Consider the following 72,089-nt stretch of genomic DNA (forward strand, 5'->3'; position numbering starts at 1 on the left):
CACTGTTTTGACAATACCCCAACAACCATTTCTTTCCATTACTGTTACTACTTTTATCATTTCGTTGTTTTCTTGGCTTTCACCCAAGCACATGCTTTCTAGTTTCAAAGGCACTTTGTCGTGTCCTACAATTACGACTCACATTAAATTCTATACTTATATACTTTATTTTTCCTTGTCACGTGTTTTCACCTCTTCTTAGGTACTCACAACTACATCTTTCTCTTTGTGATACGAAACTAACAATACTCATAATAGTTTATATTTTCGATTAGCCCTATAAGGTCTTTCGACCACAAATACTCATGAAATTTTTCCATCTACAACTCATATTCATAATTTACACTCATTGTTAAAAACTCTTTATTAGCTTAACCATCTCAACTTTACCAACTCAACCAGCTCAACTCCATACTTAGACCTCTCGCAGTCTAAACACAACACTCATCAATGACTTTCGTATCATAGGTCTTATGCCTAAGGTTTTCACCAAGTAACCATTTTTACTCATCATTCAGTAACAATATTATAGATTCAACATCATCTTTCCTTCGTTTATACCCCCATTTCTTCATTATCGACATTTTATCATGGATGTCCACTTTAAAATACTATAAACTCACAGCTTTACTAACTTCCACCAATCATCTTGGTTGTTCGAATCAATCAACCACACCAAGCCATTTCACTACTAACTGATGGACCCTTAAAAATGCCATCTCTCACATGCAAGTCTCATCCTATAGGAATCTTTCAAACTTAATTATCAAGTCACATAAAACTAAATCCATCCTTGCCAATACTTACACAATTCACCATTGGTTGGTATATCAGTCTCTCGGAACATTCGAAGTTACCACAAGCACTCGGTCATATATCATTAGTACCTAACCAAAACAACGTCAGCATTGTGCATTTTCCACACACTTTCCACCATAAGTGGTATATGCGATTATATATAACACTCCTCAATCTACTCCACCCGTAAGTCAGGCTATCAAATTTTAAGTAACCAATTACAATTCCAGTTTCCAGCTATATTCACACATTCGTGCTTGATTCCATCACAATTTACCTTTTATAAGGGCTTATAACTCACCGTTTTAACCTGAATTCTTGATCATCACCAGCCTTCTTAGAATGACACTTACTCCATCTGTCAACACTAAATCACACTATTATCTCTTTTATCATAAGGCGAGGATTCCAACAAACTTACCAACTCACTTGGAGCCGATATTATTTCATCGAACTTACTTTACGCCCACAATAGTGCTTCACTACCACACTACAAATTTTTTTTACTCACTATACCTCACCTCTTATATCCAAATCTGACATATTTTGTTCATTTACAAACATCTGACCTCATATTTTGCGTTAATCACATGGAAGAACTCTCTCAATACAGTGGGTAACAACATTCACAGGTTTTAACCGCTCGAGCTCTTGCTGTCCTCAGGGCCCCAGATGTAATGACCCACCGATCAGAGAATCCATCCATATAATCCATGCAGTTATGATAACCTACCACCTGCTGACCGTGTTCTATTAGTATTCTCAACGTTTCTTATTTGTGCACTTATGTAGATCAACTCAACTATACTAGCAGTCTCATCACTGCGGGATACTTCCTCATCTCATATTACTCATATAACATAATAATAGTCTCTGGGAGCATAATCCGCACGGAGATGGCTACACACTCCGGGCACATAGGCCGCACAGAGATGGTAATATCAAGTCTTATAACGTGCACCCAGTGCACAGAGGAGTTCATATTTATATCACATCTGTATACAACAGAAAACGTGTGCCCAGTACACAGGGGAGTTCATACTTATAACATATCCGTATATAACGGCAAAACTGGTACTCCGTACACTCCAGATCACACATGGACCCAGTCCATTTGGTGTCTGTATCACCTCTGTATATAACAGCAAAATATCTTTGGTATATTCACATGGGGCTATCCCCATAACCATAGTAATAGTGGTATAATATACACCTGTTATATATATAAGTCAATTCATTTTACTCTCTCATTTCATTCTTCTCACTGATAGTTTACATGTAAGTCACTATTATAATAATTCACATTCTCTTCGTAATTTCGTACACATTTCTTAACTCTCAATAGTTCCTTCTGCCATGTTACTGTTCACATCCATAGTCCATTATCTCTTCCTTGCTTATTCTTCTCACAGATTGTTTTCTCTTTTACTTTGACTATTCACTTGGCATAGTTCATAACATAATCTCTATTCCGTGAATCCAGAATTTTCTCAAAGTTCTGTACACATCTCACATATACTTCCCATCACACAGGGATCTTCTAAACATATTCGTCCTACCACAGAGGACTAATTTCACCTCAATCCGTGCACTGGAAAATTATATCAATCCTTGCACTAACACTTATACCTCAACTCATTAACTAATCTTATCATTTTTGTTTTGACATTACACATTAGCTCTTTTGCTAAACACATAATTCCACACTTTATTGTAACTTAGTTCATACACTAATCACATGATTTCCCATCAGGTTGTACATTAGCTCATTCTCTAATCATACAATCTCTTCAGATACTTCCCATCATCGGGGATTTCATTCGGCCTCATTGTCCTTTTACAAAAAATTTAATAGTTTACCTCAACACGGATAATTAGGCGCTCAGGCCATCACAAGATGTACATACATATATATGTATACTGGCACTTAGGCCATCACTGGATTATCATCCGTTTATTCATCGGAATAGGTATACTGGCCATCAGGCCATTAGGTATTATTCGCAATGCATTACAACATCCACAAGAAATTAGGCCATTTTAAATTACGATATTCATTCTTTGAGATTTCCAAGAGACCTCCATCATGGATCAATCCTCTTATGCTTCATAACACCTGAATCTCTACATAGTAGCCATTTCCAAGGAGAATTCCACACATTAACGCACACATATAATCATATTTGTTTCCTTCATGGCATATCAGTCAAGCTAGACCATTATTCCATTACGGACAATCATACTCTCAATGAACCATGTTCAATGCCATCCATGGCGATTCTCTCAACTTCTTCCTTATACATATAATACATAATTAATTCATCTCGCCTATGTTTAATCAACACTACCTCCATATGGATTTAAATCCCATATTTCAATATATCTCAATTTACAATTGACCAGCATTATAATTTCAAGTGGTCAAATCCCATAGGATTAATCATCAATTATTCTATTTATTTCTCTGCATGAACCATCTGAATTTGTTGAAGTGTACATCATCCATCAGGGACTTATAACTTCTAATCAGACATAAAATATTCAAGCTCATGCCTAAGCATATCTGTTCCCATTTTTCAACAACCCATCAGGTTCAAAGTCTCTCACCTTAATGAAGTCCCTTCACCACGTCCACCTGGACATAATTGTTTTTACTTTACTACACATATACTTGGAAGTTTCACCAATACCATTTCCATACTATGGATTCACCTCAATTATATATCTTTATTGTTCATAGTACTACAAGGTTCACCCATGCAATACCGTACATATCATAGATTTGTTCACAACTTTCACTCATAATACAATTTTCTAACTTTCACCAAAGTCAGACAAAATATTTAAGTCCGTTTTCCCTTAAGTCCTCTAATATTCATATTTTACTTACTGCCATCTCTTGTCCATGGAGCAGTCAACACTGCAGCCATAACATCAGGCTAAGGACTTACATTCGGTGCTTCAGGGTTGCCATGCAGGCTTCTTACGATGACTACGCATGTAACACAAAGGAATGGGTTGATCAGACCCACACTAAGGAATCACATATGCAGTAATCGATAAGAATCTACATACAACTATGCAACACACAACACAACTATACATTATCAGAGTTCCCTAACAAAACTGCTCTGATACCATAAAATATAACAGCCCGTTGTACACCGGTATTGTTAACATTAATTATGATATTAAGCGTAGTTACAATCACAGCAGTTCATTTATAAAAATGCGAATAAACTTTTTCCGATTATTACGCGAGCATTTAAAACATAAAAAGGCGTAATAATTAAAATCTGTGACCGTAACCGTAAACTCTTGCAGAAGACTTATTTCAACTATTTTTGTAACTCACATTACTTATTATAAGTTACTAAGGAGTTCCCATAAACTCACTTATCCAATTTCCAAACTTTACGTTTTTACCCATTCGGACATGTTTCACTCTTAATTTTTCTGCAACCACACCGCTTGCAACCAAACCTTATTCTCAGATTACATATTTTTCTTACTTAATTCCCTTTATAACAAGCTATCATAAGCTCAATTCAGAGCTTATTTGCTCCGGTTATCGCTGTTTGAAGTTGGATCAGCAAATAGCCAAACAACCCCAAAAACAGCTCCAGACCACTCACATCACTCGAATTACTGCACTCAATCCATTCAACCATTTGCTCTCAAATTTTTATCCTACAAACTATACATCTCAAACTTCATTTTGATATATCATAAACTTAATTTGAATGAGAAACAAAGCGGGAATTAATTTCCCAAATCCGGTCCAGAATCTGCCTCAGGTGCAGTGGCACATGAGCAGTCCGTGTTTCTCCATTTTTTTCAGACCGAAGATCAACCCAGAATTTCCTCAACTTTGGAACAAGATAGAGGACATCTCAACCTTCAAAATGGCATATGGCATGTCCCTATTGGACCTCTATGGAGGGAGATATGCTCTCCCGAAGTTCGCCTAAAATCTTTCAATTCTACAGAAAATTCACCAGAGTTTCCTTTGTTTTTCCAATAATCCCAAATTTGTAAAAATCATTTAAACCTCAAATGTACCTAATAATCACATGATAATACAGTAATAATCCAATGGGTGGCACACACAAGGACCAACAACACCTTGGGGCACTTACAACCCAATCCAGTTTATAGTCATTAGGCATATAGTTCATATTAATCATTCTTAGGTAGTTGCAATCACTAACACCTTTTCCATGCATATTTTCATCATACATGTAATGATACCCTACAATAGGCCTAAGGCCCTTCCATCATAAATAGTCATGCATCAAATATGATTACAATATTGCTTTACACTTTATAACTTGAAACTTAAACTTCAACTTAAATTCTTCCAATATTACAACTTAAATTCAAATGACAACATAACCAAATACATAACTACTAGACTTAGGCAACATGGCATGAACAAATATGCTAATAAAGCTCATCCCACATACATATGAGATGTTCATGCCCTAAGTCTATCCTAGGCCACACGGCCAACAAAATGCAAAATACGAAGCACTCCAATGCTCACTCTACGGGCCTCTTGCCCACTGCTCCGGCTCCACTGCTACCTCCTGAAATAAATGCCCCGAGACGGGGTGAGATATACGAATATATCTCAGTAACCAAGAGGTTCTGGAGAAAACTCCACCCAATGGTTCACTTTGATGCATATTAATAGAATAAAACAACCACTTTGAAAACGGAATATAGCAAGGGATTTAGAGAAATGGGGAATATAAAGATACAAACTACGACGATACGGGATGGTAACCCCAATTCCACGTACGCTTTGGGCATATATAAGCCTATGGGTATCATCCAAGGTGTGTTCACAGAAACCACAACCATGATGCCCAAACCAACCAAAACGCCAAAGACATTCCTAGTGTGCTCTTACCCGGATCACACACCATGACACGCAGTCAAATAGCATCAAAACGCAAAATTCACAAAATCCTCCCCATCCTCCCTTGATGGTTCGGCCATTCAAGTGTTAATTTAAGATTTATTTTTCTAAATTTTCTTTCTCATTTTGTTACGTCTCATTAGGTTGTCAATAGGCCAATTCAAGTGTCGGTTCGTCATTTTCGCGTCGAATTACATCAAAACGCGAAAACCGCCAAATCTCCCCCTTTCTAAATTTTCTTTCTCATTTTATAAAACTCCCTTAGGTTGCTTAGAGGCTAGTTCAATCGTCGTTTTTCCGTTTTATGACATTTACGCATCGTTTTGCGAAATATTTCATTTTGGGCTCATTTAGGTCTCTAAACACAATTCCCTTTTCCCATTGATTCAAACACTTTCCAACCACAACACAACCCATCTAAGCACTATATAACTACACAAATCATCATCCAAATCATTTTTCAACATCAATTCCTCAATTTTTCCTCAAAGGTTCGAATCTTTCCCTATGACATTCCAAGGAATTTCCATTCAATTTTAATCACTCCAAGGAATTTCAACACAAGAATCAAGTGATTTGGTGGAGAAATGAGTGATTAATGGTGAGAAGAAAAACTTGCATAAAGATGAAGGGGGAAGGGGCTGAACTCGGGTTTGGGGGAGAGAGAAGAGAGTGAGAATGATGATGAATAGTGGAGTGATGAGATGTTTAAGTGACTTTCAAGTGGGGTGGGTCCCACGCCACCTCACGCGATTCAAAACGCGTCAAAACTCTCACTAAACGTCCGTAAATTCAAAGCCTATTTAGAAAATCTAATTTTTAACATTAACTATTCCACTTTAATTAGGCTTGATCAGATGAATCAGAGTCCTCCATTCGTTCGGAGAAAACACTGTTTTTAAGCTATCGCGCGCGCCGTTGGCACGTTTCCCCAAAATGACTTACTTTCATCGAATTTTATCAACAATCATATTTCCTAAGTCATTAGACCATTTATAACTCATATTTGAAAACTAGAGCTCAAAATTCAACTGGCACGTTTTACGGTGCAATCGTAACGCGGTATTTTTACCAGCGAAAAACATTATTCACTGATTTTTCTGAAACTTGCCTATCCACTCAATTTTTCGTTCTGAACCCATTTTCAGGGTTATTTTTACCATCTGAGACCTTCTACTCAATTTTTATCTTCCTAGTGTTGCGTGTTGGCTAATTACCGTTTTGCCCTTTCTTTGTATTTTGGCCTAATCTTTAGGATTTTCACTAATCCATCACTTGATTGCTCACTTAATATTTTAACTACTTGATTTAAAATTGTGAGGTGTTATAAACACCTTTTTGAAAGGGATGATTCAGCCATGAAGGGTACTTAGAGTACCTTGATTGTTTTCTTATTTTTCTCCATGAATTGTATCTTGAGCATAGCATGAAATTTTTTGTGACAAAATTTATCATATACATGCATATATGATTCGGCCATTAAAGGGTTTATGGCTGCATGCATGGTTTAATTTTGTGTTCTTTGAGAAAGAGTTAACAAAATTTGAATTATAAAAATTGTTATATAATTCGGCCATTAAGAGAAAAATTAAGAAAAATTTGAATCATGATTCTTGTAATTACATTTTAACTGTTAAAATGTTAAGACGTGTGAATGAACATATTTTATGATATTTGATATCTTGTGCAAACAAAGTTGTCTAACCTTTCAGGTGCAAAAGGGGAAGGGGATGGTCATGTGCCCGAAATTTGAATTTCAAATTTTTAAATTAAAGGTGTAATTTTGCTCTATTTAAATTAGAGGTGTAATTTGAATTTTAAATTTTGTAATTTTTCATTTGTCCCTCCAAAGATGTTTTGGAGTTTATTTAATTACTTGTAATTAGAAAATTAGGCTAGTGGCGTTTAGACGACAAGCAGCCGTGGCTTGAGAAGCAAGATGGGCGAATGCGCGAGCACCATGACTATCTCAAATAAAAGTGTTTTATATGCTTGTATGTTTTAAAAATGACTAGTATGCATGAGATAGTGTATCGCGGATGTATGCTTTTATGTTTTAAAAATGACTAGTATGCATGAAATTGGACAAATCGCGTTTGTATGTATTATTATGCACGCCCAATAACGACTAGTGTAATCCGATAGATGTTTGACATAGGATACGACTAGCATGATAATAATGCATACGCGTTTGATGAGACTTAATAAACCCTAAATAAAAGGAACCCTTAAAAGGAATAAATTATTAAGCGCATGATTACCTCCCACCACCAGTATTACTCAAACCTCCTCTAAATAGTGGTGCTCCACAACTCAGTTGGGACCCACTATTTCGTTGAGTAAGAGTAGTATTAGAAGTGTGAGACACTTAGGGTGCTGGTTAGTGCTTAACTAAGAGCATGAGTTGCAGGCTCATCCGGGCTCATGTGCTTAGGGTAATAGTGATAGGTAGGTTGCATGAGATGCCCACTATGTGACAAGGAGTTGTCAACCTAATGTTAAGAGAGGGTATGAGATACTATTGATAAAGATCGACCCATTATTTAATTTAATCTTGCAGTCTCAGACGAGGGTTAAAATAATTAATCGCACTCTTAAAATCCCACTAAGGTAAAATCTAAATGTAGAACAACCCTAAGTCAAAGTTTAAGGGTCGTTGACTTAGATAAAATAGTGGGACATGCGAATTATTTAAAGTCTTTAATAATTTGTTCTTATTACAAGAAAATATATATTAATTAATCTATCTTTACATTTTTCAGTTTTTAGTAATACTAATCCACTGTCACTGCGCTCAATACTCGATACGAACAAACTGACTAGTTCAAACTTTATGGACTGGTATCGGAACTTAAGAATTGTTCTTAGGGCCGAAAAGATAGCTTATGTCCTGGATGCTGATTTACCCATAGCTCCTAAGGAAGGGGAAGCTGGTTATGAGAATTTCGATTTCGAAGCTCATAAATAGAACATGGATGATAATGTGTTGGCTTGTTGCATCATGCTGGCATCCATGTCGCCTGAACTGCAAAAGCAGCACGAACATATGGATGCCCCCTCCATTGTTCTTCATCTTAATGAGTTGTATGATAAGAAGGATAAGCATGAGAGGTGTGAGACCTTTAGGGAATTGTTCCTATGCAAGATGACTGAAGGCATATCCTTTAACCGCCATGTCCTGAAGACGATAGCGCCCGTTGAGAAGCTAGAGGGTCTAGGCATCATAATGGATGCTGAATTAATTAATGACTTAGTTCTATCATCACTTCCTCCTTCTTTCAGTGAATTCATTATGAATTACAATATGCATGGGATGCTTGTGAGCTTTCCAGAGTTGTTAAGTATGTTAACAACTGCTGAAGTGTCTATCAAGAAGGATAGGACACAAGCTCTTCTGATTGGTGGGCCTAGCAAGGCCAAGGGTAAGGGCAAGGAGCCTGCGAAAGGCGACTCCCTTAAGCCCAAAGGAAAACCCAATAAAAAGAAAGGTGAAAAGAAAGGTAAGAGTGCACCCAAGGACAAAAGCGATGTTGTGTGCTTCCATTGTGGCAAGAATGACCATTAGAAGAGGAATTGTCCAGACTATCTGAAGAGTGTGAAGGATAAGAAGCATGATGATGCTTCTACCTCAGGTATTTACATGATTGAGATAAATTATTCTTGTGCTAATCCGACTTCATGGGTATTGGATACCGGTTGTGGTTCTCATAATATGCAATGTGTTGCAGGTGCTTAGGAGCCCTAGAAGATTGAGAAGAACGAGGTGGACCTCCGCGTTGGTGATGGAGCAAGAGTTGCTCATACTATTAGAGATACCGACCTCATTTTGCCTGTGGGCCTCTTATTGCATTTGAATAATTGTCTTTATGTTCCCAGCATTTCTAGAAACATTATTTCTATTTCTTTTTTAGAACAAGATGGTTTTGCTTTCACTATTAAGGATGGTACATTTTCTATCATTTTGAATGATATTATTTTTGGTACTGCTTCTTTAATAAATGGTTTATATGTTTTAGAAATGGGAACTGAAGTGCTCAATGTAAATGTGAAACGACCTAAGACAGATAATCAATCTTATCTTTGGCACTGTAGACTAGGGCACATAAACGAAACAAGATTGTCTAGGATGCATGCAAATGGATACCTAGATTCCATGGATTTGGAATCCTATGGACAATGTGAATCTTGTCTAGCTGGGAAAATGAATCGTCACAAGCCCAAAGGGCTTGAGAGTCATAGGGCTAGTGAGTTATTAGAACTCATTCACTCTGATGTTTGTGGCCCAATGTCTATAGAGGCTAGAGGAGGATACTCCTATTTCATTACCTTTACTGATGATAAATCAAGATTTGGGTACGTGTATCCAATGAGGTATAAATTCGAAGCTTTTGAAAAATTTAAAGAGTTTAGGAATGAAGTAGAGAAACAGCATGACAAGATGATTAAGAAATTGCGATCAGATCGTGGTGGTGAATATCTGAGCCATGAGTTTCAGGATTATCTGAGAGAAAATGGAATTGTCTCGCAGTTTACTACACCTTACACACCACACCAAAATGGTGTCTCCAAAAGGAGAAACAGGACCTTGTTAGACATGGTCAGGTTTATGATGAGTGAGACTCAACTTCCAAAATCGTTTTGGGGATATGCCTTACACACAGCGGCATACCTTCTAAATAGGGTACCGTCTAAATCTGTTCACACCACACCATATGAGATATGGAATGGTAAGAGACCCAACCTAAGTTACCTCAGGGTATGGGGATCGCCAGCATATGTCAAAGCGTTGGCATCAGACAAGCTTAGTGCTAAGAGTACTAAATATCTATTTGTGGGGTATCCTAAAGGTACTAAGGGATACTACTTTTACTCTATGGATGAACACAAGGTGTTTGTGTCCAAGAATGCTGAGTTCCTTGAGAAGGATTTGATCTCTCAAGGAGCTAGTGGGAGTAAGATTGATCTTGAAGAAGCTCAAGGACCACAAGAACAGATTGAGGAACCCGAGTCTGCTCCGCAGGCGACGTTCTCCAATGGAGAAGTAAACACACAACTTCGTAGATCTACTAGGGTCATCTATCCACCTGAGAGGTATGGGCTTGTGATTGAGAATCAACAAACCGTCGAGGATGATGAACCTAGTAACTATGAGGAGGCGGTCAAGGATGTTGACTCCTCTAAGTGGCTTGAAGCCATGGAATCTGAAATAGATTCGATGCATCAAAACAAGGTACGGACCTTGGTTCCTAAACCACAAGGAATAGTTCCTATCGGTAATAAATGAGTCTTTAAAAGAAAGACTGATACAAATGGCAACGTTCAAACCTACAAAGATAGGTTGGTTGCGAAAGGATATCGTCAAGCATCAAGGAGTTGGAAAATTCATTTTGATGAAGTGGTTAGGAGTAACGGTTTCATCAAGAACGAGGATGAACCTTGTGTTTACAAGAAAGTTAGTGGGAGTAATGTCGTCTTCCTGGTACTTTATGTAAATGACATATTGCTAATAGGAGATGACATCCCCATATTACAAACAACAAAAGACTGGCTTTCAGAAAGCTTCACTATGAAGGATTTGGGAGAAGCGACCTTTATACTTGGTATAAAGATCTATAGAGATAGATCCAAGAGGCTGCTGGGTTTATCTCAATCCACGTATGTTGACAAGATGCTAAAGAGGTTTAGCATGGAAGGTTCGAAAAAGGGTTTTCTTCCAGTCAGTCATGGGGTACATCTTTCCAAGGCTATGTTTCCTAAGTCACAGCCTGAGAAGGATCGCATGAGTGGAATTCCATACGCTTCGGCTATTGGATCCATCATGTATGCCATGATATGTACGAGACCAGATGTCTCATATGCTTTGAGCATTACGAGCAGATACCAGTCTGACCCTGGAGAGGGTCACTGGACAGCAATCAAGACCATCCTTAAGTACTTGAGAAGAACTAAGGATGTGTTTCTGGTCTATGGTGGGGTTGATGAGCTTTCAGTGAAAGGATTCACTGATGCCAGCTTTCAGAGTGACAAAGATGACTGCAAGTCACAATCAGAGTTCGTATTCACCTTAAATGGTGGGGCAGTATCTTGGAAGAATTCCAAGCATGAGACTACAACAGATTCAATGACAGAAGCTGAATACATAGCTGCTTCAGAAGCGGCTAAGGAGGCCGTGTGGATCAAGAAGTTCATATATGAACTAAGGGTGGTTCCAAGCGTGGATGAGCCCATACAGTTGCTTTGCGACAACACTGGAGCCATTGCACAGTCAAAGGAACCTAGGTCTCATCAAAGATCTAAGCACGCGCTCCGCAGATATCACCTGATTAGAGTAATCATTGATAGGATGGATGTAAAGATGAATTATGTTCCCACAGATGATAACCTAGTCGATTCTCTTACAAAGGTTGTTTCTCAGAGAAAACATGATAGTCATTATGAGGCTTTGGGTATAAGACTTAGGTCAGATTGGCTCTAGGCCAAGTGGGAGCTTGTTAGTATATGGATGTCCTAGAGACAATCTTTTGATTAGATTAGGACATATGTGGACCTTTTTATATTGTCACAAATAAATAATAGGCACTCTTTATCCTGTTTCATATTTTGTCTCAATATTATTGTTAATATATTATATGAGTAACTGGATAAACCCCTTGGAATAAAATAGGTATCTATTGAGTATCTGTGATGAGATCACGATCATGAGGATTTAAGGATACCAGATGTTTATTCCTAATTTTATGTTCCTAGTCTAGAGACACTGAGAATGGGGATCAGTAATCTCGGGTAAGACTAGCACGACTTATCTACTTGTATTATGATACAAAGTAAAGACCTCATAAGCTACAGATATGGAGATGTCTTAGCTAAAGTCGTGGGTGGACCTTTAAGGGTATAGCTCGCACTGAACAGACCCACAAAGAGACTCTGAGAAAATCTTACAAAAGTATCATTAGAGCAGTCTCTTAATATTTGGGTATGTCTTTCCTTAGACCATAAGTTGTCACCTAGACTGTGTTCTAGAAGGCATGTTTTGATTGTATACCTCGTCTTCCTGAAACATGGAGACTCATAGGTATACTTTTGGGCATGTCCTGAAAGAGCACATGCCTAGGGTGATAAGCTGAAGGAATTCGTCAAATCTTTGTAAGGGATTAGGTTATCTGTAAACTGGAAAAATCGGGATGACATTTACAAGACTCGCGAATCTATGCATAGTAAAAGAGATCATGAGATGATCTTCCTTTAGAGTCAGTAAATTGGAGATTCCCTATTGCGAATTAAAGCTTACCCTAAACCGCAAGGGTTGATACGTAACCTCAACCTAGGTATAATGGGAAGGTAACCGAGATGAAAGGAAATGCATACGGCAACCAAATATGTGTAATAAGATGATCAAGTCATTAATCTAACTAGTTCTGGGGCAACAAAGCATTGCTAGTGCTCTGTGTTGTCATTAAATGAGTTGTGGGCTTGTTGGGCCCGAGCCCATTTATGTCAGTCGCTATGTTGGACCTAATGGGTCACACACTAACACCTTATTGTCATGATGATCTAGCATTAAAGGTATTAGGCCTAATAATGGTTGTTAGCCCAATAAGAAGTTTGGAAGCCCACCTAAAAGGAAAAAGGGCGCATGGATCATGTAATGGGCTTGGATGGTCCAAGACATTACTAATTAATTTAATTAGTTAAATTAATTATCAAATATTTAAATTTTGAATTTTTAAATTTGAATTTTGAAATTCGAATTTTGATTTTGAAATTTGAAATTTGAAATTTGAAATTTTAATTTTAAATTTTGAATTTAAATTTTGAATTTGAATTTTGAATTTAAATGTGTGAACGTGTGAATTTAAATGTTTGAACGTTTGAATTTAAAGTTTGAATTTGAATTTAAATTGGCTATGAAAAGTTGTTTCGTAACAAAAGGATAAGATAAGATCTTGTTGGAACAAATCCATTGTATCAAGAGGAGATCTTTGGAGATCACCAAGAGCTGTTTGGGGCGCTGATTTGGTGTGATTATAAGTGTCATCTAGTCAACCAAATAAGCTCCAATCAGATTTGGTTGGTTGAGAGAATCAGTTAGTGAGTTGGTTCAAATTTGAATGCAACTGCTCAACGTATCTGGACCCCTTTTGGGGCTGAATGGGGAGCATAGATGGCTGGCCATATGATGGCCATTAGGTTAGAATTTTGACTAGATAAAGATCTAGTCTCATGAGGATTATATGGTAGGTTGTTGAGAATTTTGAATTGCAACAACTCCACCCTTTCTCTCCCTTTATGTGCGCCATTTGTGATCAGAATTTGAAGAACAAAATATGATTGCATCCTTGCTTCCTCTCATCCTTTTGGTGCGCCACTTTTGTTAGGTTTTTCCTTATGTGTTTTTGGAATTAACCTAGCCTTTTCTAAGAGCATCCATGCCCCACTTTTGTGAAGTATTCATGCTGAAGACTTCACTCTTCTAAACACATTTACCTAGCCTCCTCCTTCACACATTGGACGCCTAGCAAGCTTTTGTGGTGATCAATTGGTGGCTTTTCAAGAAAAGTTCTTGCATCTTGACGTGGGGTGGTGTGGATCAACGTTAGAGGGTTTGAACCCTTCAAACCTGACACTGATCTCCTTGGTGTTTGAATCACAAACAAAGGTAACATCATGCTGTCTTAAAGCATGAATCTTGATTGCATGTGTTATTCCGCTTGAAAAATTTTGTTTTTCCCTCTCACATGCTTCGACCTTCAAGGTCATTTTTCTTTCAGATATGATATCCGGATATTGGAAGAGAGATATCCGGATATTGATATCCGGATATGCCCCCGACTACAAGGGACCCCAATCCTTTGGTGATTACCTTCTCAATACATACATTAATCACTGAGATTTTAAAGATGCATCAGAATCCTATTTCCATTCCTGAATAATAGAACACTGATGATGAAATTTCTAGTTACCGAAGTAATGTAAACATTCTTGTTCTACGTTACTTCCTTAATGGAAAGAATTAACAAAGACACTTTCATTCCATCACATAAAAGATAATCATAATATTCAATCAACCATACATAAATTCATGCTTGAGTTCCATTGAAATCCAACTACAAGGGACTTTACTCAGACATAGAAACAAAAATACCAAGAGAAGAGGAAAGATCAAACTCCATTGTCATGTTGTTGAATCTTCAATCTTCCATCACCATTACATAAAGTATACTAAAACAAATACAAGACTAAGACCTAAGGAATTTTGAAATTCAGAGAATGAAAAATCAGATACTAAGTGTGAAGGCCCCTTGCCCTTTTATAGTTTACAAGTTCAAAACTAAAATAACATCCAGAAACTGACATAGGCGCTAAAACGCTGGATTGAGCGCTAAAACGCGCTCCTTTGTAATTGTTGTCACGAACGTTGAAACGCTAAAACGCTCCTTGTTGGACGTTTTAGCGCTCAACTTGAAGGATGCCTAACCGCTTTTAACTGTCCTCAGCGCTAAAACATTTCATCATGATCGCTAAAGCGCACACTTCCAGGGAATTTGGGCATTTTATTGAACATCTACGCGCTAAAACATTTGCTTTGGCCATTTTAGCGTTCAACACCAGCACTTTTGGGCTTCCTTTTGCAGCAGCGCGCTAAAACGTTTGCTTTGGCCGTTTTAGCGCTCAACACTTGAATCCTCCAAATTGTTCAGAATCTTTTTCCTTATCTCTTTTGCTTCTTGAGATTCATTTTCCTGCAAGAACAATGTAAATTTTCAACACAAACTTCAGAACTTGTATTTAGGACTTTCCAGGACATTAACCTTTTTTTCCATCCATTTAATCACACAAAATTAAGCTAATTCATTCTTTAAAACCTTATAAACCAATGGTTTATCACAATTCCCAGATTTGAACATTGATGTCCTCAGTAATGAATTAAAGACAGAGAAGGAATTGAGATTCTTTACATTTGAAATTCATGACGATGACTTTCAATTGACAGAAGATCAACATTTCAAGATACAAGCTTATAACCATGCAATCTCTTATTTTCTATGATTTGCCCAACATCATTTTTTACTTTTCAACAGATCGGTAGAGATGATATACAGAGACTTCCAAACAAAACACCCCCTCACTAGGAACTTCTCAAAAATTGTGAGAATTTAGCTCTCTTGCACTCTAGAGTTTAAGGGTGCACTTATCATTCAATCTTCACTGTACTCAAACTACCATAGGCTTGCCCATCTTCTCACTTTCTACAGTAACAATGATCCGTATAGCAGATCAAAAAGGTCTTTGTACAGTTGGCAATATGGCTTGGTATATGGCTTGACTAGAGGTAAAATTCTATGTTAAAGGAAGGGTTCAGATTAAAGGAATCAGATTCAGATAAGGGAAGGATCACAATTGTATTTAACCATATTCTTTTTTTTTTTGGACATTACAAGGAATCGAACCGCACACCTAATACACTCTTAACACACCCAACACCACTAGGCTATCCCTAGTGGTGCATTTAACCATATTCTTCTTAATCCTTCCAACTCCCTTTCTTTTCATTCCTTGTACCTCCTTTTCTAAAACTTTTCTTTTTCTTTGAACCTTTCTTCTTCCTTTTTCTTTCAACACTTTGTGTCTTTAATTCCTTTTTTTTTTCCTTTTTCTTCCTTCTTCTTTTCTATATTTCCAGCACTTTGTGCATTCATTTATTACAGGAAACACTTTTTTCCCAACAGAACTTTCATCCATTATCCCTTATCTGAAACTTTTAATCTGAAGGATCGGAATGGATGTAGGCTCTTGGTTTTATAGAACAAACAGGCTTAAGCTCAAGGGTTTCATGAAATGGAAACATTAGGGTTGGCCGTTTAAACTTTCTGGTTCAAGAAGGAAGTGCCTCAATCATTTCTACACTACACATCATAAACCATTTCAAGTTCTAGAGTTATTCATGCAGTGAAGTGCTCTCTAAATAAAATTTTCTGTGTAGGCTCAAATTCTCACAGTTCAGAGTGCATGCTTGACTTTCTCTATATATATCACAACTAATCTCTCTACTCTTTCACATTGAATGAGTCATGCAATCATTTCATTTTTGCTCAACATGCAAGGTATAAGATTGTATCCTTAATTTGATCAATCATATAAAATTTTGAATAGTCTTATCCTAATTGAATTCCATATCACAACTGAATTCCAAATCACACAAGAAAACTTAGAAAAGAAAAAAATTGAGATATTTCCCTGTTTTGGCTCATCAATTTGTGTGACATCTCCATGATGTTTGCATGCCATTCATTCATAACCAATTCTCAGATTTAAACGTTGTTGTCCCAAACAACTAATTTAAATCTAAAAATTATACGCAGCCAGAATTGATCACTGAAACACTTTCATATATAAACCAATAGCATCAGTACTATCGTAATGTGCATCATGCAAAAACAGCAATTATCCCAACGTACTTAACTGAATTACAAAAGTAAACTAATAGAAAAATAAAACTAAAAGAAACTAAGATCAAAATAACAGAAACTAAAGAGGAGTGAAATCAAAAGTCAATGTGGGACATCGAGTCGTCCTCATCTGCAGCACTAGCAGGCTGATCCTCCTCCACACCAGTACTATCTCCAACAGGCTGATCTCCAGCAGCCTAATCAGTAGCAGGCGGATCACCAGTACCCATGGCAACCATCACAGCCTCATCCTCATCAGCGCGCTCTTCAAAGAATGTTGTAGCGGTTGCCTCAAATGCATCCTCCTCCTCTGAATGAGGGTACTCCTCAATATGAAACTCTGCCAGCTGAACTCCCTGTGCCTCATAGAGGGTCGTCATCATCTGAACCATCTGAGTCTGATATGATCTCTGACTCATCTGCATGAATTTGAGACGTCGGCGTAAAATCCCCAGACCGACCTCTGTGTTGACCAGCCAGTGCTTTGATGATCGCCTGTGGCGTACTGACTCTGACTCTGCCTCTGTCATTTTCTTCCTTCCCGGTGTCAAACTGGAGGCTATTCCTCCTCCAATCCGAAGCTGTTGTGTGATCATCTTTGCATTAATATCAGGATGTAACTTAACCTGCGCTCCAATCTCAGGAATGTCAACTCCAGCTCTCTTATACAAATGCTGGATTAAAGAACTGTGACCCAGTGCTGCAGTACTACTATCAGAATGTGCCATCTCATAAATTCTATTCTGAAGAATAATAGGAAGATCCACTTTCTTCCCAGTCATGATAGTGTAAATCAAAACAGCCCTCATCAGAATAACTTCAGCCTGGTTGGAGGTAGGCAGTACATTTGAAACCAAAAAATGATACCACACCCTAGCTGGTCCATTCAACTGCCTCAACAACAAAAATTTGGGATTAACTTCATCTTTCGTCATCTCCCAAGATTAATTAGGTTTGGCCACAGTGTGCAACACAGGCTCAGCCTCTCCCAATTTAGTCCAAGTCAAAAATTCTGGGCTGCTTCTCTTTGGGGGGTTGTCAATCTTTTGCCAAGTTCTGAGAAACTGACAATTTTGTTGCTGTATGTAATCACAGTAAGAGATCCTCAAAAGTTTCTGAATTGTGTGAGCATCATACTTGACTTTTTCCCCCCGAACAAAACTAAAATAATGCCGCTTGCCGCCTTCATCTGCATTGTAGGCATTGGCATAGTATTCCCTACAAATAGCTTGGCTGCTATTTTCCATCATCATACCAAACTTCTCCATTCCCGCTTAACCAACACAGATTGAAATTTAGGATATTCATCTTTGTCCAAGATGAATTTTCTCTCTCGGACAAATGGCCTAGATGATGTCTTGTCATTGAATCTGGTTTCATGTGCAGCACTCCTCCATAGAGTTGAATCATAAGAAGGTGGAGGAGTAGGTTTTTTGCCCTTGGTAACTCTGGGCCTCTTTTTGGTGGGTTGCTTGGATGGGAAGACATGTTCCTGGTTGCATAAAATAATAACTTAGTCAATGAATCAAAGAAATTTGAGAAATAATGAAACCAAAGTTCCCAGATTTAAATTTGAAAGAATTGGTTGAGATGGATCCATAATCTAAAGGAAAGACAACCCCCATAATGCTGGACCAGTGTCACAAAATCATGCATGTAACAGGGCCAGCGCGCTAAAAAGTTCACATTGAGCGTTTTAGCGGGCTGGCAGATTCGTGGTACAAAACGGTTGAGCGCTAAAACGTTGTCTGTCAATTGTTTTAGCGCTCTGGGCTTTTCTGGTCAGGCAATTCAGCAAACACCTGGTGTGTGTGTGCAAATTCAAATTTGTGAATCAAATATCTGGGTTCCTTTCATCCCAAAAAAAACTAACCAGATTTATACAACAAATCATTGACATGTTATTAACAATAAGAACATGGAAATCATTGACCCAAGCAACATATATGATCAAAGCAATTGTTCCCCCCCTAAAAAAAACTACATAAGAGAAGAACAACCTATGATGCTCGAAATGAGGAAGGAATAGTGTAACATACCTTGTGGTTGATGGTTGGATGGATGCAGAAGAGAGGCAGAAGAATTTGAGAGTGTGTGAATATGAGAGTGAGTGAGTAGAATATAAAAGTGTGTTAAATGTATGAAACAACCGTGTAATTCATATAAGTGACCAAACGCTAAAACGTTGAAATCAAACGTTTTAGAGCTGAGCTCCAGAGAATTTTCACATTGGTGTGCGTAGCAGCACGCTAAAACGGTCAAGACTGAACGTTTTAGCGCTCTGGACAAGAGTTTTTCATTGTGATGCATCTGGATAACGCTAAAACGGTCAGGACTAAACGTTTTAGCGCTAAGGACCAGGAATGTCATTTTGACCCATCGTTGAACCGCTAAAACGTCCATTGGGAGAGTTTTAGCGGCCATCACTTGTCAAAATTTTCTTCTGTTGAGCATCGGGCGTGTTAGCGCCCTGGTTGAGCATTTTAACGCTCAGCTCCAGAATGTTTGGATTTTCCCTTTTGTGAGGGCGCTAAAACGTCAACATGAAGCATTTTAGCGCCCAGCCCTTCAGAAATTTTCTTCAATTCCTTTTTATTTATTTATTAATAATACTGTATATTACATACCTGATATAGTGGGTTGCCTCCCACTCATGTTTACCGTCACGAGCCTGACATTTCTCACTTAACTTACCTCCATCAGGGCAACTGTAAGAAGTTTCCTGTCTACAGCACTGCCAATGTATATCTTCAACCTCTGACCATTGACGGTAAAGCTTCGGTCAGAAGCCATGGGAATAATTTCCACCACTCCATAAGGCTTAATATCCTTCACCATAAATGGTCCAGACCATCTAGACTTCAACTTTCCTGGAAATAGCTTTAACCTGGAATTGAACAGCAGAACTTTGTTGCCCACTTTGAAATCCCTAGGCATGATTTTCCTGTCATGCCATAACTTGGTCTTCTCTTTGTACAAGCTTGCACTTTCATATGCAGAAAGACGGAATTCATCCAGTTCACCCGATTGAAGTAACCTTTTCTCACCTACTGCTTTAGAATCAAAGTTTAAGAACTTAACAGCCCACAGTGCTCTGTGTTCCAACCCTACCGGTTGATGATATGCTTTCCCAAATAACAATTGGAATGGAGACATTCCAATAGGAGTCTTGAATGTTGTACGGTAAGCCCATAAGGTGTCATCAAGTTTCTTGGACCATTGAGTCCTAGCATTTCCAACAGTCTTTTCTAGTATACGCTTAAGTTCTCTGTTAGAAATCTCAACTTGACCACAAGTCTGTGGATGGTACGGGGTACATATCTTATGCCTGACTCCATATTTTGCAAGAGCAACTTCTACCAACCGATTGTCAAAATGTGTTCCCCCATTACTGATTATGGCTCTCACGACTCCAAATCACACAAAGATATTCTTTTTCAGAAATGCGATCACAACCCGAGAGTCATTAGTTTGTGTGGCTATGGCTTCAACCCATTTAGATACATAATCCACTGCCACCAGGATGTACTTATTGAAGTAGGAAGAGGGAAAGGGTCCCATGAAATCCACTTCCAGTATATTGTTCAATGGCATTTCATAATCTCCTGGATATATTACCAGTTCTCTGACAGTAATCACATGCTTCCACATACTTCCTTGCATCCTTGTACAATGTTGGCCAATGGAAACCACTCATCAAAACTTTTGCCGGTGTTCTCTCTCCTGCAAAGTGTCCACCATAGGCTGAACCATGACAGTGCCATAAGACATCTTCTTGTTCGTCCTCTGGAATACATCTTCTGATTACCCCATCTGAACACCTGTAGAAGAGGTATGGTTCATCCCAAATATATCTCCTTGCATCATGCAAAATTTTTTTCCTTTGTTGCCATGTGAAATCTTTAGGCATTGCTCCAGCAACTTTGTAATTTGCAAAATCTGCAAACCATAGTGGATTATTAATCGTCAAGACTTGATCCTGCACCAACTTGGAAACAGTGCTTATGGCCAGTATTTGCTCATTAGGGAACTCTTCTTTAATCACTACTTCCTGTCCTTCTTGTAGATTTTTCTCTGTGATCCTGGATAAGTGATCAGCCACCAAGTTTTCAACTCCCTTTTTATCTTTGATTTCCACTTCAAACTCTTGTAGAAGTAACATCCATCGGAGTAACCTGGGCTTAGCATCCTGCTTGGTTAACAAATACTTTAAAGCTGCATGGTCAGTGTAAACAATCACCTTTGATCCTAACAGGTATGACCTAAATTTGTCAAATGCATATACAATAGCTAATAATTCCTTTTCTGTAGTAGCATAATTCTTCTGTGCATCATTAAGAATTTTACTAGCATAATATATGACATGCAACAATTTGTCTTTTCTTTGGCCTAGCACCCCTCCTACAGCATAATCACTTGCATCACACATCAATTCAAAAGGTAGTGAAAAATTAGGTGCCATTATTATGGGTGCAGTGATCAATTTTTCTTTCATAATGTTAAATGCATGAAGGCATTCATCAGTAAACACAAACTCTTGTTCTTTCACTAACAACTTGCATAAAGGTTTTGCAATCTTTGAAAAATCTTTTATAAAGCGTTTATGAAAACCTGCGTGACCAAGAAAACTTCTCACACCTTTGACATTAATGGGAGGGGGAAGTTTATCAATAACAGAGATTTTGGCTTTATCCACTTCAATTCCTCTTCTTAACACCTTGTGTCCTAAAACAATGCCTTCTGTCACCATGAAGTGACACTTTTCCCAATTCAATACAAGATTACTATCTTGGCATCTTTTTAAAACACAATCCAAATTTTCTAGACAGGCATCAAAAGTAGGACCAAATACGAAAAAATCATCCATAAAAATTTCAATGCATTTTTCTACCATGTCAGAGAATATGGAAAGCATTCACCTTTGAAAAGTCGCTCGTGCATTGCATAAGCCGAAAGGCATCCTCCGGTAATGCAAAGATTCCATAGGGGCAAGTAAATGCAGTTTTCTCCTGATCTTCTGGAGCCACAGCTATCTGATTGTAACCTGAGTATCCATATAAAAAGCAGTAGAAAACATGTCCTGCCAATCTCTCTAGCATTTGATCTAGAAATGGAATAGGGAAATGGTCCTTCCGGGTTGCTATGTTGAGTCTCCGGTAATCAATGCACATTCTCCAGCCAGTGACTGTTCTTGTGGGAATTAATTCATTATTCTCATTCCTCACAACAGTCATTCCTCCTTTCTTGGGCACTGTCTGCACTGGACTCACCCAAGCACTATCAGAAATAGGGTAGATCATTCCAGCATCAAGCAACTTCACCACTTCCTTCCTCACTACCTCCTTCATAGTAGGATTGAGTCTTCTCTGTGGTTGCCTCACTGGTTTAACCTCCTCTTCCATCAATATTTTATGAGTGCAGAAAGAGGGGTTAATACCCTTGAGGTCTGAAAATGACCATCCTATGGCTGTTTTGTTCTTTTTAAGCACTTCAATCAACTTTACTTCCTCTCCTTTAGACAACAAAGCACTGATGATGGCTGGGTAGGTTTGATCATCCCCAAGAAACACATACTTGAGATTTGAAGGAAGTTCTTTAAGTTCCACCTTGGGTGCTCTCTTAGGAATGTCATCTACTTTCTTTTCTAACTCTTCTACTTTTGGTTCTTCCTTATAGTATTCTACACTTGTTTTCTCCTTAAATTTGTCTTCCTCAAGTAAAGAGTTTTCTTCTTCTATCACTTCTTCCACAGCCTTCTGTATGATATCTACTTTGAAACAATCCTCCACATCAACATAATGTTTAATAGCTTCAAACACATCAATGGTGACTGTTTCTTCATTCACCCTTAATATCAACTTTCCTTGTTCAACATCAATTAGAGATCTTGCAGTGGCTAAGAATGGTCTCCCTAGAAGTAGAGGACTTTTAGTATCCTCCTATTCCATATCTAAAATTACAAAATCTACAGGGAAAATGAATTTATCCACCTTGACCAAAACATCTTCTACCACCCCTTCTGGTCTCTTAATTGATCTATCTGCTAGATGTAGAATAACATTAGTGGTTTTCAACTTGTTAATCCCCAAAGCTCTGCAGATGGATAATGACATCAAATTTATACTTTCCCCCAAGTCAAAGTGCTTTTCCTACTTCCACATTTCCAATAGCAATAGGAATGCTAAAACTACCTGGGTCTTTTAACTTCGGAGGAAGCTTCTTTTGAATAAGGGCGCTACATTCCTCCGTTAAAGCCACAGTCTCACCATCTTTCAACTTCCTCTTTTTAGACAAAAGATCCTTCATAAATTTTGCATAGTGGGGCATGTTTTCCAAGGCTTCAGCAAATGGAATGTTGATCTGTAGTTTCTTGAAAATATCCAGAAACCTTGCATAATGCTGTTTCTGAATTTCTTGCTTCAACCTCTGAGGATAAGGAACTTTTGCATGTGTAGATAGATTAATTGGCTTGTCTTGCTTGTCAGGCATTTTCTTCTTCTCCCACTTCATCAACTTCTTGGGTGAAGAATTGTTTTCAACAACTACTTCATCTTCTTTCTTATCTTCCTTAACTTTGTCTTTTTCATCATTTTCAACTTCATCATCTTCAACAACAACTTCTTGCTCCTCTTTCTTTTCTTCCACTTTCTTCTTAACCGGTTAAAGCACAAGCACACTTCTTGTAGTAATGGATTTGCAATGCTCCTTTGGATTCATCAGTGTATCACCAGGGAACTTTTCCTGTGATCTCTCAGATATTTGTCTGGACAACTGACCAATTTGGGTCTCCAAATTCTGGATTGATGTTTCCTGGTTCCTGAATGATGTTTTTGTCTCTTGCATGAATGCAGAAGTTTCTTCTCTGAAAGAATATGAACCCTGAATATATTCTGTAGTGGTCTTAGATAACTGTGAAAAAGCTTTCTCCCACGCAGAGGTAACACCTTGTTATGACGAATGTGGTGGAGGAGGATACAGTGGAGGATTCAACTGATGATTAGAACTATAACTGAACCCTGGGTGTTGATTTATATTCTTCCATGAACATACAAATTTCGCCCCTGGTTGTTCTGGTTCCTCTGATCATACCATACCCCATTCACTTTTGCTTGTTCTGCAGGTCCCCCATAATCACAATCTTCTGTAACATGGCCTTTTCCACAAATTGCACACACAGAATTAGTGTCCACAGAAGCAACATTTTGACAGGATAGCTGCTTAGTGAGAGCATCCAACTGTTGTTGTTGTTGTTTTTTTTTTTGCATTTGCATCATCTGATCATTCTTGGCTAACAAAGCATCATACCCATCAAGTTTTATAACTCCTATTCTTCTGTCATTCACTGTAGCATTGTCAAATTCTTGAGATGCTATAGATTCAAATATGTCAAAGGGCTTCTTGAGGAGTCTTGGTTGGTAATGAACCACCAGCTGTGGCATTCACCAATGTTCTTGTGTTGGTTGTCAACCCTTGGAGAAATATTGTTGCTTGATTTCACACTTCGATTCCATGTTGTGGACATTTCCTCTAGAGTGTTTTGAATCTTTCCCAAGCTTCATAGATAGACTCTGATTCTTTTTGTTTGAACCCTGTGATCTCATCCTTCAATTTCGCCCTCTTTGATGCTGAAAAGAACCGGGCTAAAAACTTAGTCTGCAGATCATCCCAAGTTGTGATACTTCCTTGAGGTAATGATTGTAACCATCTTCTTGCATCATCCTTCAGTGAATGAGTGAACAATCTTAACAAGATAGCATCTCTAGTCACACCATTGATCTTCACGGTATCGCTCAAAAGTAAGAAATTCTCAATGTGCAGATATAGGTCTTCTGCACTGGTGCCAGCAAATTGTTCTTTCTGCACCAATTGTACTAATGCAGGTTTCAACTCAAAGTTGTTGGGTTCCACATTGGGTCGAACAACACTCCTAATCGGTGGAATTACAGTGGGAGTCATGTAATCTCCCAGTGTCCTCTGTGGTGGTGGCCTGTGATTTTCTTCCATGACTTCTTCCTGAATTGTCACACTGGATTCACCCCTTTCTTTAACTTCCTTTGTCTTGCTGCCTTTTTGTTCTTTCTAATTGTCCTTTCTAATTCTGGATCAAACAACAAAGAGTTTGCATTAATAGTACCTCGCATACACCAGAATTGGAATTGAACAAAACTTCACACATAAATATAAATTGCTGAAAATAAAAAGAGAAAATAAAAATAAAAATTCAATCTCAAATATTAATGGTGTATGTCAATGTTGAAAGAACAAATCTCCGGCAACGGCGCCAAAAACTTGATGCGACTTTAGTAAGTGTACTAGTCGTACAAGTAATAAAATGATAAGTAAAGACCGTTCCCACGAGGATTTGTATTCAAACACCAACTAACCATTTATAATTAAGTTGAATCAAACAAGAATTCATTGAATGCATTGATAATTGTCACCAGAATTTGAATTATATTTGAAATCGGTAAAATAACTAAAATATGAATTACAATTTTAAAACAAGTAGTAAGGAAATCAATATCCCTCAATCATAAACTTATGTAAGAATCGATCCAATCATGAATTATCTCCAATGTGATGTCAATCAATCTTCTTATTATCACTAAGATGTAATTCCTTACTATCTTAGTTGATACATTAATCAAGAAACCCCAATCCCTTGGTGATTCCCTTCTCAATACATACATTAATCACTGAGATTTTAAAGATGCATCAGAATCCTATTTCCATTCCTGAATAATAGAACACTGATGATGCAATTTCTAGTTACCGAAGTAATGTAAACATTTCTGTTCTACATTACTTCCTTAATGGAAAGAATTAACAAAGACACTTTCATTCCATCACATAAAAGATAATCATAATATTCAATCAACCATACATAAATTCATGCTTGAGTTCCATTGAAATCCAACTACAAGGGACTCTACTCAGACATAGAAACAGAAATAACAAGAGAAGAGGAAAGATCAAACTTCATTGTCATGTTGTTGAATCTTCAATCCTCCATCACCATTACATAAAGTATACTAAAACTAATACAAGACTAAGACCTAAGGAATTTTGAAATTCAGAGAATGAAAAATCAGATACTAAGTGTGAAGGCCCCTTGCCCTTTTATAGTTTACAAGTTCAAAACTAAAATAACACCCAGAAACTGACATAGGCGCTAAAATGCTGGATCGAGCGCTAAAATGCGCTCCTTTGTAATTGTTTTCACGAACGTTGAAACGCTAAAACACTCTTTGTTGGACGTTTTAGCGCTCAACTTGAAGGATGCCTAACCGCTTTTAACTGTCCTCAGCGCTAAAACATTTCATCATGACCGCTAAAGCGCACACTTCCAGGGAATTTGGGCATTTTGTTGAACATCAACGCGCTAAAACATTTGCTTTGGCCGTTTTAGCGTTCAACACCAGCACTTTTGGGCTTCCTTTTGCAGCAGCGCGCTAAAACGTTTGCTTTGGCCGTTTTAGCGCTCAACACTTGAATCCTCCAAATTCTTTAGAATCTTTTTCCTTCTCTCTTTTGCTTCTTGATATTCATTTTCCTACAAGAACAATGTAAATTTTCAACACAAACTTCAGAACGTGTATTTAGGACTTTCCAGGACATTAACCCTCTTTTCCATCCATTTAATCACACAAATTAAGCTAATTCATGCTTTAAAACCTTATAAACCAAGGGTTTATCAGTCTTCATAAGGTAGTTCTAGTTGGTTTGGGGTCGCAGAGTTGTGATCCTTTGAGGAGCACTCTAGGAATGTCTCGGGTGTATTGGAAGGAGGGTGCCTTGGATGATGTTCTGGGAACACTTCCTTGGATGAGAACCCGTAGGCTATATGCCGAGGCCAATAGGCCAGATGTTGCGTGGTTTTGGCTATGACCATTCCAGCTTCATCGTATGTTTACTTCCTATGCTTCCCTACTTCACTAAATCCCTTGCTTTATCTCTTTAGAATCTTTTTCCTTCTCTCTTTTGCTTCTTGATATTCATTTTCCTACAAGAACAATGTAAATTTTCAACACAAACTTCAGAACGTGTATTTAGGACTTTCCAGGACATTAACCCTCTTTTCCATCCATTTAATCACACAAATTAAGCTAATTCATGCTTTAAAACCTTATAAACCAAGGGTTTATCAGTCTTCATAAGGTAGTTCTAGTTGGCTTGGGGCCGCAGAGTTGTGATCCTTTGAGGAGCACTCTAGGAATGTCTCGGGTGTATTGGAAGGAGGGTGCCTTGGATGATGTTCTGGGAACACTTCCTTGGATGAGAACCCGTAGGCTATATGCCGAGGCCAATAGGCCAGATGTTGCGTGGTTTTGGCTATGACTATTCCAGCTTCATCGTATGTTTACTTCCTATGCTTCCCTACTTCACTAAATCCCTTGCTTTATCTCTTTTTGGTTGTTATGATGCATTATTGATATTACATTCGAGTGAGCCATTTAGCGGAGTGATCTCCAGAACCTCTAGATTACTGAGATATATTCGTATATCTCACCCCGTGTTTGGGGCATTATTTCAGGTAGTAGCAGTGGGGCTGAAACTGTGGGCAAGAAACCCATAGGATGAGCACTTGGAGATTTGAGCACTGTTGCAATTTTGGGGCCACTTTGGCATAGGCTAGACTTAGGGCATGAACATTGTATATGGATTTAGGATTATGCATATTGTCATATTTGTTCATGCCATATTTTGCCTAAGTCTAATTGTTGATTTATCATGTTGTACTTTGGAGGATTTAATTGTATTATTTATCATTTGGGAAATTGTAATTGTGAACTCTTGGACCTTGTGTAATATGTAAAGCATGTATGTGATGAAAGGGCAATGGGCCTATTTTAAGTTATGATTATGTATCTATTGTAAGAATGCAAGGAAATGGGACAATATGATTGTAATAATTCTAAGTTTTGATAAAGTATGTAATGAATCATAAATGGATGAGAATATGTTAAATTGTTGTGGGTTGTAAGAGCACCAAGACATTATTGGTCCTTGAGTGCCACCCTTATCTATTAGGTACCCTTGTGGCATAGGAACACACTTTTGATAAAGTGGGATAGGTTGAATAAACAAAGGAGGTGCCGCTGAAATTTATACTAAAATGGCAGTTTTTAGGCTAACTTTGGGAGAGCATATCTTCCTCCACAGAGATAAAATAGAGATGTGTCATATATAATTTTGAAGCTTGAGATGTCAGCTATGTTGTATCAAAATTTGGTATCATTCGGAGTAGTAAAACTTGCCCAGTTTTCAAATGAATACAGACTACTCTGTTCCACGCTGTAGAACGCAACCTGTGTAAACGGTTTTCAAAAATTCATATCTCCCTCATTTCTTACTCATATTAGGCTTATGGTATGTCAAATTAAATCCCCGGGAATCTAGTTTCATGTATCCAAAATTCATAATTTTCTTGGCAGTGGATCACTCCCAGTTTTGATTAGAACTAATGCTGTTGAACCTTGAAATGTTAAAATGTAAGTGATGTTCCGATAGCAGGGACGAGAACGACTTTGGTTTAGGGGATGATAATGCCATATGTTCAAATGGTGGGAATGACCCAAAAGGGGAATGACTTGTGAGAATGACCCTAGGGAATGACTTATATGTATAGGGAACGTCCCGTGTTTGGGGGAACGTCACACGTTCCCATCTCATACATGATTTAGTAAAATGTATATAACTTGAGCTATAGGGCTCCAAATCGAGTGAGGTTTGGATCTATATGAAGCTAACACATAGGGCTATAATATAAAGTTTTAGTACCATTGATTATATGGATCATTACCAGTTTAATTTATAAGATGCTTTCCTGTTTTGTTTTTAGAGTTTGTTTACAATTTTGAGGGATCAACTTATGGTGAGCGTATCCGGAGTTATAGGACTCCAAATGAGGTGTGTGATACCTTGTTAGAAAGGTAATTGAATCTATTTTAACATACTAAAATATGGAAAACTAATAATGTGTGGATCATGCCTAATAGTGAAAGGAAGGAAGCATGTTCAGTGTTAGGAAAAGTGGAAAAGCAAAATTGATGCTATGTTGGTTTATGGGAACCTCTTAGCAACTTAAAATAAATATTGTATGATAGTTAAGCATGTGTAATGTTAATTCCGCGTATAGATTTCAGTTATGATCACAGTTTATATCATTACGTTTTATATTATTTTCAAATGCTTACGTAATGAAAAGGAAAAAATTTACTCGTATTTTTAAATAAACTGTTGTGATTGTAACTGCACTTAATATCATAATCAATGTTAACAATAGCGGTACGTAACAGGATGTTACATAGAGCAGAGAGAAAACCCTAAGTTCTTGCTGGAATTGAAGAACTTGTTCACCATTGGTTAACCTGTCTATGCCAAGGGAGCCCTTTCCAAAGGTAGTATGAGGGACGAAGCTAGATTATGGGCTTTGTTTGCCAACACCAACCTCACCTCCTCAACCCACGATACCACTGTCAAGTGGATATTGCAGGTGCAACTATACTGCATCCTGAAAAATATCCCCATTGATGCAGTACCCCTCATTCATGGCAGCCTGAAGAAGGAGATCAAAAAACCACTGTCTGTCTTCCCTGCCAGATTACAAAGCTCTATTTGAGAGCTGGGGTAACCACTTCAGAAGATGAAGACCTGGTGGTAGGATTTGTCATCAATTTCAAAATATGAAACAGCCTGAAGACCACCTACATTGAGTCAGACCTCCCATACCTCAGAGATCACAACATTAGGCAGGATGTTGATTAAGTTGACGATGAGGTAGAGGGCCCGGAGGTCTAACAGAAGAAAACCACGAAGGCAGCACCTTCAAAATCTGCAACCACTTCCTCAGCCATTAGGGCTGCAAAATCCGTTCCCCCACCCACCAAGGTAAAGAAAGAAGCTCCTGCTGCTACTGAGAGCAAGCAGGGCAAGAAACCTCCTCCTAAATCTCCTGCCTAAGCACCCCCAAGAAAGGGGGAACGATCTAGTCAGAGGCTGAAAAGGGCATTCATCAGCACCAAAAGATCAGAGGGAGCCACCTCTGAGAAGCCTACCACCCTCTCTGACAAGGAGGAGGACAGTGAAGACAATGAGCCTGTTAGTATTTGGGTGTCCTAGAGACAATCTTATGATTAAATAAGGACAGAGATGTAGACCTTTTTAATATTGTCGCAAATAAATAAAAGCACTCTTTATCTTGTTTCATAATTATGTCTCGATATTAATATTAATATATTATGAATAACTTGATAAACCCCGTGGAATAAAATAGGTATCTCTTGAGTATCTGTGATGAGATCACAATCATGAGGATTCAAGAATACCGGATGTTCATTCCTAATTTTATGTTCCTAGTCTAGAGATACTGAGAATGGGGTCAGTAATCTCGGGTAAGACTAGCACGACTTATCTATTTGTATATGGATACAAGGTATAGACCTCATGTGCTACAGATATGGAGATGTCTTAGCTAAAGTCGTGGGTGGACCTATAAGGGTATAGCTCGCACTGAACGGACCCACAAAGAGACTCTATGAGGAACTCTCACAGAGAGTATCATTAGAATAGTCTCTTTATATTTGGGTATGTCTTTCCTAAGACCAGAAGTTATTACCTAGACCGTGTTCTAGAAGGCATGCTTTGATTGTGCACCTCGTCTGCCTGAAACATGGCGACTCATAGGTATACTGTTGGGCTTGTCCTGAAAGAACACAGGGCTAGGGTGATAAGCTGAAGGAATTCGTCAAATCTCTGTGAGAGATTAGGTTATCTGTAAACCGGAGAAATCGGGATGACATTTACAGGGACTCGGGAATCTATGCATAGTAAAAGAGATCATGAGATGATCTGCCTTTAGAGTCTGTAAATTGAAGATTCCCTAATTTCGAATAAAGCTTACCCTAAACCGCAGGTGTTGATACGCTTCCTTACCCTAGGTTTTATGGGAAGGTAACCGAGACGAAAGGAAATATGTACGGCAACCAAATATGTTTAATAGGATGATTAAATCATTAATCTAACTAGTTCTGGGGCAACAAAGCATTGCTAGTGCTCTGTGTTGTCATTAGATGGGTTGTGGGCTTATTGGGCCCAAGCCCATTTATGTCAGTGGCTAAGTTAGACCTAATGGGTCACACACAAACACCTAATTGTCTAGATGCTCTAGCATTAAATGTATTGGGCCTAATAATAGTTATTAGCCCAAGAAGTTGTTTGGAACTCCACCTAAAGGGGTGGAGGGCGCATGGTTCATTGTAATGGGCTTGGATAGTCCAAGACATTACTAATTAATTTAATTAGTTAAATTAATTATCAAACATTTAAATTTTGAATTTTGGAATTCAAAATTTGAATTTTGAAATTTTGAATTTTGAATTTGAATTTCGAAATTCGAATTTTGAATTTGAATTTTGAATTTTGAATTTTGAATTTTGAAATTTGGATTTTGAATTCGAATTTTGAAATTTGAATTTTAAAATTTGAAAATTTGAATTTTGAATTTGAATTTTGAATTTGAATGTTTGAACATTTGAATTTGAATATTTGAATGTTTGAATTCAAATATTTGAATTTGAATTTGAATTGCCTATGAAAGGTTGTTTCATAACAAAAGGATAAGATGAGATCTTGTTGGAACAAATCACTAGTATCATGAGAGAATCTTTTGGACAAGATCCAAGGCCATATATGGCGCTGATTTGGGTTGTTGGTGAGCAAGATCTGCTCATCAAAATTAGCTCCAGAAGATTCAGTCAGTTGGGAGAAAATCTGAGTGAGTTGATTCAAATTTGAATGCAACTACTCAGATGTATCTGGTCACCTTTTTGGGCTATATGGGGCGCACCATATAGCTGATCTTATGAAGATTTCTGATCAGAATTTTGAATAGGTTTTGAACTAATTCTCAAGAGAATATTCTAGGAGACTGTTAGCAATTTTTGAAATAAAACAGCTACACTTCTCTCTCTCCTATCTGGCGCCTAATGATCAGATTTTTAGGAGAAAAATATGATTGGTATTTTATTTTAAATACTCTCCTCTTATGTGCCTAAGTGTTCAGTTGTTCCTCCAAGGGTTTTTCTGAAAACCTAGCCTATTCTCTCCTCTCTCCTGCGCCACTTGTGAAGCTTTCACATTGAGAGCTTCACTTTTTCAAACACTTTCACCTAGCCTCCATCTTCACACATAGAGCGCCTAGCAAGCCTCTTTGTGGTGATCATCCGGTGGCTTCACAAGAAGGAGTTCTTGCACCTAGACGAGTGGGTGGTGTGGATCAACGTTAGAGGGTCTGAACCCTTCAGACCGGCCTTGACCATCTGGTGATTTCACGAACAAGGTAACATCATGCTTTCCTAAAGCATGATCTTGATGTGCATGTATATTCCGCAAAGAAAAATTTAGTTTTTCCTTCTTGCATGCATCGGCCTTCAAGGCCATTTCGAACTTTCAGAGCCTATTTCAAAAAGGCTGAAAAAGGGAGGGGCATCAAGACCTCAACCAACTACCAGGGAAACTTCCCCAGGTAGCTCTGAAACATCTGAGTCCTCTGACGTTCCGTATCCCCCAGCATCACCTTCTCATTTTTCACCACCACCACAACCACAACAACCCTCTCCTAGGAAACAACAAAGAGAGGGGATTAAAGAAACAGAAGCAGCACCTGCTGCAGAAAAACAAGTGGCTAAGCAAGAGGCTCAGCCACAGAAAAGAATTGACAAAGGAAAAAGGATTGTTGTCGATCCCCCTAAAAAGAAAAAGCCAACTGTTCCCAGGCAAATCATCCTGGGGGGACCACTCTCTTATGCCATTAACCGTCCTGATACTATTGGGGACGAGGCCCTGGCTAAGGCTCTAGCAGAAGAAGAGGGACTAGAAGTTCCTCCACTGATGGAGGAACAGATTACAACAGTCCCCTCTACCTCAAAAACAAAGGAGGTAGAGATCAGTCAGGCACCTATTGAAGAACCTCCAGCTTCTGATAACAAAAAAATGAAGAAGCCAGTTTCTCCCATTCCAGCAATTCCCCTTGTCGCAAGGAGAAAATCCCAAATAGGGATTGCTGAAATTTTTGAAATGATGGGGAGAAAGATGGAAAAGTTGATGCCTGAAGAACTAACTGTTCCCCAGATTGATATGTCCAACACCACTAAAGAGCTGAAGGCTCTGAGGAATAGGTTGGAACAATTCTCATCTTCCTTCACCAAATTTCAGGAATAACATAAGGCAGATAGAAAGCAACTCCTCCATACTATCCAAGCCAGCATCAAAAGTATCAGCGCTGCACCCTCTGCACCAACACTACAAGCTGTCAGGAGCGAAATCAGAAGTGCACCTGATTCCTTGAAACATGCTCACTCCATGCATAACACCAGAGCTGAATTACATCTTAGACGTCTCCTCCTCCAAAACACTGAGGAACGAAAAGAGACCAAAGAGGGTCTCAAAGTCTTCGAAACATTCCTGGAGGAGAAGATTTGTTAGCTGAAAAATAGAGCGCTACATGTGGAAGGGCAGCTGGTGCACATTCATAATGGCAGGATAATGATGAGGGCTACCATTGGACATCTCAATGCTGTGATCAGTGATCTACTGAAGGATGCTGAAAAATGGCTCCCTGAAGCTGAAGTAAGAAGACTGCAGGATCAACTAAGGAGAAGGCCACCCACACAGGAGGAATTAGATGCTGAGAAGAACACAACCCTTGGGAAAAGACGTCCACGCTGAAAGGAGAAAGACCCTTCTGTTTATGTTTTCTTTTGTTTAATTCTGTTATTTGTTTCTGTTTTCAAATTTCTATTTGTTTTCCTTTCCATTCCCTAGTGTAAATTTAACTTTTTGAATAGAAATTTTTTTTTTTGTTCAAACTGATTGGAGCAAACATTTCAGTTATAGTATTGTGGCTGTGAAAATTTAGATAACTAATGGCATGAAACATAAAATCAATAAGTAATCATTCTTGATCTTACTCTGAATGCCAGAAGTAGGGAAAGAGAAGTGAATTTAATCTTCAGATTTTTGAAGGATGTTGATCTTTGTGAACTAAACGGGCGAAGAACAAAAAATGCCAAGCACTTACTCATGAGAGAGTTCCTAAGTTGTAACCACAATGAAACTTCTGAACTTGCGTTAATGCTGTAAGTACTGCTGAAGAACAGGTGAATTCCACAGACAAGAATCAACCATCAAACATTCACCCCATCACAGTCAAACAAACACTTCCATCCCATACATCTACACAACCACACACATTCCTAAATACCACCAGGTCAACTGAAAAAGTTAAGGAACAACAATAATATGAGAAGAAAGGACAAGAAGATAGAAAACAAAGAAAATGAGAACAGCCATTCAAAAGAATTCAGAAGAAAATACCAGAAAAGATTCCTTCAAAGGAAGAAAAAAAGGTACAGAAACAAAGACAAGGTGTTCCCCAAATAGAAAAGTCCAGCTCTCAGCAGAAAAATGAAAGCGTTCCTTGACCCAAGACCTAAGCTCACTCTATTCTAAACCTCTCCATAATTCTCCTCCACAAAGATCGTTTGAAATGGAAGACACCCATACTTCTTAGGAAAGTAGCAGATAAGCAAGTTTAAAGAATCACATCCAAGAATGGGCAGAGAAACACCACACCCTGAGTGATAGTGAGACAGAAGATCAGCAACCTTCACTTACCTTGGAACAAATTTGTTCCATTACTCATTGGTTAAGTTTATGATATTGAGCTATTCTTTGAAATTGAGCTGCCTAACCATTATTTTTGAGTTGTTTTAGGACAACCAACAATTTAGTTTTGGGGTTTTTGATGGGACGAGAATTCGTTCCAATCTAAGCCCATTTTGATGGCAAAATATCATTTGTTTCCTCACCTGATGAGCAACTTTAGCATTAAAAACACGTGTTTATATCTTTGTGATAAAAACACAGTGGGAGAACGGATGATGATGTAATCATTTGAGAAATATAGAAAAAGAGGAACGGAATGGGAACATTAAATACACATGCTCCACTAACTCAATCTCTCTATACACTTTGCAGGTAATGTTGAAAAGAAGCTTCCATAAAGCATAAGAGGTACATTAATCAAGTAGGAAGAAACGTGCAAAACAGAGAATAAAGAGTTCTTATTGGCTAAGAGGAAAGCAAGGCATGAGGGACTGCAGAAGAAAAGCCAAATCTCAATAATAAGTGTCCCATCCAGCAACTTGCGTCCCTCTGAGCACTGTTCACACCGCCCCTTTCATGCAGTAAAGAAAACAACTCAAGGAGAATTACAAGTTTTTCCACCCACTCTTCTGCCTATAAATAGGACGTTCCAGCACGAAGAAAATCATTGAATTCCTTAAGAAGAGATCACTTAGTTTCTTTTGTAATTTTTACATTTTAGTTGTATAGTTTTAGCAATAGTTAAGTGACAACAACTTCTCCCCTATTCTGTATCACCCACTTGAGACTCCTCACGAGCAACAACCATACTTCTCTATTTTCATTTTGTTGTAACCTAACTTTTTTCTGATTAATATACGTGTTATTTCTCTTCTCTTTCAGTCGTTATCTCTGAACTGAATCTCGGGTCTATGGGATTTCAATTTGGAATAATTATGTTTAAAGTATTAGCCATGGGCTAAGTTATTTGTGGAATGGAAAAACTGTGAAGTTCTTAAAGAACTATATTCAAAACTCTTGTACTGAAGCTTTTGAATTTATCTGGTTAAGTGTGTTATATTCATTGCGTATCAATAGAAATTGAACGCATACTGAGAAAGGAACTTCCATAAGGAAAGGATTTCAGACAGCTTAACCAGAGGGGAAGGCAGTGTTGTGGAAACAACACTACAGGTTGCCTTAGGAATAAGGGGCCACCTCGTTCACTAAAGATACTGTGCTTAGTAACTGTTTGAGTCAAGGGAGCCATAGAAATATGGAAACTTGTGAGCCATTTAGTCCATGAGCTGAGGAATCAGAGTTGGCAGTGAAAAGACCTGATCAAATTCAAAAGGGTTAAGTCCTGAGTGGAGAATATAGCTATTTAAGAATGGAACAATGGATTTGTTCCTTGTGTTAAAAACTATTTTATCATTCCATATTGTTGTCCCTTAAATATTGTTATTACTATTGTTATTTTCTTTATTCAATCTTGTATCAACAAATCTCCAATGAATTATGTTGTTCCTTCTCTCATCAAGAAGGATTTCATATATAACGATGCGAGGAGTTGTTTGCTATCAGATTGAACCTACTGTTCTTGAGGAACATTGTCAAGACAGTAGGGAACGTTTGACCAAACAGATCAATTACTAACTTTTCTTCTCATTTTCATTCTTTTTAAAATATTTTAAGGCATTACTCAGAGTACCATTATCGTGGGAACGATAATCTGGGCACAAATAGTCCCATTTATTACTTGATGTGTGCACTTGCGTACTTGGGTTGAAGTCAAGAGAACAAATATGTTTTATCTTGATGAACTGAAGTAAGGGAATGTTCTTTATAAGAATATTTTAAGCAACTAACAAGTTCACACCCAACAATTGTCATGAAGTTTGGTAACTTAGACTAATTTTGGTGGATGGACTAGGATTTCATGCAAAACAAGTTAATGAGGACAATCAAATTGAGTTATAGGTTAGTAAGGACAATTAATTACATGATGAATGATGCCTTAAACACTTGAGAATCAATTGAAAATCCCTTGGCTTTTGGATGACAAGGATTCAAAAATTTAGGGCTTTTGGAGAAAAATTGTGCAAACTTGTGTATTGGCTTGATAGGTGGATATTGTGAGTGTTGAATGGGTTAAGGATGAACATAAATGACCATTTTGAACCATGAAAAGTGAGATGAACTCCTTGGAGCCTTATAGGTTTACCCATGACCTTGAAAGGGAAAGTTGGGGGAAAATAGTTTTAAGTTGTAATGAAGAGTAATTAAGGATTGAAATGATGTTAGGAAAAGATGATGGAACCTTAGAAATAGTGAGTTATAATTAAAACACCATGAATGGTATTTTAGGCTTTATGGCCAAACCTAATGGGGTTTTTTTTGTGCATTTGTACTTGTTGTTTAAATTGTTGCTTATTAGCCAAGCAATTGATGATCATGTGTATGTGATCATTGTAGGTTGCCTTTCTCGGATCCGATAATAGAAGATTGATTCTCAGAGCTCTTTGGATTGCCTTTGGTCCTTGACCACAAGGATTTTGGTAAGTGAAGACTTACTTTGTTGTGTGATTAATTGGATAACTATTGAGTTATCATGTGACACTTTATAATTATTGAAATGACCACCTATTGTAGGCATTTCTTTGTTGAAGAAAAAGTTGTGAGGTAACTTGTGATTGAACTACCTAGCTTGGGAGCTTCAAAGAGATAAACCCTTGGTACTGGAGTTAATCCCTATGTATGCTCCACCATGCTTAGTGGGGTAGTGGTTGTAAGTTGTTGATTGTAATGATATGTGTTATAATATGATCTTACATGTTGACATGTTATTTAATGAATGTTGGATTATACCTATATCTCTGGCCAGTAGATTATTGCCGTATTGCCGTATTGCCGTAGGGGACTTCCACTGGAGAGGCCTCCGTAGGGAGTTCTAGTTGGCCGGATGCCATAGAGTCGTTATTCGTTGAGGAGCATTCTAGGAATATCTCAGGAGTTATATAATGGGTTCCTTGAATTATATCCCGGGATATATTCTTGGATATGGAGTTGATTGAGATTGTCGTAAGTCGTATTGTCGTATTGCTATACGTGTCCCATTATATATGTATTATTATTGTTGCATATTTGAGTGAGCCATTTGGCAGAGTGATCATCTAGGATTTTTGGTTTGCTGAGATATACTCGTATATCTCACCCCACGTTATGGGGCCTTATTTCAGGTTCATCTAGCGGTGCTGCAGGAGTGTTGGGCAAGAGGCCTACCTAGTGATATGGAGTAGAGTATTTTGGAGTCACCATGCATTTTGCAGCTTACGTATTTTAGGAGATTTCATTTAGTATACTAGACTTAGTGCATGAACATGTAGTATAACATGATTGATATGTACCATGCCTAGGGTTTGTTCATGTATCATTTTGGGGCTAAGTCTAGTGATTATGTATTTATTGTTATTTCGGCATCATGGTGTAATAGTTATATTTGCTAGTGAATTTAAATGTAAATGGATATATTGAAGACCTTGTGTAATTAACTATGAATGTATGTGATGGAAGGAAAACAGGCCTATTTTAGGTATTGATGTTGTTCCTTTATGATAAATGCATGTAAATAGGAGTATGCAATTGAAATGATTAACAACTTGTATATCGATTAAGTGGTTGATGATAACTTGTGGAATGAGCAAAGATTTGAGTAGATGTTTATTGTGGGTTCTAAGAGCACCAAGGTATGTTGAACCTTACGTGCCATCCTTGTTCAATTAGGTACCATTTGGAAATTAGAACCCACTTGGAGTAAGTGAGATTAGTTAATAAAACAAAAGAGATGACGTCGAAATTTCTAAAAAAATGATCAATTTTATGTCTAAATTTGGGAGACCGTATCTCCCTCCTCAGATGTCCAATTAAGTCGTACTATATCTTATTTCAAATCCTAGGACATCATCTACATTGTCCTAAAATTTGGTGTCATTTAGAGTTGTGTAGTTCCCTATATGTCAAAATAAGTGAAGATTTCCCTAAAGTGGTCATTTAGGGCCTACACTCAGGTTTGAGATTCGAAAATTGATATCTCAATCATTTCTTACTCAAATTAAGTTTATGATATATCAAATTGAAGGTCTAGGTGTCTACTATGCTGTTTAAAAATGCGAGAGGTATTGGACTTGTAGATTGTTGGGAATCACAGGAACAGTGAGAGATGTTGAGTGCCTTATTTGGAGTCCGTTGGCAATTTTGCTTGTCTGACTTCAAACGACTATAACTGGAGCTTGAGAACTCCAATTGGGGCATGTGATACCTTGTTGAAAAAGTTGAAGAGTATAGCTTAACATAGTAAAATATGAAAAAAAATATGATTAGTGGATCGCGCTCAGTTTTGAAAATATGATACCTTGTTGAAAAATATGATTGGAAAAATGGGATTTTGTGCTTTGTTGATTTATAGGAACCGCTTAGCAACTTTAGATAGGTGTTGTATGATAATTAGGCATTAGAAATGTTACTTCCGCTTTTAGTTTTCAGTTATGATCGTAGTTTTGTATATTTGCGTAACACGGTTATATTAAATCGCAAACGTTATAAAAAGAAAAAGTTTTCCCGTATTTTTAAACTAACTGCTGTGATTGTAACTGCGCTTAATATCATAATTAACGATAATATAACTGGATGTGTAACAAGCTGTTGTACACCTTTATTGTTAATATTAATTATGATATTAAGCGCAGTTACAATAACAGCAGTTCATTTATAAAAATGCGAGTAAACTTTTTCTTTTTCATTACGCGAACATTTAAAACAATAATAAAGCGTAATGAATAAAAGTTGTGACCATAACTGAAAATTAAACGCGGAATAATTTAAAAAAAATGCCTAATTATCATATAATACTTCTCTCAAGTCACTAAGGGGTTCCCATAAACCCACTTAACATAAATCTCACTTTTACGGTTTTTACATAATTGAACATGGTTTAGTAATCTGAATATTGCGAGAGATCTGCATGCTACGAACCTCCCATATTTTAGTATATTTTTCTAGTCTTAATTATCTTTCCAACAAGCTATCACACGCTTCATAAAGTTCTCGTTTTCTGCTGTTATCACCGTTTGAAGTTTGACAAGCAAAGCTGCCAGCCAACTCTAAACGGGGCTCCAAACAGCCTATACTCTTTCAACGATTCTGAACAAAATAAATCATGAATTGAAATCAAATTTTTATACAGTAAACTAGATACCTCAAGCTTCAATTGGACATATCATGGGCCTAATTTGACCAAGAATTGAGGCGGACATAAATTTTTCAAAAACAGCACCCGACAGCCCCATGTGCAAGGCACTTTCGGACAGTCTCTACTCAAACTACTCTATAGGTCTGCGTACAACTACAATGGCTACCAAATTGACACAATGTAGTTGACATCTCAAGCTTCAAAATGATGTATGGCACGTCCCTATTGGACTTCTGTCGAGGAAGGTATGCTCTCCCAAATTTCACCCAAAATCTGCCATTTCTAGAAATTTTCACGGCATCTCCTTTGTTTATTCAACATATCCCACTTTATCAAAAGTTTGTTAATTATCCTCAAGGGTACCTAATATTAAAAAAGGCACTCAAGGACCAGCAATGCTTTGGTGCTCTTACAACCCATCACCGTTTATATCATTTTACTCAGTTTGCATATCATTACTTAAAATTCCAAAACTTAAACTGTTTCAATCACTTTGATCCATTTGCATGCATTCTTTAACATATATATAATCATCAACTAAAATAGGCCTATTTCCCTTTCATCATACATCATCCTTCAATATTACACAAGTTCCAATATTTACAAATTACAAATTCTCCAGAATAATAAGCATGAATATAATCAACTCCTCCAAATAAAACATAATAAAATAGCCTCTAAATACAACATAACAAATGTACAACTAGACTTAGGCAAAAAGTTGGCATGAACAATTATGATAATATGCATCAACCTATCTCCATATACAATGTTCATGCCCTAAGTCTAGCCTAGGCCAAGTGGCCTCAAAATGTAAAATAGGCTCTAGGTCCACATGCTCATCCTACGGGCCTTTTGCCCATAGCTCTCATCCCACTGCTACTACCTGAAATAAAATCCCCAAAACAGGATGAGATATATGAATATATCCCAATAATCTAGAGGTTCTGGAGATCACTCCGCCCCATGGCTCACTCAGATGCAAATCAATATTATACCACAACATCCAAAAAGGGATAAAGCAAGGGATTTAGTGAAGTAGGAAAGCACAGGGAGTAAAAATACGATGAAGCTGGAATGGTCAATGCCAAAGCCACGCAACATCTGGCCTATTAGCCTCGGCATATAGCCTACGGGTTCTCATCTAAAGTGTTCCCATAACATCAACCAAAGCACCCTCCATCCATATGAACCCGAGACATTCCTAGAGTGCTCCTCAACGGATGACACCCCATGACCCCAGGTCAACTGGAACTCCCTCACGGAGACCTATCTAGTGGAAGTCCGTAACGTCCGAAGGTAACAATCTACTGGCCAGAGACACGGTACATCCTATGTACCCAATATACATACATAAATGCATGAGCATGTTATAACATATTACCAACATACACCTCCAACCACTATCCCTAAGGGGTATGGTGAAGCACACACGAGGACTAACCCCAGTACCAAGGGATTACCTGATGAAAGCTCCCTCTCTAGGTAGCTCCAATGTAATATTCCACCAAGCTTGGTCCAACAATAATTTCCTACACATAGTTCATTTCCATTTCAATTTCAATCATCTAAAAAATATACATGCTTATTCAAGTATTCATGCATATTTTCATAACCACTTACCAAAATCCTTTTGGTCCAGGACCAAAGGCAACCCACCAAGCTCAATGCTCCAAGTTTAAGTCTGTGGTAGGCAACCTACAATGATCACACAAAGATCATCAACACAAGGTTCAACCAACCAAAATTACAAAGCATTAAAGTCCACCTCCCACATATACTATGATTCGGCCATATGACCCAAATTTGACACTCTGACGCTCAAGTCAGTATCAATGTCAGGTTTATGTGTATTCTTACAGAATTAGATTGTTATACCTGGGCATGTACCATTTGTTTATATAGTGAATCTGATGCCGCCTTTGACAGGCGATATGACTTCTGATTAGTTGTTCATGGGCTGCAGGTTCAGCTGGTCCTTCTTTAGCCTTATCTCATTATGTCAGGTTATCTTGGTAGAGTGGTGGCAAACTGGTGATGTCTTCTGTTTATTTGTCCAATGGCGCGGTGTATAACACCTCGTATTTCTAAATATATATTGATATGTTATAATATTGATTAAAAGGGTAGGATTAGTGAAAATCCGGGAATTTAGGCCAAAATACGTAAAAAAGGCAATTTACCAAACACGTGTCCCTAGGCATGAAAAATTGAGTAGAAGGTCTCAAATGATAAAAATAAGGTCGAAACGGATTCAGAATGAAAAATCGAGTGGATAGGCAAGTTTTGGAAATTTTGATGGATAGTGATTTTTCCGATATAAAATACTGCGGTATAATTGTACCGATAACCGTGAAATGTTGATCATTATTTTTAGGAAGAAAAATATGTCTTGAATGAGAAAAATACGTAGGATATGAATTTGTGGTTTAAATTAGGTGAATTATTAAAGCTAATACGCGTGTGGGACCCACCTATGGGTCTTAAGTCATAAGTGACTTAAAAATCACATTTTTACATAACACTCTCTCTCTCCAACCCGTGGAGCTCTCCATTGATGGGGTTTGTGCTTTGAAAATTCCAAACAACCAAAACATCATCAAATCCTTTCCAAAAGCCAAAGTTTTACACATAAAAGTTCAAGTAAATGGCATTCTAAACCCAACCATACCACTTTCCACTTTTGAAACTCATTGTTTTGGGAGAAAATCATCATCCTCTTCCACGAAAATTTAGGATTATTGGGGAATTTTTGGTGACTTTGGGGTTGATTTATTGCTTGGAGACCAATACCTAGGATCATTGGAATCTATTGGTGGTAAGGTTTCTCACCCTCACTTTTTTTTCAATGAGATCATAAAATGGTTAGGGTTTTTGAAGTTGTAGATTGAGTTATGGTAGATAGGAGCTTTTAATGATGTTTCTCCTTTAAAATTAAATGCGTAGAATGATAAATGATGACGATTGATGCAATAAAAATTATGGTGATTTGTAAATTCATAACTTAGGCAATTTTGTGACGAGTTTCAAGACCTTATGAAATTGGTATGTGGTGGAATTGAATAATTGAATTATGGACCATTGGTATAGGTTAATAATAGGATTATATGATGTGTATAAGTGTTGAATTGGATTGAGGACCTTGTGGGGTGTTTCCTTGTGAAATTTGAACCATAGAGGGAAAGTAAGGAAAATTGATGTGGAATTATGGTTTAATCAATGGTTGAAGAGTTAGTGAGTAATTGTTGGGTTGGTGAATAAATTGATGAGTAATTTGATTGAGATAGGTGAATTTAGTGAAGTTGGCCATTGGGTCTATAGGGTTATGTTTAAATGGTATTATTATGAAATTGATTGATTGTTTGCAAATTGTTTGATGGTCATTGTGTCGATCAATATAGGTTGCCTCTCACGGACGCGATAGTGGAGGATTGAACTTGGAGCGTACGTTTTGGAACAATACTCTTGGAGTTGAGGTAAACCTTTGGAACTTGGGTTTAGTCCCTTGTGTGCTCCACCACACCTAGTGGAAGGTTGTGGTTGGATTACGTGTTTTTGGCATTGTGTGATTATGTACCTTCATGCATTATTGTTTGTTTGTGTGTGAAATGTTGTGGTCTCTAGCCAGTAGATGTGTGTTGGTTTGGACTTCCGCTGGAGATATCCTTTGGGGATTCTGGTCGAGTTGTTGCCGTGGGGCCGACTCTGGGAGCGGTACCAGGATGATCCAAACGTGGGACTTTCGCTGGATAGGGCTCATGAGGAGTTCCAGTTGGGTTTTGCCATGGGGTCGTCTCATCCATGGGAGAGGCACCAGGAAGATTCCGGGAGTTATATGATGGGGTCCTTGAACGGAATCCTAATGTGGATGTTCTTGGATTTGTCCCCAGTTGTTTGTGATATTGTATGTCATGCATTTTTACATAATGTTTCATTGTGCACATTGAGTGAGCCATGGGGTGGAGTGATCCTCTAGTACCCTTGGTTTACTGAGATATATTTGTATATCTCACCCCGTGTTTGGGGGACATCATTTCAGGATATAGCGAGCAGGGAGGAGCTTCGGGCAAGAGGCCCGCTTAGTGGAGGAGTTATATCATGAGGTGCATTTGGATTACATGACATTTTGGAGGAGTTTAATTGATGCATATAGTATGATGTTAGCATTTTGGACTTAGATCATGAACATATTGCATGTTGAGTTTTCCATGCTTTTGTAGAGTTCATGATTAGATTCTAAGTCTTTTGTATTTGATTTACATTATGCCTCTTGTTTATATTTGTATTTTGAGTGAGCATGGGACTTGTCCATGGCCACCTATGTTGTATTTGAGGCATTGGAAAACTTGTGTTGTAAATAGACCGTTTGATGTGTAAAATGGCTATGATATTGAGAATATTGTAAATGATGCATTGATTAATGAATATGCATGATGGAAGGGCCTAGAGTCTACATTAGGACTTGTGTAAGGTGTACATGAAGTATCAAGGTGTTAGGAGTAAGCTATATCGCTCATTATGAGTCTTTAAAGTTGTCATATGTCATTTTTACTGCAGAGTAATCGATTACCTTTTATTGGTAATCGATTACCTGAAACAGAGGACGAAAATTTGAGCCACTGTGATCAAAGTAATCGATTACCTGAACATTGGTAATCGATTACCTAGTTCAGTAATCGATTACTAATCTCTGGTAATCGATTACCTGAAAACAAGGGAGCCCAAATTGAGCTTCTGACTTCTACAGTAACCTTTGGTAATCGATTACCTCAAGGATGGTAATCGATTACCACTGTGTTAAATTTTGAAAATGTGCCTTATAAAAGCTAAAATCAATGGTATTGCTTAGAGATATGATAATTAGTATGCTTTATGCTTCCGCAAGTTCTGCATTTACAATTACGGAGTTGTCTTGATTAGTTACGGAAATGGTTAATTGTTTAACAATGCGGATTTAATAAAAGAAAAAGTTTGCTGTAATTTAATTAACTCAATTACTGTGATTGTAATCATATGTAATGATAACATCACCGGTACGTAACGGGTTGTTACACGGTGGATCTTTATTAGTTCCTTTGATTGCTTCCTTAACTCTAAAGTCACGTTGTAAGGCGGTTCTGGCGCGATGATACCATCGCGCCCTATGATGCGCAATTGAGGACATCGCGCCTTATTATGGGCCTTGTGGGTTTATGCCTTGATCTTTGGGCTTTTAACCTTTAGTGGGCCTACTATATTTTATCCGAATCAATGATTAAATTACTTTTTATGTCCATATAACTTTTTAATTTTTTTTTTGTTAACCACTTTTTTAATTTTTTTAAATAAGTCAATATATAGTTCAATTTTATTTTTTTTTGAAAAAAGTTTGTATACTATCAAAATTTTAAATAAGTCCTTAAAATATGTAGCAGTTACCATTAATGTATTGTAAATATCTAATAATGTAGTCTGAAGACCATTATTTAAAAGAACTTATTGAAGTTAATCAAAAAAAAGGAACTTATTGAAAAAATTTAAAAATGTAAGAACTTTGTTAAAAGCTTTTAAATTATAATAACATACAAAGTAGTTTAACACAAAATCATAAAAGTATTACAATTAGTGCCCAATTTTCTATAAACTAATTTTTTTTTATAAATATTCTTATAATTGTGGGTTTTAGTAAATAATACATCTAATAATTTCTCTCTCTTATCCAGAGATCTTAAAATAGTAAGATGACTTGGTGAAATAACAAGTAAGTCATGCCGTGTATTATAAAAGGAGACGCTTAAATCCATATATGATCATTTTTTGTAATATACTTAAGCTCATTAATCAAACACTACTTGATTATCGAGTGCCTTCCAGGTACTTATCTCTCCTAACAAAGCAGAGATCCCATTACACCCACTCATCATAATACCTGTCTAAATCAAGTTGAATAATGTGTGATGAGATCTAATTCCTTGTGGACAGATGAAGATGAATACCCATAATGAAAATAATTTTTTTTTTCTTTTTTATGTATCAAGCTCTGTCATTAAAATTCTGATTTTTTGATTTTTCAAGATACTTGAGTGTCAATTCCCTAAAGATTTGAGAGTTAAGACGTTGGGAAACTTAGACCCCAAAATTGACCGTAAATTATGGAAGCTTGGAAAAGTTTGGTGGGAGGGGGGAGATATTATATGAATTTGGATTTAAATGCAAAAGCCAACAAAAATCGTCAGTTCCCCTTTGTCTTTATTCTATTTTATAGAGTTCCGGGATCTGACAATTTACTACATGGTTATCAATGTGGTGCGCAACGTGGATGCCCAGTTGGCCACATATATATGCACGTGACATTTGTCACTTAATTTTTTTTTTCTTGCTTTTCAGTTCTGAAGGTAGATAAAGAATAGAAAAAGAAGAGTAAGGTTAAATATGCTTCTATGTGCCAAAAAAGATCCCAAACTGGGGCCTGATGGGTGAGGAGGGAACAAAGGAGGTGGATGCCACCAACCGTGAAGCTAAGGGGGGGGGGGGGGGGGGGAGGGATGTAGGGGGGGCCATGCAAATAATACACATGACCTAGATCTGCAAGTGCAAATCACAATTTTAGTGTAATGTGTGTGTGTGAAAAAAAAAATGTTAGTGACTTGTTTCCAAACTCACTTACTATTCATGCATGCATGGGTCGCCTTCAAGAATGTAACTAAACATTGGAGAGATGGAGAGAGAAGAAGATAAGCAACATAAGGTTAGGAAGGGGACCATTTTTACCATTGAGAAAAATGGACCCACTACATTTAGTATCACACACGAGGCCAACCCAGATGAAAGCTGGGTGCAGATTGGCCTTGTGTTGTCTCATTGATATTTCTTTCAATTATGGTCATCATAGATGCAAAAGTAGGGAGAGGATATGGCATGTCCACGACAACATGTCAATCTCTTTCCTTTTAGTTTTAGACGCAAAGTCCACAAACACTTCATTGTCTTTACTTGTGTTGCTGGGTCTGTGGGACCAATTCCTAATCTCCCATGACGCTAGCCAACTCATTTCATCATTCACACTCTGTAACTCTGGTCTCTGGGTCTCTCTGCATTGTGCATCCAGTCACACGCAAATTTTAATGTGACTTTTATGTTCTAATTAAGAAATTTTTTATCCAAGACTCCAACAATTATTTTTTGTTTTGTTTTGTGAATCACTATGGCCGGAATCAGAACTTTTTATGTGTTTTTAAACTAATAATGGATATTAGAGTTTTTTTATTATGCATTGACAAAATAATTACACTTTTATATAAAATAATTTTAGGCATCTTAGCAATATTATTAAATTCGAATCGGTCATTGACTCAGTTGGAATACTAAGTCGATGGGTTAATGATACAATTAGTGATTGGTTAAATTGAATTTATGTAAAGATATATAATAAATATATAAATATAAATAATTTGTTAACCAAAGTGATAAGACTTAATAGTTAGCATTTCACTCTCCTTCTTTTATTTGCAAGTTTGAATCCTCATAATTCAATTGTGGTGGAATAACTAACATTGATTTACAACTGGATCATCAATTTTTGACCAATTGATTGATTGAACCAGATAGATTAGTGGTCCAATTCTCGCTTCAACCGATCAGACCAGCCAGGTTGTGCCGATTTTAAATCACAACCTATAGATTTCAAGACATCTCGCAAAACGGTATCAAAATAAAACACATGCAAAGATACACAAATATATAAATTATGAAATGTATATGTAAGGTGCAGGATACAAATATTATTGTGAAAGTCTCAAACACCAGCAGAAACACAGACCATAGTACAAAATATGTGCGTCCTAGTTCTAAAGTTGCCATTTTCTTTTTTTCATGGGAGATTCGAATATGGGAAAGGAGATCATTCTATCAGTGCCCAAATGTCAGCATTGTCAGAGTCCATTGTAGTTAAATTTGTTATGTTTCATGAAAGCCCGGTTTTTAGATCTTTTAGCAATAAAAGGGCCCAATAAATGAACCCTGGCTTGTCGTAGACCTCCAAACAGTTCATGAAACCGGGTTTTACAATTTGGGTCTTAAAGTAAAATGGGACCATCTGGGAGCACTAAATCTACCAAAACGAGGAACAACGTGGGCCAAAATTGTGTCACACATTGGTTAGATAACGTGAGAGATTCATTCCATATTATTTTTAGAGTCAAGATCATTTTACATCAGTGTAAGTTATACTCGATCTCAATCTTGTCCGTTGAGTCCATTTATATCCAAGGGCTCTAATTTTTTAGTAATATGAGTCATTGGATACAAGTGGATCAATCGTCAAGATTGAGTGTAAGACTTCTAACTCTTACACCAGTGTAAGAATATCCTGCCCCTTATTTTTAAGGATTGTCCAAATTTTTTTTATAAAAGATTAGAATACAGCAAAATGAACTGCTGGTGAAGGGTAAAAAGATAAACAAGCGTAAGGATAGTGAATATTGTATAGTGTGAGAATGATGAATTTTTACTATTTTTGTAGAGATTATGTTCGACAATTGTCACTTAGTTTTATAACTTAAGTGTTTATTATTTTTAATTTTCCTATCAAAAATTGAATTAAAATTTTCAATGAGTTCAATTATTTTTTCTCATACTTTAAATTTAGAGTAAAACTCATATTTTCTCCATCAAATATCGACTTAATTCCTCAAAATTTAATTTTATCAATTTAATCTCATATGTTAGGTTTATTGTTTAACTTAGCCTCAACATTTTCGGATGACTTTTACCAAGTCAAAGCATTCAATTAAATGAGAATAATTGTTGAAATAAATATTCATGCTTCAGGTCTATCAAAAAAAATAAAAAAATATTCATGCTTCAGAAATGAAAGTGGTAGGTGGTTTGTCGTTAGAGCTGTGCATGGGTTAGGTCGGGTCAGGTTTTTTGTGCTGACTCGACCAAACTTGATTTTTGTAGGTAAGGTATTTTGACCCGATTCACTTTAATTTGATCCAAGTCAGGTCTGATTTGGTTTGAATTTTTTTGAACTAGTTCAGAACCAGGTCGGATCTGACCTGACTTGGTTTCTGAAGTGGGTCAAATCTGATCTGACCCGTTTTTGACTTGGTTTCGTCACAAAATTTCGTCAAAATTTCTACGTTGCAAACGACAAAATTATTTTTTCGTCGGAATACTTTTTGTCGAAAAGAGACGAAATTTTTTTTCTAATGAAAATTTTTACAAAAATAAATTGTCTATCGAAATTTAGTTTCCGTCAAAAGTTTTGACGAAAATGATTTCCTCCATCAAATGTTTTTAACGAAAAAAGAATTCAGTCAAAAAATTTGACAGAATGTTTTTCGTTCAAAATTTCGATGGGAATGTGTTCTGGCGAAAATTTCGACGGAAATTATTTCGAGGAAAATGTTTCATTTGAAACTTTCAACGAAATTTAGATTCTCTAAAGAATTTTTAACAGAATATTTTTTCTGTCAAAATTTTTATCGAAATATTTTTTGTCAAAAAATTTTACGAAAATTTTTGATAGAAATGTGTTCCGTTGAAAATTTTAATGGAAATAATTTTTTATCAAAAAACTTGACGAAAATATTGAGTCGAAAATTTTCGATGGAAATATGTTTCGCTAAATATTTCGACGAAAATTTTTTTGTCAAAAAGTTTAACGAAAATATTTCCGTCGAAAACTTTCGCCGAAATTTAAATTCTGTAAAGAATTTTGATGGAATTTTTTTCGGTCTAAAAATTTCAATGGAAATGTGTTTCGTCGAAATTTTTGATGAATATGTTTTTTTGTGAAATATTTTGACGAAATTTAGATTCCGTAAAAAAATTTGAACCATAGACTCAGAAAATTTAATCCAATTTTTCTGGTAATATTTTGACCTATCAAACAAATTTTTTTCACTTTTCTTACCAAACTCACTTTTCCACTATATACCTAGTAAAAAAAAAATTTCCTCTACCAAACGCCCCCTAGAGCATATGAGGAAGCGGTTAATTATCTCCACTTCCGATGAGTGGCCTCGCTACTTTAGACAAATAGATATCCAGAGATGGAGAAGATTTTTTGTGGGACGGGACCTTGGTGGTCCCTCCCAAAAATAGAAAAAAAAGAGGGACGGAGGGGGAAAAAATCAAAAAGAAAAGGGTAGAAATGAAAGAAAAATTTCCATTTATAGGAAAGGGACTACTGAATAAATGGTGGGCCTGGAGCATGTTAAATTTTTTACCAGAGATGAAAGGAAACTGATACCGGGGAAAGCCATTCAAAATATTGGGGCTCTCAACCTTTATATTGTATGGAAGTCTTAACAATATATATATATATATATATATATATATATATATATATATATATATAGGGTTTTATAAGAGTTATGTTGTAGGAAAAGTGATTGTGTTATGTTACAGAGATTCGTTTTGCGTGCCAGAGTTTTTTTTTTTTAAAAAATTTGGGCACCACAAAATGTTGTGTGTGTAGGAAAATTTTTTTGGTCATGTTAAATGATAGATGATAAACCCATATATATATATATATATATATATATATATATATATATATATATATATATATATATATATATATATGGTCAGCATAATTTTACACCAATGTAAGTTACACTCTTAATCTTAACCATTGATTTCAGTTATATCTAAGGGATCTAATTTTTTAGTAATGTGAGCTATTGGATACAAATGGATCAATAATCAAGATTGAGTGTAAACTTCTAACTCACACACTGATGTAAGAATATCTTGTCTCATATATATATAGAGAAAGGTTATAGTTACAACTTTTTTTTTACAACCATATATCATAACCGTTGATTTTTCTCAATCAACGATTGTCATTTAATATGAATTAATAATTAATTAATTAGTTTAATTTGCAAAAATCATAACCGTTGATTGACGAAAATCAACGGTTATGATATATGGTTGTAAGAGGTTGTAAAAAAAAAAGGTTGTAACTATAACATCTCCCATATATATATATATATATATATATATATATATATATATGAAAAATATTTATGTAGCCACTTTAGATAAGGTTGTCTACAGCTACCCCTTTTTCACTAAGTATGACCGGCCATACTTTAAAATTACATTTTCTCTTTCCGCCACGTCAGCCGACAGTGTCTGAGGAAAAAGAAAAAAAGAACACCTTTATTATTATAATTAAGTATGATCGGTCATACTTAGTTAAAAAAGAGTAGCTGTAAATAACCTTATCTAAAGTGGCTGTAAAAATACTTTTTCGTATATATATATATATATATAGTGGCACAATCCACATCATCATCATCATTTTTTTTTTTTTTGCCAAAGTCCTCTACATTGAAGCAATGATCGAAAATTTTCGGTGCGATGAAAAATGAAGAGCGTAAATCCAGTAGATAAAATGGTCGCCTTTACGTGTCCAAAGGAGGGTGGAGCTTTGGGTTTCTCCAATTTAGAATGCTTTAACCAAGTTTTCTTTTTTTTTTTTCTAAAAATATTATCCGACCGATTGTCGAAGGTTAATTCTTTCGATGTAAAAAATTATATTAAATAAGTAAATCTCTCCTATCAAGGTATTTTCCATACACATAATTAGGAATCAAACCCATATCAATATTCTTAAATAACTTAGCTATCTACCAACTATGTAATAGAAGAGTCAAAATAGGTAATTTTAAAAAATTAGTAGAATATTTATGTTTCTAATTTTTTTAATAATTTAACTAAGTCTTCAATTAAATGTTTATTAACTATAAAATTATAACTATGTACACAAAATAGCTTCTATAGTTACTAACACCCTTTTATATTTTAAAAAATGTTAAAAGTTAATTCCAAAAAAAAAAATGTTAAAAGTTCATGTACAAAAAAAATGTTAAAAGTATACAAGTAAAGTAAAGAAATTAAATTATGAAAAATTATGTAAAATTTCGACATCACTCGATTCGTTACAGCAAAAAAGTTAAGAGGGTTATACAAAGTGTTATTTAACTAATTTTTACTAAAAAATTAAACCATTAAATTTTTTAACTACACTAAATTTTTTTTTGAATAATAAAAATCATCAATGTAAGTATTACTTTCCAAGATATAATAAGAAGCGAGAACTTTAATGATTTTAATATAGAACCACTTTTCAAGGATTATTGATAATATAATTAAAATTATACTTATATTTTTATTTGTATATTTTTTGTGCAAATATTAATTTATTAAAAATAAAATTACAAAAATTTTATATGTTGTTTAGAATATTTTATGAAAATATTAAATATTTATTTATTAAAATAATTTGAATGTTTTTTGAAATTTTAATTTTGAAAATTCCGCGAGCTAACCCTAACTGAAAAGACTTTTGACCTATGCAGATTTTTATTACTGTGAGACATTTGCCCCTATGAGTTTTTTTTTGGTAACTTATCCTAATTACTTCTTTGAGGCGAATCAGAACTCCTCGGTATCTCCACGAGTTCGACTCTTTGAGCCGCCTATGAGACTAATCCAGAATTCGGATGCGAGTCCAAGGATTACGGTACTTATGCCCCTCCCATATGGTGTTAGTGGGATTCGAACTGAGGTCCTCTCTCACAGTTGAGTCCCATGCTTTTTAACCTAACCCATAATGGATAGAACTTAATGGGATGAATTGACTCATTTTTACAATTAAAAATAGAGACACTCATGGCAAAAGTTTTGTTGGCAAAACATTTTTCTAAAATTAAATTTCTATAGACCCCCGCGGGTTACAATTCAAGATACATATTGAGAAGCATATAATTTGGGTGGTATTTGGAGGATAAAGAAAGGGGAGAGTATTCGTATTGGACACGACAATTGGTTGCTTTCACAATCTAGTTTTAGAGTATCGTCCCCGAGCTCTATTGGCAAATATGAAAATGATACTGTATAATTCATTATTGACAGCGACATGAGGCATAGGAAGCGGCACTTGATTGAGATATTTCAACACTTTGAAGCCTAGCAACTATCAAATATCCCCTTGACCCATTTCAATCGGGCTCATACCATATATTGAAGTGTGGTGAATAGGGTTGGCAAAAATGTGGGGTTGATGACTTGTAATTCGTTAAAAATGAGTTGGGTTGGGTTGGTAAGAATGAGCTGCCAATCCAACCTGAGTTAGTCTGGAAAAAAATGAGTCAACTCGCGGCTCAAACGAACCAGCTCGTGAGTTGAGTTTTTTTTTTTTTTATATAAAAAAATACAAAATATAATATACAAAAATGGACAAAATTCACATACGCTGTAATTGTCTTTCTTTCTTCTCTAAACCTAAGTCCATAATTTTCTCACATCGCTGTCATTTTTATATTGTTAGGCTATACTGGCTCTGTTTGGTTCAAATATTTTACCAACTTGTTAGCAAGTGATTCTGATTGTTTCTCGATGTTGTGCAAATTTGTTATAAAGAAAATTCAAAACTAGAACGTTTTGCTTTAACTTCTCATTCTGGAACTTTCTATTTTGCTTTTTTTATAAACTATTCTATAAGATAATTGTATTGTTTAAGCTGATGGAAGTCGCATAGTTTGTGCATTAATATTACAGGTTCATTTAAAAAGGCTGAAAACGAGCCAACCTGCGAGTTATTTTTGAGCCAACGTACAAGCCAATTTTTGAGTCAACCAACGAGCCATTTTTTCAAGCCAACTCACGGGCCAACCCTAACCCGGCTCGGGTCGGGTTAGATTTTTGGGCTCATTTTTTTTTCGAGTCAACCCTAACTCGACTCTTTTTTTCGGGTTGTATGTGGATTGGGTCGGGTTGGAACTTTTTGCCAACCCTAGGGGTGAAGTTATTGTAAATTTGCTTATCATTTGATAAAGGAATGCTATATTAAGAGTAGAGGTGGCAAAACGGGTTGGCCCGCCCCGACCCACCCTGCCCTACTGCTAACTCGCCAAAAACGGGTTGGCCTGTCCCGTTCCGCATTGTTATATGGGTTGAAAATCTCAACCCACCCCGTTTTGTGGTGGGTTGACGGGTCAAACCGCTTAGAAAATAAAAAATAATTAAAAATTAAAAATAAATTATATTTTATTAATTTTTTAATATTTCTTATTTTCATATCACCATCCTTTTAGTTTTTTTCCAATTTCAAACTTAAATGTATACTAATATTCAGTCAAATACTTTTTAGAAACTTATTTTTGCCTCAGTATATGGATAACCTTTGTAATAAATAAAATTTTTCTTCTTTATTTTTTCTAGGGGTTACTAAGATAAAATCTTTTTCATATCACAAAAGCTTAGTGATAAATAAAATACTACATATTAGTAAAAAATAAAATTTGACCCGCGGGCCAACTCGCCCTGACCCACCACCAATCCGTTTTAATCCACTACTAAGCGGGACGAGTTAAGGTGGGTTAGTGGGTTGAAATGTATAACTCAATCCGCTCTGTTTTGACGGATTAACGGATTGACCCGTCGGGTTCAACCCAAATTGCCACCTTTAATTAAGAGGCGTGACAAGTTAGGAAATGGATTATCTCATAAAAATACTCCACTTTCTGCGTCCATCTAATCTTATTAAAAAAATAATTGAACACGCACTTAAAATATATGCTAGGACCTTAAACTCTAGTGACAATGCTAGGACCTTAAAATATTTGGCTTTTGACTTCTGCTTTTTTTAAAAGTTAAATTTTTTAGCTTTTGAAAAAAGTAAATTTTTGGCTTTTTTTATGACTTCTGCTTTTTTTGAAGCAGACATCCAAACAGACTTTTTTTGAGAAGTGCTTTTTTTTTTCATAAAAAAAGCAGCTTTTGAAGAAAAAAAATTCATCCAAACAGGCTCTAAAATGCTAGGCCCAAAACAAATAGCTTTAAGCCGAATCTCAATATGAAGTGTGTTACTCTCTTTTTTTTGAAAAAAGAAAAAAAGAAAAGAACAAAAAACTAGAGTTAAAAGAAAACAAAAGAATAAATGGAAAGAACCAAGCTTGTCGGAGATGCAGGGTGTGGGTTAACAGGGGTGAATTGGCTTGAGATTAACGATGTTAGAAGAAGTCAATCCGCGGACTTCAAGGTTTCACACAGTTCTGTTGCACTGTAGTCGTGGTATGTGGATGCACACAATTTCTTGTATTCCCCATTTTAATTTGTTTTTACAATGAAATTGAACGGTGTTATATGGTTTTTAGCTAGGGACGTTTGATAGAGGAGAATTTTTTTTTTATCTAGAAATCACGATTCTCAAAAATATGATGGAAAAATGAGTTTCCTAAAAATGTTATCAAAAAGTTGTTTGGTATGCCAAAATCTTCCCGAAAAATGTTGAGTTAATTTTCATGATGCTATGGGAATCCAAGAATACCATCTCCTGGATGATATTCTTGGATGGTATTTTCAAAAAAAAATTACACATAAAATAAAATCCCAGAGAAATCACATTTTCGGAAATTTTTTTAAAAATCTTGTACCAAACATAAATAAATAAGATTACCTCTCTCAATTTTCTGAAAATCTTAAAAAAAAACATCCTACCGAATAACCTCCTGGGGTAATGATATGATATTCGGTTTCCTTTGACGAGGGTGATAAGAAAGTATGTTGAGGAGCAAAGTTATAAGTGTCACGCAATTAGGTGAGTACAAGGTGTGGCAAAAGCCACACTTGCAAAATGTGACATACTTGCAGCCACAATCGTTAAGCCATACTTGCAAAACATGTGGCAAAAGCGTCAAAACTCCCTAAATCTGCTAGATATTAAACAACGTAGCAAAATCGTTCACTCCCTCTATCTATTTTCCCTAATCAAAAAATTCCCTCGCTCCCTTTATCTATTTTGCTTGATTAAAACATTTGCTCGTGAGGCTTATCTTCTTCTTCTTCTCCCAATTCATTTTTCTAACTCATTTTTTTAGCTTTTAACTTTGCAACCATCTTCTAGGTATGCCTTCATAAACGAATTTCTCTCTTTCCATTCATCTAACTTTTCTAATTCAAAATTTCATTCCAATTTCTTAGGAGTTGATTCATTTTTCCAACAAATCATCTCAAATCGATAAAAATGTAATTGGACGAATATTGTTGAACAATAGGTCAAAAAGACTATGTTAATGAAGTTTTGATGATAACAAAGCTCAACAAGGATTCTCTCAATACAAGGCATGACAACAAATTCTAAAAAGTACAAGAAGCCTATAACAAAGTGCATTTAAAAGTCACTGAAAATCATTAAGATGCATTGAATTTGAAAAATAAGCTATTTATTGTCACCTGCATAAAAATAATTGAGTACTTTTCCAAAAGTATTGAATATTTTTCTGTCTCGAAGAAGTATTCGAATACCTGATGAACAGTAATTAAATACTTTCTGGGTTTGCAAAAGTATTCAAATACTACTTGAAAAGTAATCGAATACTTTCACTTATGAGTGACTTAAACTCGAAGAAATTCAACTATTTTGATGTCCAACGACTATAAACTAATATTAACTCATTGGACACCTATAAATACATATCTTTAGGGTTATGAATACAAGATTTAATACTGAAAAACTCAAAATCATAAAAATCTCAGAATTGAACCTATGTTGGCTTACTTTTGCACATCCTTGAGAAAAATCTCAATTACTCTCTCATTTCTTAATCTTTTTCGAATCTTTCTGTTGGAAAAGAACAAGGGGAGAATACCCTAAATCTGTTTACATGTTTTGTGTTGCTGTAATTGTTGGTGAGACAATTGGAGTGATCCTAAGGGATTAGGTTAAGTGTGATCAATGTGTGATTATAGACTTATAAAATTTTAGTTGTAAAAAGGTTTCTTCAAGCACCTGTTGGAAGCTTGATGATAGTGAAAATGATCAAAATCAGTCTGGACATAGCTCTCAAGTGGTTTAGAGAGTGAACCAGGATAAACCCCGATGTGATTCTTCTTTACCCAATCTCTTTTGATTTCTATCAATTGAATTTCGTTTTGATTCTTGATATATGTCATATTGAATCTGTTTTACGGTTTATGATCATTACTTTTATGTTTTAATTTGTAATTTCAGCCTGGTGGTTTAGTTTTAATGAAGATCCTTCATAACCAAGAAGATGCTAAAGGGAAATGGGCACCAAGCTATGAAGGGCCATATATTGTGAAGCAAGCATTCATGGGAGGAGCATTAATTTTAATAGACATGGATAGACAAATATTGCCAAAGCTAATAAACACTAATGCTGTAAAAAGATTCCATGCTTAAAAGAAAAAGGAAAAAAAAAGAAAAAAGGGCCTATTAGACCGAAAACTTATAAAAGCAGTCTAAGCAAAAATTAGAGCATGTAAAAAGGGAAGCCAGCTTGCAAGGGAAGACTATTAAAGGAAAGATGGAGAATGGTGAAGAATAAAGGATGCCAAACTGGGGCAGAGTCAAGAGGAAAGAAATGGTGATCAATGCATTGACAGAAAGAGCAACAGATGCAGTGGTTGAATCATTAAGTGGTCATATGCAACCAGTTTAATGAAAAGCCGAGAGCTAATACCAAAGTAGATTTTTACATTATCCCTAAAAGTTCCTTGTCGTCACCTTATCTCTTTTCTAATAACTTTTTATTCATCTTATTTTCTCTCAAATAAATTCATAAAAGTTTGTTTGTTTCATATATCTCTTCCACCACATGTTTGTTTATTAAATCAAGTCTCAAGCAAAATAAACTTGTGTTCAACATTACAATCTAATGATGTTTTAGATAGTAATATTTCATCAATTGAATCGGATCAAAATGGCCTAATAGCTCAAAGCAGGAATGTTTGGGTGGATATAGCTCTTCACTTTGTACAAGAAGAGAAAATGAGAGAGAGAATAAGAGAATCATGTCAAGCTGAAAAAGAGTGAGGCTAGTGCAAAAATAAAAAAAAAAAATAAAAAAAAGAAAAAAAGAAAAAAAGAAAATGAAAAAGAAAAGGAAAATGATTAGAGAATTTGCTTCAGTTCATCCTGGCTATACTTTGTAGCAACCTCCTTTTGATTCAATGTTCAATACAAGAAAACTCTGGAAATGCTTGAGTCATCAATGCTGGGGAAAATTTTAAATCTTCTCATCATGGCATGAACATGGGTTTAATTGGCCAATACTTTCCTCTGAGGACTTGAAATCAAAGTTTTTTTACCAAGTTAAAGGTAAGTTTCTAAACTTAAATTTTCCATTATATTTTCTTACTTTTAGGCTCAGAGGTCTTCTCGGTTCAAGTTGTTCATTTCGAGCTCAGAGGCTCGTCATATTTTAATTTTTTGAGCTTAGAAGCTCATTGCATTTAATTTTCGAGCTCAGAGGCTCACTCATTTTATTTTCGAGCTTAGAGGCTCATTGCAATTAATTTTCGAGCTTAGAGGCTCATTGTATTTAATTTTTAGGCTTAGAGGCCTTGCATTTTAAATTCATGTCATTTAATTTCGAGCTTAGAAGCTCATTGCAATTTAATTTTCAGGCTCATAGGCCCTACATTTTAAATTTCTGTCATTTACTTTTGAGCTAAGAGGCTCATTGCAGTTTGATTTTCTGGCTCAAAGGCCATGCAATTTAAATTTCATGTCATTAAATTTTCGAGCTCGAAGGCTCATTTCATTTTAAATTCATGTCATTTAATTTCGTGCTTAGAGGCTCATCACTATTTAATTTTCTGGCCTAGTTGCCACACAATTTACTTTTCTGTCCATTTGCGAACCCATATCCAGTTGATACAAACATTTTCTTTTCCATTTGTGAACCTACATCCAGTTGGTTACAAACATTTACTTGTTTGTCCATTTGTGAACCCATACCCAGTTGGTTATTCACCTTTATTTTTCTGTCCATTTATGAACCCGTATCAAGTTGGTAACAAACATTTACCTTTATGTCCCTTTGTAAACCCACATCCTGTTAGGTGCATAAATTTCTTTATTTTCCTCTTGTTAACCCTTGTCCAGTTGGTTGCAGAGTCTGTATTAAGTTCCCTTTGCATGTTGTGTCTGGCCAAAATATGAGTTCATATTTTTACTCACTCCTTACCAAGATAAATATGAAAAATTATAATATTTCATACTATCTTGAAAGAAGCAAGTAAAGAGGAACAACTGTGAATACCGTATTTTGATCAGATACATTCATATAAACATTTTTTGTTCAATACTTTTTCTTTTATTTATTATCTTATTTGGCCTTTATAATTCACGTTTTATTTCCTTTATTTTTAGTTGTAATCGAAAAGTAAAAAAATGTGTAAACTTCCTTGAAATCTTTTTTATGTACTTTCACTTAACCCATACTACACTACTGCATAAACCACTCTGAAAAGGGGTGTAAGCTTCAAAAGCACACCAGGGTGGAAAAAAGGAAGCACAATGTTATTCTGATCTTGGTGTACAGGAACAAAGATTTGAAAATTCATAACAGGAGATAATGGAGCACTGAGACCCTATCCTGTGGTTTTGTTTTCTCCCTTCATCATGTGAGATTGGCATGGGCATGATCAATACAAGGGAAAGCAAAAAGGCTCATGAAGACAAACACCCATACACAACTGTGGGGATGAAGATGAAAAAGCACGTGAAGATGTTCAGCAATTGTGGAAATATTATCTTCATAATGAAAGCATGGGTAGACATATGAGAATAATTGAAGAGAGACCATAACAATCTATAAAAGGAGGATCAACCAAGAGAGACAAAAGAAATGAGGGGTGAAAAATATCAACTATTGAGGGAAGAATTTGAGAGCATGGGTAGACATATGGACATTTTGGTGTAAATTTAATGGACATTATGTTATGTATGTGTAATGTGAAAGAAATTCCATGAAGAATTATACATGTAATGTAAAATGTAAATCCATTGGCATTGAGCATTTGGTGATGGAAAATCCATTGATGAATCAACGGGATAATACTTTGGAATTGCTAATATGATGTGTGAATTATTGTACGAGGTCAATTAGGTCTCAAATGGATGTCAGAATTACTCCGAAGTAGCCAAATATAAAAAGGCCTGTTTATTTTGATTATTCCTAGATGGTAATCGATTACCAGAAAATAAGGGACATAAATTGTAGCTATTGTCTGGCCTTGTAATCAATTACTAACATGTCGGTAATCGATTACCCAGTACAATAATCAATTACCAGTTGGAAGGTAATTGATTACCTTCAGAACAGGGGAGGGGCAGTGGCTACCGCCTGGTGATTTCGTGACATGGTAATCAATTACCATGAAATAGGTAATCGCTTATCCAATGTAGTAATCGATTACCACTTAGCAAGGTAATAGATTACCACTTGGCAAGGTAATCTATTACCACCTCTGTCAAATAAAAAGGAAATATATGTTTTACATTAAATGTTTTATGGTATTTCCAAAGAGGAATTGTATGATAGATTTTAACGCTTCCAAATTGTATATTGAATGATAATCGAGTATTGCGTTAATTGTTTACGGAAGTTGAATTTTGTTATAAAATTTGTAATTAAAGAAAAAGTTTATCCGTAAATTTAATTCAATTACTATGATTATAATTGTGCCTTGATACCATATGTGATGATAATAAACCGGTACGTAATGAGGTGTTACAAGAAATATTTAGTAGTTAAAAAAGGTTAATTAGATGAAAAATCTAATTTCTAAGTTAAGTCAGTTATCGGGGCAAAATGTAAATATTAAAAGTTTTCGGGCAAAAATATAATTAAGCAAAAGTTTCCAAAACTTAGAAATAATTTAGTGTGAACCATTCTACATAATCTTATGGGTCATAAAGTAATAGCCATTGGATTAAAGTAGTGGTGTGATTATTGAAAACAGAGTAAAACCCTTTTGGGTCCCTAACAAAAAACACAGTTCTCACTTTCGTCCCTTACAAAAAAAACCCATATTAGTCCTTTTTTAGGGACTAATTTGGGTCTTCATTGAATTTCTATGTAACCACATTTTCAAAGAACTGAGATTATAGAAGGATCAAAAGTTGACTTTTTTGTACTTTCTTCGCTCTTTCTCTCACCATGCCAACGTGACCCACTACCATTTCTTTCTTTTTAAATAGCAAGATTCTTCTATTCCTTCTTTGTGCAAAACAAAATGACACCTAGGAAAAAGAAACAAAAGTTAAAGACTAAAGACTTTGATCAAGTCTTAAGACCCACTTTTTCCACTTTTCCTCAAAGTTTTTCTCTTCTCTCTCGTGACCCATTCTTCTCTTCTCCTTGGCTGAAATTCAACTTCTTCTTTCTCCCATTTTTTTGCAATTTTCGTTCAACCTAAGGAGGTCATCATAAACCTTGCATTTTCCATCAATATTCTATAGAATCTTCGCCCAATATCTCCCAAAATCCAACCCTTTCAAGAAACCAAGAAGAAAAACTTTTACCTCTCTTTTTGGAAGCCTTGGGTGCATTGTTGGTCTTTTGCAGTCACCAAGAAAAACTATTTCATTCCCAAGATGATGATCAATTGCGAAAGTGCATGCATAAAGTAATTAATGGGAGTATAATGTCCCAGATTAATGTTCCCACAAAGAAATTATTGCTAAGTTAAATTATAAGTTGTATTAATGAAATAAAAAGTATAAATCAAATAGTATTAAACCGTTCTAGTCACACCTTCTTAATTATCACAATGTTGTTCCCATTATGACAAAAGGTTCAGTTTAGCTTAAAAACAATTCCTCGCATCGTTATATATCTTAATCATTCCTAGTTCAAGGAGGGACGACAATTCATTGGAACAAATTGGTTTGTATTGAGAAATGTTAAAGAAAAATGCAGAAATTAAATTGAGCAAGTTCAAGAAACAACACAAGTGAAGTGAAATGCGGAGGGTCCGTTAAAATAAAAGGAATGGATATTTTGTTCCACTGTAAACCAGTTGCAATCTGTAACACCCCATTCTAGAATCGGTTTGATAACATTACATATAATATTAAACGCAGTTACAATCACATGACTCAAATAAAATACGGGTAAATTTTTCTTTTGACATTATTATTTCATTTCGTATTCAATTAATTCTAAAACTATAATCAATTTTCAAACATTTTGCGAAAAACTTATACTGCACTTAAATGTATCATATGTTGGTCATACAATTTCACCAAGTAGTGCCCATACACTGACAAGGTGTAAAATTTCCAATTAACACTAAGTAACTATATAAGTTAACTTTTTCATTCTTTATGTATTACAATGTACTTCATTTATTTCATCTTTTCGTATCCTTCAAATCTTTACTCTATGTTAAACTAGAGGTCTTGGGCTTTCCTAAAAGGTATGACATTAATCATTTAGTTAAGCATAGCCCGAGTTATGAACTCGCAAGGCAACACTTGCATCCGGATTGTCTAAACAAGTATCAACTTCATATTTAAACTGGAATTTATTCCCTTGCCTAATAGCTCTAAGACTTAGGAGGATTGTAGCCCTATGTGTTAGATTTGCATAGGTTCAAACCACGTTTTAATTTGGATTTCCCAAGCTCAAGTTATGATCGCTTTTCCAAACGATGTTGAAAACCTCAATAGGCTGGCGTCGGTAGCGCCAGACCGGCGCTGGGAGCGCAGTAGGACGAGTTTGCTGCTATTTTCTGGCATAAGTACCAACATGGTGCAAGGTCCATTTTTGTCACTGTTTTGTGGCGCTATGAGCGCCACGGAACAGGGCATATGTCAAATTTCCATGTTTTTAACTTCTCTAATGAAGTATAACAATTCCCCAAGTGTTGGACTTCCATCTTTGTACCTAATTGACATAGAATGGCAATCCTATAAAAAACAAATATTGGTACACTTACATCATCGTGAAATATACATATAACATCATTAATTTAAGCTCCAAACCATCTCATAATTCAATTCTTACATACTAAATTGCAAGACTTAATACTTGCCAAGTTCCCTAGCCATTTCATAGCTTAGGTTGACCTCATCATGCTTTTCATACCTTACAACATATAATCTTGCCTCATTGGCTCAATAACGTATAATTTACTTGACCATTCAATCATAAGGTTCATAATTGCATTACAAAATGAAAGTTCATTACATAACCATCATTGGAGCTCATGTTACATGTTCATACTACATAATCATAACGCAATGTTTAAATTATATAACATGATAGGTTTAAACTTGAAGTTTGGGGCTGTGACTAGAGGAACTAAAACTCCTATTTATGGTCTATTCCTAGATAGAGAATCCAGTGCTCTAAATGTAAGCTCCATTTCTATTTCCATTATTCTCATTGCTCTCAGCCATCTTTCTTTCTATTTTAACCTACCTTAGGATTCTCCTTCTTCTGTGGAAAGTGCATTCAGGTTCAGGATCAAAGAAGAGTCTGTCTGAATCAGAGGAATAATCAAGCAAACTAGGAGATTCACTCTTAAACTATGATATATTGGAAATTAATTAAGCAGGTAATAAATAAATGAAAGAATTAATGAATATAAAAATAACAAAATAATTAAAATATTAAATAAACAAAAGAGCACAACTTAAAATATAGGATTTAGCAAAAACTACCCCCAACGGCGGTGCCAAAAACTTGTTGGTGTCCCTTCAATCAATAAAGGAAAACACATTCGTTCCAATATTATGATTGTTGGTCCCTTAGCATTTACTCAAGGAAAACTCATTCGTTCCCAAGAGAAATGACCATTCGCGCAAGTGCATGCATCAAGTAATATAGGAGTTTTATGCTCAGATTATCGTTCCGACAGAGAAAGTATTGCTAATACGAATTTTAAGTTGTGTTAAAGATTAAAATAATAGGTTAACAATATTGAATTGTTTTGGTTAGTCATTCCCAAGTATCATAGCGGTGTTCCCTCTGTGACAAAAGGTGCAGAGCAACGTTAAAATAATTTCTCGCGTCATTCTATATTCAAGTCCTTCCTAATTCAAGGAGGAATGACAAGTCATAGGAAAAGATATTGGTTGTAGTGTGGTGTGATATGAAATATATGCAGACAGTAAAATGAGCAGTGGCAAGAAGCAATAACAATAACAACATAGTGATATGATAAACAGAATGATAAATAAAGAAAAGGAATGGATACACTGATCCACTATTGAACCTACTATAATCTAGGCCTAAGACCTCATCCAAAGGATTTGTTCATGTCTCTTCATTGCCAACGCTAATTCCTAAGCTCTTGGGTTGAATGGTATACCAAATCCCATATTCCTATGGCAACTTCATTCCCAACGTTTACTCTGGGCAGAACCTTCAATGAACGAGGTGGTCCTTATTCCTAAGATAATCAGTGAAAGTGTTTCAACACTCTTCACCTTCCTCCTATTGTTCAGCTTTCCATAAGGAAGTTCCTTTCTTAGTCATGTTCAAGTTTTGTTGATACAAGATATTAATTCACTTAAGCAACATAAACCCCATTCAGCTAAATGCAAGAGAGTCAATTATAGAGTTTAATAGCTGTACAACTTTTCCATTCCAAAAGAGGTTAGCTCATGTTCAAAGACATAGGTGAAAGTACAGACATAATCTTAACAACTTGAGATCCCATAAACCTGGTGTAACAGCCCGTTGTACACTGGTATTGTTAACCTTAATTATGATAAGTACAGTTACAATCACAGCAATTCATTTATAAAAATGCAAGTAAACTTTTTCTGTTTATTACGCGAGCATTTAAAAAAATAAAAAGCGTAATAAATAAAAGTTGTGATCGTAACTGTAAACTTTTTGCGGAATAATTATTTAAACTACTTTTATAACATATATTACATCCCTCAAGTCACTAAGGGGTTCCTATAAATCCACTTAGCTAAAATCTCACTTTTACGTTTTCTACCTATCCGAACATGGTTCGGTCTTTAATTTTCTGCGGACAAATCGCATACGACAAGTCTCCCATCTTTTGGTATGTTATATTAGACTTAATTACCTTTCTAGGAAGCTATAACACGAGTCATAAAGTTCTCTTTTGCTCCGGATATCGCCATTTCAAGTTGGACAAGCAAATCTGCCAGCCAATCCCAAAACAGCTCCAAACATCCTTCACTCAATCAATTATTATGGAAACTCCACTAAACCAATTACTCTCAAAGTTTTATACAATGAACTAGAAACCTCAAGATCCAATTTGATATATCATATACCTAATTTGACCAAGAAACAAAGCGAGAATAAATTTCCCAAACTCGGTCCAGAATAGCCCCATGTGCAGGGACCAACAGGGCAGTCTGTGTTCACGGACTTCTACAGGCCGACGCCCAACCCAGAAAATCCTAAATTTTATCACAATGTAGAGGACATACCAAGCTTCAAAACGGCGTATGGAACGTCCCTATCGGACCTCTTTGGAGAGAGATATGTTCTCCCAAAGTTCGCCTAAATTCTGCCAATTTCTAGAAAATTCGCCAGAGTTTTATTTGTTTTTCCAATAATTCCCAAACTTGCAAAAGAGTTCTATGACTTCAATTTGTACCTAATAATCATTGGGTGGAACACACAAGGGCCAACAATGCCTTGGGACTCTTACAACCCGTCACAGTTTATATCAAATTACTCAATTCACATCACATTGCTTACTTTATTAACACTTAACATATTTCAATCATCAAGATCCATTTGCATGCATTTTCTAAACATACGCATAATCATAATCCTAAAATAGGCCTATTGCCCTTTCATCATATTGCATATGCTTCATTTTACACAAGATCCAAATGTAATAATTACAATTATCCAAATTACATCATGAGTCATAAAGTCTCCAAATGCAACATGATAAATAAACCTCAAAATGACATAATCCATATATAACTAGACTTAGGAAAAAATGACATGAACAAATATGACAATAAATCTCCTCATAAATCCATATGCAATGTTCATGTACTAAGTCTAGCCTAGGCCCAATGGCCACCAAAATACAAAATAAATAATCCTACGTCTCAGTCATCCTACGAGCTTCTTGCCCGCCGCTCCAACTCCGCTGCTACCTCTTGAAATAAAGCCCCAAAGCGGGGTGAGATATACAAATATATCTCAGTAACCCAGAGGTTCTGGAGAATACTCCGCCCAATGGCTCACTTCGATGCATATAAATAACATAACATAACATCTATAAAATGGGATAAAATAAGGGATTTAGTGAAATAGGGGAGAATAGGGATACAAAATACGATGAAGCTGGAATGGTCGCTGCCAAAACCACGCAACGTCCAGCCTATTTGCTTGACATATAAGCCTACGGGTTTCAAACCAAGGCGTGTTCCCAGAACATTAAATCAAGGCACCCTCCATCCATATCCAACCGAGACTTCCTAGTGTGCTCCTATCCGGATCACACACCACGACCCCAGGTCAACTGAAACTCCCTCTCGGAGACCTATCCAGTGGAAGTCCTTAACGCCCGAAGTCAAACAGTCTACTGGCCAGAGACACGGTACATTCTATGTACCAACACACATACAATATGCATGAACATGTTATCCTATATTATTTACATACACTTCCTACCATTACCCTCAACGGGCATGGTGGAACACACGAGGGGATCAAACCCCAGTACGAAGAGGTTACCTGTATAATCCTCTCCTGCAGCTCCAATGCAATATATTTTCTGAGCTAGTTACACAACATAAATGCCTACACAGAGGACATTCCCAATCAACTTCCATTCACCAATTACATGCCAATTCTCAAGCATAAATGCATGATTTAAAATACTCATCACAACCCCTTTTGGTCTGGGACCAAGGGCAACCAACCGAGTGTTAGTATTTGGGTGTCCTAGAGACAATCTTATGATTAAATAAGGACATAGATGTAGACATTTTTAATATTGTCGCAAATAAATAAAAGCACTCTTTATCTTGTTTCATAATTATGTCTCGATATTAATGTTAATATATTATGAATAACTTGATAAACCCCGTGGAATAAAATAGGTATCTCTTGAGTATCTGTGATGAGATCACAATCATGAGGATTCAAGAATACCAGATGTTTATTCCTAATTTTGTGTTCCTAGTCTAGAGATACTGAGAATGGGGTTAGTAATCTCGGGTAAGACTAGCACGACTTATCTACATGTATATGGATACAAGGTATAGACCTCATGTGCTACAGATATGGAGATGTCTTAGCTAAAGTCGTGGGTGGACCTATAAGGGTATAGCTCGCACTGAACGGACCCTCAAAGAGACTCTATGAGGAAATCTCACAGATAGTATCATTAGAGTAGTCTCTATATATTTGGGTATGTCTTTCCTTAGACCAGAAGTTATCACTTAGATTGTGTTCTAGAAGGCATGCCTTGATTGTATACCTCGTCTGCCTAAAACATGGAGACTCATAGGTATGCTCTTGGGCTTGTCCTGATAGGGCACAGGGCTAGGGTAATAAGCTGAAGGAATTCGTCAAATCTCTGTGAGAGATTAGGTTATCCTTAAACCGGAGAAGTCGGGATGACATTTACAGTGACTCGGGAATCTATGCATAGTAAAAGAGATCATAAGATGATCTGCCTTTAGAGTCAGTAAATTGAAGACTCCTTATTTCATAAAAAGCTAACTCTAAACCGCAAGGGATGATACGTTTCTTTACCCTAGGTTTTATGGGAAGATAACCGAGACGAAGGGACAAACATACGGCAACCAAATATGTTTAATAGGATGATCAAATCATTATTCTAACTAGTTCTGGGGCAACAAAGCATTGCTAGTGCTCTGTGTTGTCATTAGATGGGTTGTTGGCTTATTGGGCCCGGGCTCATTTATGTCAGTGGCTATGTTGGACCTAATGGGTCACACGCAAACACCTAATTGTCTAGATGCTCTAGCATTAAAGATATTGGGCCTAATAATAGTTATTAGCCCAAGAAGTTGTTTGGAACTCCACCTAAAGGGGGGAGGGCGCATGGATCATTTTAATGGGCTTGGATAGTCCAAGTCATTACTAATTTATTTAATTAGTTAAATTAATTATCAAACATTTAAATTTTGAATTTTGGAATTTAAAATTTGAAATTTGAATTTTGAATTTGAATTTTGAAATTCGAATTTTGAATTTGAAATTTGAAATTTGAATTTTGAAATTTGAATTTTGAAATTTGAATTTTGAATTCGAATTTTGAAATTTGAATTTTGAAATATGAATTTGAATTTAGAATTTGAATTTGAATTTAAAATTTAAGTGTTTGAAAGTTTGAATTCAAATGTTTGAAATCCGAATTTGAATTGGCTATGAAAAGTTGTTTCATAACAGAAGGATAAGACGAGATCTTGTTGGAACATATCAAGAGGAAATCTTTTGGACATAATCTAAGAAGATTTGGGGTGCTGATTTGGCTGTTGGTTAGTCATCAGAATCAGCTCCAGAAGATACGATCTGTTGGGAGAATATTTGAGTGATTTGATTCAAGTTTGAATGCAACTACTCAAATGTATCTGGTCATTATTTAGGCTATATGGGGCGCACCATATAACTGATTATATGATGATTTATGATCAGATATTTGATTAGGTTTTGAACCTAATATATCATAAAGATATGATAGGATGTTGTTGGCAAGATTTGATGAGATATGTTTTGCAACAAATCCTATTCTCTCTCTCTTTGATGGAGCGCCCTTTTGGAAGGGATTTTTATTGATTAAAAATCTGATTTGTTTTTAACAAATAGGCTCCTCTTGTGCGCCTCTCTCTATATATATATATATATATATATATATATATATATGTTCCTTCTAGGGTTTTTAAAAAACCAACCAAGCCATTCTCTTCTCCTCTCCTGCGCCACTTTTGTGAAGATTTCACATTGAAAGCTTCACTCTTTCAAACACTTTTACCTAGCCTTTCACTTCACACAGTGTGCGCTTAGCAAGCCTCATTGTAGTGATCACTTGGCGGTTTCACAAGAAGGAGTTCTTGCACCTAGACGCAGTGGGTGTTGTGGATCAACATTAGAGGGTCTGAACCCTTCAGACCTACTTTGATCATCACGAGTTTTCACGAACAAGGTAACATCATGCTTTCCTAAAGCATGATCTTGAATGCATGTGTGTTCCGCAATGAAAAAGTTTTGTTTTTCCCTCCAGCATGCATCGGCCTTCAAGGCCATTTCCAACTTTCAAGTGGTATCAGAGCCCGGTTGCTTTACCATAGACGGGTGATGGTACCTTGTTTGTGATCATATTTTTCACGGTTAAAATTTCTTTAAAAGTTAAAGATTCAATTTTTACGTATGGATTTTAATTTACAATACTTTAAACGGTTAAAGTTTTCGTTTTTATGAACATGTTATTTCGAATGTTATGTTCATGAAGCCATATGTATACATGGTTGTTTTTACTTGGTGGAAGTTTTAAAAAGGAAACACCTTTTTGAAAGGTGTATTTCGACCATGAAAGGTGCTTTGAACACCTTGATTGTTTTCTTATTTTTCTTCATGAATTGTTTCAGAAACATGGCATGAAATTTTTAGAAAATTTGAATCATATACTCTTGTATATGGTTCGGCCATATTGAGATTTATGGCTACATGCATGGTTTAATTTTATGTTCTTTGAGAAAGAATCAATAAAATTTGAATTAAATAAATTGTTGTTTAATTCGGCCAATTGAAGAATTGAGGAAAATTTAGAACTTTAATTATGTTTTATTATTTAATGGTTAAATATCAAGACATACGTGAAAAATATATTATATGATAATATTTTTGTACTTGTGAGTTATCTAACATTTCAGGTGTAAAAGAGGAAGGGGATGGTCATGGTGCTCGGAATTTGAAATTTTTAAATTTTAAATTAATTTGTAATTTTGGGGTCTTTTACAAGAGATGTAATTTAAATTTCAAATTTTTGTAATTTAAATTTTGTCCCTCCAAGATGTTTTGGAGTTTCTTTATTTGTAATTAGAGAAATTAGGCTAGTGGCGTATAGTCGACAAGAAGCCGAGGCTTGAGAAGAGATGGACAAAAGAGTGAGCACCATGACTATCTCAAAATAAAACTGTTTTATTTGCATGTATGTTATTATACGACTAGTATGCATGAGATAGAGTATCGCGATATGTATGCTTTATGGCTTATGACGTCTAGTATGCATGATTTGGACTAAATCGCGTTTGTATGATTATTATGCAAGTCCAATTACGACTAGTTTGAACCGTTAGATGTATGACATAGGTTACGACTAGCATGATAATATATTAATGCGTTTGATGAGACTTAATAAACCTTTAATAAAATGAACCCTTAAAAGGAATAAAATTATTAAGTGCATGATTACCTCCCACCACCAATATTACTCAAACCTCCTCTAAATAGTGGTGCTCTACAACCCAGTTGGGACCCACTGTTTCGTTGAGTAAGAGTAGTATTAGAAGTGTAAGACACTTGGCGTGCTGGTTAGTGCTTAACTTAGACATAAGCTGCAGGCCTAGCCAGGCTTATGTGCTTAGGGTAATAGTGTTAGGTTGGTTGCATGAGATGCACCACTAAGTGACAATTAGTTGTCAACCTAATGTTAAGAAAGGGTATGAGATACCATTGATAAAGATCAATCCATTATTTAAATTAATCTTGCGGTCTCAGACGGGGGTTAAAATAAATAATCGCATTCTTAATCCCACTAAGGTAAATTCTAAAAGTAGAATAACCCTAAGTCAAAAGGAAGGGTCATTGACTTAGATAAAATAGTGGGAGGGGAAAATTAATAAAAGTCTTTAATAATTTGTTTTTACTACATGTCCAAATATTAATTAATTTTTATCTTTACATTTTCAGTTAATTAGTATGACTAATACATTGTCACTGCGCTCCATACTTGATACGAACAAACTGACCAGGTCCAAATTTTATGGAATGGTATCGGAACCTAAGAATTGTTCTAAGGGCTGAAAAGATTGCTTATGTCCTAGATGCTGAATTACCCGTAGCTCCTAGGGAAATGGAAGATGGGTTCGCAGAATTTGATTTTGAGGCCCACAAACAGCACATGGATGACAATGTGTTGGCTGTCTGGATCATATTGGCATCCATGTCGCCTGAACTGCAAAAGCAGCATGAGCATATGGATGCTCCCTCTATTGTCTTACATCTCAAGGAGTTGTATGATATTAAAGGCAGGCATGAGAGGTATGAGGCCTCAAGAGAATTGTTCTCTTGCAGGATGTCTGAGAGCATGTATGTTGGCAGTCATGTTCTTAAGAGATCGGTCTGATTGAGAAGCTAGGAAATCTAGGCTTTATCATGGATGTCGAACTAAGTAATGAATTAGTCCTCACCTCACTTCCACCTTCTTTTAGTCAATTCATCATGAATTATCACATGCATGGGATGCAAGTGAGCTTGCCTGAGTTGTTAAGTATGTTAACAAATGCTAAAGTGTCTATCAAGAAGGATAAGACACAATCTCTTATGATTGGTGGGCCTAGCAAGGCCAAGGAAAAGGGTAAGGAGCCTACTAAAGGTGACTCCCTTAAACCCAAAGGAAAACCCAAGAAGAAGAAGGGCAAAGGAAAGGGTAAGAAGGCTTCAAATGACAAGAGAAAAGCTGAGTGCTTCCACTGTGGCAAGAAATGCCATTGGAAGAGGAACTATCCAGACTACCTGAAGAGTGTGAAGGACAAGAAGCATGGTGATGCTTCTACCTTAGGTATTTTCATGATTGAGATAAATTTTTCATGTGCTAATCCTACTTCATGGGTATTGGATACCGGTTGTGGTTCTCACATCTGCAATATGTTGCAGGTACTTAGGAGCCCCAGGAGATTGGAGAGGAACGAGGTGGACCTCCGCGTTGGTAATGGAGCAAGAGTTGCTGCTCATTCTATTGGAGAAGCCGACCCCATTTTGCCTACGGGCCTTTTTTCTGCATTTGAATAAATTTCTTTATGTTCCAAGTATTTCTAGAAACATTATTTCAATCTTGTTTAGAACAAGATAGATTTATTTTCAGTATTAAGAATGGTACATTTTCTATCATTATGAAATAGGTATCTCTTGAGTATTTGTGATGAGATCACAATCATGAGGATTCAAGAATATCGGATGTTTATTCCTAATTTTGTGTTCCTAGTCTAGAGATACTGAGAATGGGG

At 36.2% G+C, this 72,089-nt stretch overlaps 1 non-coding gene across 1 annotated transcript; it reads left to right on the forward strand.

Annotated features, from left to right (window-relative positions):
- The first annotated feature begins 24,673 nt into the window (after positions 1-24,673).
- Positions 24,674-24,780, forward strand: LOC133295433 (small nucleolar RNA R71). Its single transcript, XR_009749337.1, has one exon. It is a non-coding gene; the product is annotated as a small nucleolar RNA R71 (small nucleolar RNA).
- The last annotated feature ends 47,309 nt before the right edge of the window (positions 24,781-72,089 follow it).

This window comes from Gastrolobium bilobum, unplaced genomic scaffold, assembly GCF_033153095.1.
Source record: "Gastrolobium bilobum isolate Gb01-03AN ecotype WA unplaced genomic scaffold, APGP_CSIRO_Gbil_v1 utg25322, whole genome shotgun sequence".
Lineage (NCBI taxonomy): Eukaryota > Viridiplantae > Streptophyta > Magnoliopsida > Fabales > Fabaceae > Gastrolobium > Gastrolobium bilobum.